This window comes from Salvelinus namaycush, chromosome 16 (genome assembly GCF_016432855.1).
Source record: "Salvelinus namaycush isolate Seneca chromosome 16, SaNama_1.0, whole genome shotgun sequence".
Classification (NCBI taxonomy): Eukaryota; Metazoa; Chordata; class Actinopteri; order Salmoniformes; family Salmonidae; genus Salvelinus; species Salvelinus namaycush.
The window spans coordinates 27,056,389-27,128,477 of NC_052322.1; the positions used below are offsets into that span (position 1 = coordinate 27,056,389).

Consider the following 72,089-nt stretch of genomic DNA (forward strand, 5'->3'; position numbering starts at 1 on the left):
CTCAACAGTGAGTGATATGTAAATGTCACAAGCTATATAGGATGCCCCGCATCTGTACATGGGAGTCCTAGAAGGCTACAATGTTGAGCCTGGAAAAAAACTTGTGACATATTTTAGGGGGGGTACTTGATTCTGAAAATACTCTTACTGAAGGCAAATCTATAATCCGTAACTCCTTGTCCGTCCATCCGGATTGTATAATGTGTGGATATCTGTAAAGAAACCCTCACCTACAGTGGGGAGAACAAGTATTTGATACACTGCCGAATTTGCAGGTTTTCCTACTTACAAAGCATGTAGAGGTCTGTAATTTTTATCATAGGTACACTTCAACTGTGAGAGACGGAATCTAAAAAAATCCAGAAAATCACATTGTATGATTTTTAAGTAATTAATTTGCATTTTATTGCATGACATAAGTATTTGATACATCAGAAAAGCAGAACTTAATATTTGGTACAGAAACCTTTGTTTGCAATTACAGAGATCATACGTTTCCTGTAGTTCTTGACCAGGTTTGCACACACTGCAGCAGGGATTTTGGCCCACTCCTCCATACAGACCTTCTCCAGATCCTTCAGGTTTCGGGGCTGTCGCTGGGCAATACGGACTTTCAGCTCCCTCCAAAGATTTCCTATTGGGTTCAGGTCTGGAGACTGGCTAGGCCACTCCAGGACCTTGAGATGCTTCTTACGGAGCCACTCCTTAGTTGCCCTGGCTGTGTGTTTCGGGTCGTTGTCATGCTGGAAGACCCAGCCACGACCCATCTTCAATGCTCTTACTGAGGGAAGGAGGTTGTTGGCCAAGATCTCGCGATACATGGCCCCATCCATCCTCCCGTCAATACGGTGCAGTCATCCTGTCCCCTTTGCAGAAAAGCATCCCCAAAGAATGATGTTTCCACCTCCATGCTTCACGGTTGGGATGGTGTTCTTGGGGTTGTACTCATCCTTCTTCTTCCTCCAAACACGGCGAGTGGAGTTTAGACCAAAAAGCTCTATTTTTGTCTCATCAGACCACATGACCTTCTCCCATTCCTCCTCTGGATCATCCAGATGGTCATTGGCAAACTTCAGACGGGCCTGGACATGCGCTGGCTTGAGCAGGAGGACCTTGCGTGTGCTGCAGGATTTTAATCCATGACGGCGTAGTGTGTTACTAATGGTTTTCTTTGAGACTGTCACGTTCGTCTTCGGGAGAAAGAGAGGAGGACCAAGGCGCAGCGTGATAGTAATACATTCTTCTATTTATTTACCGAAACGAAGAACACTTGACAAACTATACAAAACAACAAACGAACGTGAAGCTATATACGAAAAGTGCAGACACAGGCAATTTACACATAGACAATAACCCACGAAATCCCTAAAGATCCCCAAAGATAACTAAGGCCAGGGCGTGACAGTACCCCCCCCCCCCCCCCCCAAAGGTGCGGACTCCGGCCGCAAAACCTGACACTGAAGGGGAGGGTCCGGGTGGGCCTTCTTACGGCGGCGGCTCGGGTGCGGGACGTGGACCCCACTTCACCATAGTCATTACCCGCTTTGGTGGTGCCTCTGGAGCGGGGACCCTCGCAGCCGGTCCCGGACTGAAGACCATTGTAGAGAGCGCCACTGGACGGAGGGGCGCCTCTGGACTGAGTGTCAGCTCCGGACTGAGTGTCAGCTCCGGACTGAGTGTCAGCTCCGGACTGAGTGTCAGCTCCGGACTGAGTGTCAGCTCGGGACTGAGGGGCAGCTCTGGCAGCTCCTGACTGGCGGGCGGCTCTGGCGGCTCCTGACTGGCGGGCGGCTCTGGCGGCTCCTGACTGGCGAGCGGCTCTGGCGGCTCCTGACCGGCGGGCGGCTTTGGCGGCTCCTGACCGGCGGGCGGCTCTGGCGGCTCCTGACCGGCGGGCGGCTCTGGCGGCTCCTGACCGACGGGCGGCTCTGGCGGCTCCTGACCGACGGACGGCTCTGACGGCTCAGGACAGACGGGCGGCGCTGGACAGACGGGCGGCTCAGGCGGCGCTGGACAGACGGGTGGCTCAGGCGGCGCTGGACAGACGGGCGGCTCAGGCGGCGCTAGACAGACGGGCGGCTCAGGCGGCGCTGGACAGACGGGCAGCTCAGGCTTGCCGAGGCGCACTGTAGGCCTGGTGCGTGGTGCTGGAACTGGTGGTACCGGGCTGGAGACACACACCTCAAGGCGAGTGCGGGGAGAAGGAACAGGGCATACTGGACTGCCGAGGCGCACTATAAGCCTGGTGCGTGGTGCCGGCACTGGTGGTACCGGGCTGGGGGCACGCACCTCAGGGCGAGTGCGAGGAGCAGTAACAGGGAGTACTGGACCCTGGAGACGCACAGTAGGCCTGGTGCGTGGTGCCGGAACTGGTGGTACCGGGCTGGGGACACGTACCTCAAGGCGAGTGCGGGGTGCTGGAACTGGAGGCCTGGTTCGTGGCGCCGGCACCGGTGGACTGGTGCGAGGGGCTGCCACAGGAGAGCTGGTGCGTGGGGCTGCCACAGGAGAGCTAGTACGTGGGGCTGCCACAGGAGGTGCAGGACTAGGGAGGCGCACAGGAGGCCTGGTGCGTGGGACTGGCACTGTCATTACCAGACGGTTAGCACGCACCTCAGGACGAGTATGGAGAGCTGACTCAGGTAACATCAAATCCCGGACACGCTCCGTCGGGCGGATGTCGTGTCTCATGCACCAACACAGCAACTCTCTCATTTCACTCTCCTCCAATTTCCCCATTAATTCCTTCACAGTCTCTGTTTCACTCATCTTGCTCACCTCCAATTCCACCCTGACTGGCTCTGGTTCCATCTTCGGCTCCTCACGGTAAGCACGGGAAGTTGGCGCAGGTCTCCTACCTGAATTCGCCACACTCCCCGTGTGCCCCCACCCAATAAATTTTTGGGGCTGCTTCTCAGGCTTCCAGCCGCGCTGCCGAGCTAGCTCCTCATAATGCCGCCTCTCGGCTTTCGCTGCCTCCAGCTCTGCCTTGGGGCGGCGATATTCACCCGGCTGTTCCCATGGTCCCTTGCCATCTAATATTTCCTCCCAAGTCCATTGCTCCACAAAGCGCTGTTCCTTCCTTTCACGCTGCTTGGTCCAGTTGTGGTGGGTTATTCTGTCACGTTCGTCTTCGGGAGAAAGAGAGGAGGACCAAGGCGCAGCGTGATAGTAATACATTCTTCTATTTATTTACCGAAACGAAGAACACTTGACAAACTATACAAAACAACAAACGAACGTGAAGCTATATACGAAAAGTGCAGACACAGGCAACTTACACATAGACAATAACCCACGAAAGGCTGCAGCTCGAAAACGTTGGAGCACTGGGAGAGAAAGGCCCGGCAGGTTCTGGAATCTCCATCGTAGCGCTACAGGGTAGGTAAGCGGGGTTCCCGGGAAACCGGGGTGACGGCACTGTTACCAGCCGGGTTACTGAGGGGCTGGGAGGTTACCGTCATGGTAGGCTGCTTAGTAGGCAACCCATGGAATTGCTCCCGCAAAGCGTAAAATACTAGGTCGTAGCGTTCGGCCACGTCCTGGAACCCTTCCATCGGACCACGAAGCATCTCCTCATGTCTACCAATGAGGGCTCCTTGGGAGGAGATAGCATTGCGGAGCTGTTCCAGGTCTGCTGGGTCAGTCATGGCCAGTTCGTACTATCAGATAAGACCCAAGTGCAGACTGTGTTGAAGTAACAATGTTTATTGCAACAACAGGGGAAGGTAAATGACAGATCAAGGCAGGCAGGGGTCGATAATCCAGAGTAGTGGGGCCAAGGTACAGGATGGCAGGCAGGCCAAGGTCAGGTCAGGCAGAGGTCGGTAATCCAGAGTGGGGGCAAAGGCACAGGACGGCAGGCAGGCTCAGAGTCAGGACAGGCAAGGGTCAAAACCAGGAGGACGAGAAAAGAGAGACTGGGGAAAAGCAGGAGCTGAGACAAAACGCTGGTTGACTTGGAACAAACAAGACGAACTGGCACAGACAGACAGAAAACACAGGTATAAATACCCAGGGGATAAGTGGGGAAGATGGGCGACACCTGGAGACAAGCACAAGGACAGGTGAAACAGATCAGGGCGTGACACCAGCCGCCCCTATACATGGCTTAGCACTCATTTTGCATTGGAACAGGATCAGGATGATGTCCATTTGAGACTTGATATGATCACCAGTGGGGGAGAAACTTTATTGTCTTCCTTGAAAATCATTGAAAAGTAATTGACAATTGGAGAGTGGGAAATCCTGATGAATGACAATATTCTGAGGTTTACTGAGGTGAGCACTCCAGTGACAGAGGCAGGATAACTGTAAAGATCAGCAGAAGAACTGTAAACCTCCTTTTTATTGTACTCTTATCAACTTAAATGCACTACCATATTTCCAGAGTGGGCCTACCTGTTTGCAATTTCTATTTATCCTTTTTACGTCATTCTGTCACATGGCTCCTGAGTGGCGCAGTGGTCTAAGGCACTGCATTTCAGTGCTAGAGGCATCACTACAGACCCTGGTTTGATTCCAGACTGTATCACAACCGGACGTGATTGGGAGGCTCATAGGGCGGTGCACAATTGGCCCAGTATCTTCCAGGTTAGGGTTTGGCCGGGGTAGGCTGTCATTGTAAATAAGAATTTGTTCTTAACTGACTTGCCTAGTTAAATAAATAAAACATCATCCCAAGTACTGTTTATGTTACCATACAAGGACAAATACTAACTTGAGGTACTTGTGTGTGTAAACATTCAAACATAGAGTAATCTACGTCAGTCACATGGAGAACATACGATTTCAGGCCCTCAACTCATGTAGTCACAATGTTTTTTTGACTCGATGAATGTTACTGATAGGAAGGACTTGGTTTCTCTGGCAGAAAACACTTTCAGGTTTTGATACAATTTAGCCTTACATTTTGTGTTGCAATGTTAATCTGCTAACAGCTGCAACTGCAAATTCATTTGAGTTCAATGTACTTGATCCAGTGTATTGTGTCAGTGCTGTAAGCCTCATCAGTCAAGTGTTTTCCACCCCAATATTTCATCAACCCTCTCACAGTACAGAGAGACTGACAGAAATGGAGCACTTGAAAATCAATGGGTCCCAATTCTCCCATTAGACAAATTCTGTGTGAAAATGTCGATGCTGCTCCCATGAGCAGTTGCATACTAAAGAAGGTCATTAACTGGGACACTCCTTTATAAATCAGTGCATGCAGTGTCTGTCTGTCCATGGAATGGAAATTGATATACAGTACTTCAGCCTATTTAAAAAAAAAATCCCCATTGCTCAACTTCTCTTGTTTTTTTCAGTTCACTTGACTGTAACTTTACTGATTAGGTTTCCCCCCATTGGCTTAACACCTAAGACCAATACAGTATTTTGCCTCCACATACCACAAATGAAAGGATTTGAAAGAACTCAGATAAGCCATGTGTTGCATTCACTTCCAGTTAAGTCTTTTTTTGATGCCTGGATACATTTACATCACTTACGTCATGCTTGTTTTTGTTTGCAAACTTTGTGATGGCTTGGCTTCATTCGTTATGTAGTAGTTGTTTAATCAACATTGAAGTGGGACATGGAAGCTGAAAGAAATACTTTGTTGGGATGTCCTTTAAAGTTCATAAGATACATTTCGGGCTGGAATACGCACAAACAAAAATGGTTGATACCTGTTGACTGCATCTGGTTGTCCAAAGGAATGGAGCACCACATGGGTCTGTCAAATTCTTTACCATTACCACATTGATCATACATGCTAACTATTTGGGATGAAATGTAATCCCGTTTTTCTATTCACTTCAATGTACGCATTATCACTTCTGCTACATATGCACACAACTCTTTTCCTGATGTGGCTTGGAATGGGGCAATGAAGGACATCCAATGTGCCTTTCACACAAATGCCAATACCAGAGAAGAAGAGTGAAGAAATGCTCTGCTGGTGTTCTTTTCGGTTCTAGGTCTTGACACAGTGGAATGATAGCCTTACTGAGAATATGGGCACTTGGGCAGGCAGGGAGGTGGTGAAAGCTTTTCAACTGGAGCAAGTCACTCGGATCAAGGCTATGCTGTTAATTAGTTAACCTCCCATTAATTATTCAGCAAGTTTCAAGAGCTATCCATGAAATCTACCATTATTCCTCTTGGGAAAGTAGACAATGATCTTAAAGATGTCATATTACATAAAACTGTTTTTAAATTCACAAGCTGTGGTCTTGAGTATGCCCACTCTGAATGCAATATCACATGCTTAGATGTAATTTATTTATTTTGATATTAGAAGCTCCATTCCCTGTCTGGTAAAAATCTTCGAAACTTGTGAAAACTTGTAAACGCTAAACTGTCCAGTGCACAGTTTCACTATTTCTTACCAGCATAACCAAATTGGGTATATACATTGCCCTTTGATTCGATTGTGTGCCTTTGCAGAACATGCATGAGCCAAGATGATTTGGTCCATATAGTTGCGTTCTACAATGCAGGCGGGTCTCTGTGCATGTTATAGTGAAACATGACACAACTCTGGGAAATTCCCTTCCAGTGTTAATATAAAAGCAGCAGAAGAATCAGGGCCATAAAATGGATACATTTGAAATGTGCGACTGAGAGTTGCGGGTGCGGCGGGAGGCACAGTGACATAAAACCCAGTGAGTGAAGCCCAGGGATGTGTCCCCTGGGTTTAATCCAGTATGGCGTACAGAGCATGGCGCAGCCTGCAAGGATTATGTGTGCTGGACTAAGTTGCCCTACTCTCTCCTCCTCGTTGCCCTACTTTTCATTGAAATATGGAGAGAAAGAGAGCGAGAGAGGGATAGAGTGATTTCTATATTGGAGGAATGCAGGGACAGATGGAGTCATGTGGTGGGGAGGGGGACATGGAGAAAGAAGGAGAGGGAGAGAGAGGCAGATAGACCACCACAAATGTATTCCCCTCTCCCTCTCACATTGTTAATTCTGGTTTAAAACTACTTATTGGGCGGTAGATAATGGTGGATTTGTTTATGTTACACATTACAGGTGAGTTAGCTTTGTCGTGCATAGTCTTATTTGAGCAAATACAGCTTCAAAACCTACCCTTTTAACCTTACCACACATAACATAGCATTGCAATTTTAGGTATTACGTTTTTTTAAAGTTTTTTTTTTTAGATAACCTCTTTATCTCTTACAGAATTTATAATACTCAGCTTTAACATAGCCTTCCATGTGTTGTGTGTAACACAATCTCTGCAACATACTGTGCACACTCAGTTGGACTGAAACTGAAGAGCCTTGATGACACATGTCTAGTCACGAAAGAAGGGCAACACGCAGTTACTAATGTCACCCCCCTTCCCCTGTCCCCTAATGCAGCTACAGTTCATCATATTGTGCATGCCTTCAGTGTTGAGCCTTGTGTGTTAGCTACTGTATGACATGGAGAGCTGTAGCTAGCATCCACATAGACCCGTCTTTTCCCTTCTCCATCCTTTCCGCTCAGACTCCCACTCCCTTCCCTAACCCTCTTGGCTCAGTCCATGGGAATTCTTAGTGGGTCACTGCTCCTGGCCTCTTTATTCCCATTTAGCGGCAGCACCAACACCTGGCTCGCCACTTCCTCACAGCTCCTCATTAATCCACACTGATACTAACAGGAACTGAGCACCAGGAAAATGGCGTAATTGGAAGCAACAGTGGTTCCCCGTGTTCAGAACTGATTTGCAGACCAATTGTTTTGTCTGAGCTTGACTATAAAATGTTTACTGTTGTAATGTCATATACACCTATGTGAGAATGCTGTTCATTGACTGTAGCTCAGTGTTCAACGCCATAGTGCCCTTCAAGCTCATCACTAAGCTCAGGACCCTGGGACTGAACACCTTCCTCTGCAACTGGATCCAGGACTTTCTGACGGGCCTCCCCCAGAAGGTGAGGGTAGGCAACAACACTAACCCTCAACATGGGGGCCCTTAAGTGGTACGTGCTTAGTCCCCTCCTGTACTCCCTGTTCACCCACGACTGCGTGGTCGCGCACAACTCCAACACTATCATTATGTTTTCTGACGACACAACAGTGGTTGGCCTGATCACAGACGACGATGAGACAGCCTATAGGGAAGAGGTCAGAGACGCCAGGACAACAACCTCTCTCTCAACATCAGCAAGACAAAGGAGCTGATCATGGACTACAGGAAACTGAGGGTTGAGCACGCCCTCATCCACATTGACGGGGATGTAGTGGAGCGGATCGACAGCTTCAAATTACTCGGAGTCCACATCACTAAGGAATTATGATGGTCCGCACACACCAACACAGTTGTGAAGAAGGCACAACAACCCCTCTTCCCCCTCAGGAGGCTGCAAAGATTTGGCATGGGCCCTCAGAACCTCTAAAAGTTCTACAGCTTCACCATTGAGAGTATCTTGACTGGCTGCATCACTGCTTGGTATTTCAACTGCTTGGCATCTGACCACAAGGCGCTACAGAGGGTAGTGTGTACGGCCCAGTACATCACTGGGGCTGAGCTCCCTGCCATCCAGGACCTCTATACCAGGTGTCAGGGGAAGGCCCTAAAAATTTACTCCAGCCACCCAAGTCATAGGCTGTTGTCTCTGTTACCACACGGCAAGCAGGCCATCAGATTGTCCGGGTAGCTATTGGTTACCTATTTAAATAACTATTTAAATGGACTATCTGCATTGACCCTTTTATTATATAATTGTTTCTTTTTTTATTGTATTTAACCTTTTTTTAACTAGGCAAGTAAGTTAAGAACAAATTCTTATTTACAATGACGGCCTACCAGAAGGCAAAAGGCCTCCTGCGGGACTATCTATTTTGACTCATCACATACGCTGCTGCAACTGTTTATTATCTGTCCTGTTGCCTAGTCACTTTATCCCTACCTACATGTATATGTACATACAGTATCTACCTCAATTACCTCGTACCCCTGCACATCAACACGGTACTGGTACCCCGTGTATATAGCCAAGTTATCGTTACTCATTGTGTATTTATTCTTCATTTTATTATTTGTCTATTATTTCTCTAAGTACAGTAAGCCTTTCACTGTTGATCTACACCTGTTGTTTACGAAGCATGTGACAAATACAATTACATTTTATTTGAGGTCCTTTAGCCTCTCTGATCAGTTGATTATGGGAAGTTTTAAATCTTTTGTTGTTACTCCACTGCCTCTCTACCACAGGTGGCTTACATGAAACTGGAATCGTTGACCATTGTGGTTATTTGTGGTAATGTAATTGACACAGATATAGTAATGGACACTAGATCCTGGTTCATATTGGTCTAGTTTAATGTTTGGTGGCATATATTGCTGACATTATAACATTCTAATGTGGAATTTGTTGTGCTAATGCTGGTTACAAAGACTTTCTGGTTATTTCTGGTTATAAAAAATACACTACATGTCCAAAAGGATGTTGACACCTGCTCGTCGAACATCTCATTCCAAAATCATGGGCGTTAATATGGAGTTGGTTCCCCCTTTGCTGTAATAACAGCCTCCACTCTTCTGGGAAGGCTTTCCACTAGATGTTGGAAAGCCTTCCCAGAGGGGACTTGCTTCCATTCAGCCACAAGAGCATTAGTGAGGTCGGGCTCGTGGTCGGCATTCCAATTAATCTCAAAGGTGTCCGATGGGGTTGAGGTCAGCGCTCTGTGCAGGCCAGTCAAGTTCTTCCACGCCGATCTCGACAAACCATTTCTGTATACACCTCGCTTTGTGCTTGGGGGCATTGTCATGCTGGAACAGGAAAGGGCCTTCCCCAAACTGTTGCCATGAAGTTGGAAGCACAGAATCATCTAGAATGTCATTGTATGCTGTATCGTTAAGATTTGCCTTCACTGGAACAAAGGTGCATGAACAATGAAAAACAGCCCAAGCCCATTATTCCTCCTCCACCAAACTTTACAGTTGGCACTATCCATTCGGGCAGGTAGCGTTCTCCTGGCATCCGCCAAACCCAGATTCGTCCGTCGGATTGCCAGATGGTGAAGTGTGATTCATCACTTCAGAGAACGCGTTTCCACTGCTCCAGAGTCCAATGGCGGCAAGCTTTACATCACTCCAGCCGACACTTGTCATTGTGCATGGTGATCTTAGGCTTGTGTGCGGCTGCTCGGCCATGGAAACCCATTTCATGAAGCTCTCGACGAACAGTTCTTGTACTGACGTTGCTTTCAGAGGCCGTTTGGAACTCGGTTGTGAGTGTTGCAACCGAGGACAGGCAATTTTACACGCTACACGCTTCAGCACTCGGCAGTCCCGTTCTGTGAGCTTGTGTGGCCTACCACTTCGCGGCTGAGACGTTGTTGCTCTTAGATGTTTCCACTTCACAATAACAGCACTTACAGTTGGCCGGGCAGCTCTAGCAGGGCAGAAATTTGACGAACTGACTTGTTGGAAGCTGACTTGTTGGAAAGTCATTGAGCTCTTCAGTATGGGCCATTCTACTGCCAATGTTCGTCTATGGAGATTGCATGGTTGTGTGATCGATTTTTTTGCACCTGTCTTGTTGTTCAATGTCATGACCGAGCACTCTGAGCTGGCTCTGTTTGGCAGCCAGTAGGTTTGCCTATCTGTTTGTACTTTCACTCTGCCTCTGTGTTTTCACTATAATCAAATAGTACAGTAGGTGGTTAGCTAGGTCCATATTGATTCACATGTACTGTTAGAAGGATGTTACAAGAATCTCAGATCAATGATCATTAGACGTGATGAAGTATAGAGTAACTACATGATTTTGTGATCCATCTCTAAGAACTCAGGGTCAGCCATGGTCTTTGCCCTTTCAGCAACCAATGGTGTAACAAAGCAATCTGTCAATCAATCAAAGTATATTTATATATCATTGTTACATCAACAATAACCCAGCCTAGATCCCAAAGACCAAGCAGCAGCACAGTGGCAAAGACAAAATAAATCTGGAGAGAAACCAGACTCAGAGGTTCCTCCAATAATGGATATCATAATGTACTGTACAGTGTGTCCCATCTCTCCTCTCTGTCCATCAGTCGAGAGTTTCAGACAGAGGTGTGCTAAAGAGAGATCATCTGGGGCTGTTTTTCTCCTGAACATGTGACCTGACTGGGGGGGGGAAATGTTTGTTTTTTAATGGTTAAAAGCAGGAGATTTTCCTGGTTGGGTTTGGTTGCCCGTGCGAAATCCTGGCCCTAGCATGGCGACTCGAGTGTCGATTCTCTAGGGTGGCAGACTGTATTTCAGTGTCCTTGTGGACTGGCCATTAATGCTCATGGCTTTCCATAAGTCGTTGTCCTCAACAGCAGATATGGGGGTACCAGGCAGTGTGTTATCATGAGGATAAACACTTGATAAACAACTAACCCTTTCCCCCCAAAGTACAGTTTCCATATAGTTAAATTTTGCTAGAGAGAGAATGGTGCTCAGTCTGCATAGTCAGAGAACAACCCATGTTCTACCACTGTATAAGTATATTGTAGCCTGTCCCCCTCCCTGTATTCCCTTCCACCATATAAGGCTTAAATATATCTCTTCACTCAGCAGCACTGCACTGATAGGACCCTGTGAATAATTGAAAATGTGTCAGTCTACACAAGCAAAGTCAGTCTACACTGGGCGAATTGTGGCCTACTTGCCACAACCCCTCCGGTGGGGGTAGTAAGATGAGAGATTATGAGCTTTACTATGTGTGTGTGTGTGTGTGTGTGTCTGGATACTGACGTTCAATTATTATGGATTGGTTATAGTTATAGATTGGTGGCGCTGTTTGTATGTTTTGGTGTTGCTGTGTGTGTATGTGTGTGAGGAAGAGTGAGAGAGAGGGGGGGATGAGGACAAGAGAGAGAGCAAGAGAGAGCAGATGTCACCGGGCAGAGTCATCCATGACCCTTCCTTCTGTAGCAAGTGTGGTTGAGTTGCAGCAGAATGTCCCTGTGTCCCCCTTAGCGTGACTGCACAATAGAGGTATTCACAGGTCCAACAGGCACAAAATTCTGAGATCTGACCTGGGACTCAAACGGGTCCGGTTCCTAAATTTAGACTTTTGTCACAATCGTTGTAATAACACGCGGACCAAAGCGCAGCGTGAAATCGGTTCGACATATTTAATTTGAAGTGAACCGCACAAAAAACAATAAAGAATAAACTACTTGTGAAGCTATGGAGTGCTCACAGGCAACTACACATAAACAAGATCCCACAAAAGCCAGTGGGGAAATGGCTGCCTAAATATGATCCCCAATCAGAGACAATGCTAAACAGCTGCCTCTGATTGGGAACCATACCAGGCCAACATAGAAATAAAACAACCTAGATTACCCACCCTAGTCACACCCCGACCTAACCAAAATAGAGAATAAAAAGGCTCTCTATGGTCAGGGCGTGACAACTTTTGTCTCGGATCTGAGTCGGGTCTGATATAATTGCCATGAGTTTCGGGTATGTGCAATTAAAATAAATGTACTGACTGGACCCGATTGGACCCGTCCTCTGTTAATTTAATGTGCGAGTCAATGAAAACTGCGTGAGCTTGTTATCTGTGTCAGCCAATTGCAACACAATAAAACATATAGCTTATGTCCAGCTGAAACTGGTTCCGGCTGCTCACGTCACATGCGCCTGCTGCTGAAGAGAGCGAGTGCGAGTGAAAGGAGCCTTGGCCTGGGCTACTGTTGATTGCGTAGATGGAGGCCATTTTTATTGAAGTAAAGCAAAAGCTAGAGGAGAAAGAGTATAGTGAAAAGCAACTTACAAAACCCCGGAGCCCAGAAGACGGTATCCCGGAGCCTATTATTTTCTCTTTGTTTGTTATTTAAATATACACCCTTGAAACCGAGCGTCTGATCTGTGTAAACGGCTTGACTAAACCCCCTGGTCTGCCACAAGTGGTGGAGAATGCGGGCTGATAATGTGGTCAGTTCAGGGTTGTCGTTTACGCAGCATCAGCACATACGAGTTGATAGTTCAGTTCGTCCGGGCCCAACAAGCACAACAGGCAGTTCAGGAACAAACGCTGGAGGAACAGCGCCTACAAAATGTCCACCTTGTTGAGGAAATCAGGAAGCTACAAGGAGGAGTGAAGCTCTATTAGACTCCGGGAGTGTAGTTACGCTCGTAGCCATGAGCCTGCTGGCCCAGGTGACCGAACGTGGCAGGGAGATGTCCATTTCCTGTGTCCACGGTGACACCAAGCGGTATATGACCGTACAGGCCAACATCGTGACGCCACAAGGGAGCTGCCAGATGATGGTGGGTGCCGAACTGGAGTTGCCGATACCCCTCCTCGTGGGACGAGATTGTCCCCTGTGGAGGCATGAGCTGAGGAAAAAGGTACGAGCCGGCGGTAGACGAGAGCGAGGACGACCCGTCGCCTGCACGGCCCGGAAACAAGCAGTTGGCAAACCCATATGTACAGGTTCAGAGTCTGAGGGGGCGCCAGACCCCGCCCCCCCCCCCCCCTGGTGTACAACTGGAGGAGGAGCCCATCCTCCCCCTCATCGATTTCGAGGGACCAGCCAAGACACCCGCCATAGGCCAACTGAGCAGACAGTTCGGGACTGCCAAGTGGGAGGATCCAAACTTGAAATCCGCCGCAGTCCAAGTGATAGCGGTGGATGGCCAGCTACTTCCGGGGGTGAGTGACTGGCAATACCCCCATTTCCAAATCAAGAATAACCTTTTGTATCAGGTGTCGCCCCAACAAGGGGAACTTTGAGAGGTACTGTTGCTGCCCCGACAGTACGTGGGAACCGTTCTTCAGCTGGCCCACACCCATGTGTTGGGGGCGCACCTGAGAATGGAGAAGACTCGGTAACGGATCGCCGCCCGGTTCCACTGGTCCGGGATGAGGATGGCCGTGGAAGACTATTGTCGCAGCTGCCCGGAGTGTCAAATCACTGCCCCAAAAGCCCACTTCCGAAACCCGCTGGTCCCCCTACCAATCATCGGGGTGCCCTTTGAACGCATCACCATGGACATAGTGGAACTCCTGGTAAAAACGGCACGAGGACACCGGTACATCTTGGTAATAGTAGATTATGCCACCCGGTATCCCGAGGCCATTCCCCTACGGGCGGCGGTCTCCAAGGGAATCGCCCAGGAGCTGTTCCACCTCTTTAGCTGGGTAGGCATCCCGAACGAGATCCTGACTGACCAAGGTACCGAGTTCATGTCCCACCCAATGAAAGATTTGTCTGCTCTCCTGCAGATCAAGCAGATCCGGACCGCCATCTTTCACCCGCAGACGGATGGGCTCGTCGAGCGGTTCAATAAAACGCTCAATCAAATGCTGCAGAAGGTCATCGAGCAGGACGAGAAAAACTAGGACCAGCTACTACCCTACCGAATGTTCTCGGTCCGAGAAGTGCCCCAGTCATCCACCGGGTTTTCCTCTTTTAAACTCCTCTATGGGAGGAGGCCACGTGGCCTACTGGACCTCGCCAAGGAGGTATGGGAAGCCCAACCGACCCCCTGACGCAGTGTGGTAGAACACGTGGAGATGACGAGGGAGCAGATGACAGCCATATGGCCAGTGGTAAGGGAACATATGGAGAAGGCCCAATGCGCCCAAGCCCAGGTCTACAATCGGGACACCCAGAGCCAATAATTCCAGGTGGGAGACAAGGTGCTGGTCTTAATCCCCACGGCAGAAAGTATGTTCCTGGCAACATGGCACGGGCCGTACTAGGTGATAGAGAAGCTGAAACCCGTCAATTACCGCGTACAGCAGCCGGGGAGGCGGAAACCCCAACAGATTTACCACGTTAACCTATTGAAGAGGTGACACGAGAGGACAGCCTTGGCCGTGTTATGGTCAGGACCCAGGATGCCAACGGTACCAGTGGTGGTCACAAGCAATAAGGATCTCAACCCGGCCCAGAAGCTCGTCTCAACCCGGCCCAGAGCTCGTCGATCGGAACACGGCGGTCATTGAACACCACGTCCGCACCCAGCTCGGGGGAAACGGTACGAAAGAGGCCATGTTGGATCCCCGAGGCCCGAAGGAAGGCAGTGAAGCAGGAAGTGGAGGCTATGCTGAGGATGGGGTTCATCGAAGAGTCCCACAGCACATGGTGCAGCTCCATCGTGTTGGACGGTAGCCTGTGGTTCTGTAATGACTTCCGGGGTGTGAACAACATCAGCTTGTTCGATGCCTACCCCATGCCGAGGGTGGACTAGCTCATCGACCGATTAGGAAAGGCCCAGTACATCAGCACCCTCGAACTGACCAAAGGATATTGGCAGGTACCGTTGGCAGCCTCCTCCCGGGACAAGACGGCGTTTTCGATACCGGAGGGCTTATATCAGTACCGGGTGCTCCCATTCGGTCTCCACGGACCCCCGGCCACGTTCCAGCGCCTGATGGACCGAGTACCCCGACCCCACCAACAGTACGCAGCGGCCTATTTGGATGATATCTACAGCCAAGGTTGGGAAGAGCACCTGACACACCTCCAGGCGGTGCTGGATGTGCTCAGGCAAGCCGGATTGACAGCGAACCCCAAGAAATGCAAACTAGTGTTCGAGGAGGTTGAGTACCTGGGGTATTTGATCGGACAGGAGGAACGTCAAGCGCAAGGAGAGGAAGGCCCATGCGGTACGTGACTGGCCCGTTCCACATACCAAGACACACGTCAAGTCCTTCCTGGGAATGGCAGGATACTACAGCTGGTTTATCCCCAACTTTGCGGCTATAGCCTCCCCCCTTACCGATCTAACCAGGGTCCGCCTCCCGTAAACAGTGAAATGGACGGGCGAGACCGAAGCGGCATTCAGGCGCCTAAAGAATCTGCTGTGCTCCCGTCCGATTCTCGTAACGCCCAATTTCTAGGTACCAATGTTGGTCCAGACGGACGCATGTGACACGGGACTAGGGTCCGTCCTGTCCCAGGTACACAATGGGGAGGAGCACCCCATCATGTACATAAGCTGAAAGTAATCAAGGAGCTGATTGCTCACTAGCTGGACGAGTCCCATAAAGCTGCAAGAAGGGCAGCACACGGGAGTTGGGACTGGGGGAAGAGAGAACCAGAGATAACGGAGGGAGCTCGGTTTTGTTCCCCACAGGATACAGCAAGACCCCGGAGCCCAGAAGACAGTATCCCGGAAGAGGTCTCCTGGAGGAGACCTATTCTTTTCTCTTTGTTTGTTATTTAAATAAACACCCTTGAAACCGAGCTATTACAATTCTGTCCATGTCTAATATGTGTAAACGTCTTGACCAAACCCCCTGGTCTGCCACAATGCCTATATCTGTATAGCAGAGGTAGCCGATAAAGAAATGCATGTCGGTTCGGAAACATGGAGCCGGCATATCTTTAATCTTTCTCTGGTTGCTCTAGGACTAGGACTTAAGTTATATTTATATTTAAAAAAAATTATATCATACAGTGGATGCCTAGCCCTATAGATTTATATGCATGCAATGCCCAGAGGCATTTGGTGCTCATATCTCTGGCTGGTGACCCATGAGGTGGACAATTATTGCTTTAGGAAAGTAAAAACCAATAAAACAATAGGCTATATAGCAAATTTTTTGCAAATGTATTAAAAATAATACATGAGATGACACTCGAAATAATGCTATGAGACTGGAAATTAAGCTCAGATGCATCCTGTTTCCATTGATCATCCTTGAGATGTTTCTACAACTTGATTGGAGTACACCTGTGGTAAATTCTATTAATTAGACATGATTTGGAAAAGCACACACCTGTCTATATAATGTCCCACAGTTGACAGTGCATGTCAGAGCAAAAACCAGGCAATGAGGTCAAAGGAATTGTCTGTAGAGCTCCGAGACAGGATTGTGTCAAGGCACAGATCTGACGAAGGGTACCAAAACATTTCTGCAGCATTGAAGTTCCCCAAGAACACAGTGACCTCCATCATTCTTAAATGGAAGAAGTTTGGAACCACCAAGACTCTTCCTAGAGCTGGCCTGCCCAGCCAAACTGAGAAATTGGGTGAGAGGACAAGTACATGAGAGTGTCTAGTTTGAGAAACAGATGCCTCACAAGGCCTCAACTGGCAGCTTCATTAAATAGTACCCGCAAAACACCAGTCTCAACGTCAACAGTGAAGAGGCGACTCCGGGATGCTGGCCTTCTAGGCAGAGTTGCAAAGAAAAAGCCATATCTCAGACTGGCCCATAAAAATAAAAGATGAAGATAGGCAAAATAACACAGACACTAGACAGAGGAACTCTGCCTAGAAGGCCAGCATCCCGGAGTCGCCTCTTCACTGTTGACGTTGAGACTGGTGTTTTGCAGGTACTCTTTAATGAAGCTGCCAGTTGAGGACTTGTGAGGCGTCTGTTTTTCAAATTAGACACTCTAATGTACTTGTCCTCTTGCTCAATTGTGCACCGGGGCCTCCCACTCCTCTTTCTATTCTGGTTAGAGCCAGTTTGCTCTGTTCTACAGAAGGGAGTAGTACACAGCGTTGTACGAGATCTTCAGTTCCTTGGCAATTTCTCATATGGAATAGCCTTCATTTCTCAGAACAAGAATATACTGACGAGTTTCAGAAGAAAGTTATTTGTTTCTGGCCCTTTTGAGCCTGTAATCTAACCCACAAATGCTGATGCTCCAGATACTCAACTGGTCTAAAGAAGGCCAGTTTTATTGCTTCTTTAATCAGAACAACAGTTTTTAGCTGTGCTCACATAATTACAAAAGGGTTTTCTGATGATCAATTAGCCTTTTAAAATTATAAACTTGGATTAGCTAACACAACGTGCCATTGGAACACAGGAGTGATGGTTGCTGATAATTGGCCTCTGTACGCCTATGTAGATATTCCATAAAAATACAAATCTGCCGTTTCCAGCTACAATAGTCATTTACAACGTTAACAATGTCTACACTGTATTTCTGATCAATTTGATGTTATTTTAATGGCCAAAAAATTGCTTTTCTTTCAAAAACAAGGAAATGTCAAAATGACCCCAAACTTTTGAACGGTAGTGTACATATAAAGACTCCAGAGATATACAGGTAAAGACTCCAGAGATATACAGGTAAAGACTCCAGAGATATACAGGTAAAGACTCCAGAGATATACAGGTAAAGACTCCAGAGATATACAGGTAAAGACTCCAGAGATATACAGGTAAAGACTCCAGAGATATACAGGTAAAGTCTCCAGAGATCAAGCGAAGAGCTAGATAAACAGACTATTTTCTCCTCACAGTATTTCACAATGACAATAACATGTGTCTTGCTGTATGGGGCGCCATGTTTTGCAGTTGTGCTTTTTAATAGTACATGAACTTGTACCTTTTGATTTCTCTGTAGAAATACTAATGGACTCTACGACGGCAACAGCAGAGCTGGGATGGACTATCTACCCAGCATTGGGGGTGAGTAGAACATTTTACTAACTTTTAAAACTTTTAGTAATTTTGCAGATCCATTTTTGGATCGTCTCCAGTAGCAACAACATGAGAAGGCCAATGTAGAACAACAACAACAGTATATCATGAATTAATACTTACCCCTATTTGTTTACCACCATGTTCATACGGCACTGTTGTTGAGAATACAATTAGGGGCAGTAATACTGTATATCAGGTCTTAGGCAGGAAAAGACCACCAAACAGCTTGTGTGAAATGCAGGTTGACATTTATTGTCATGAGTCTTGCCCTGGAGGCAGAACTGAGTGATTTCCTCTAGATGGGCCAGCTCCAAAATCAAAATTGGCTATATCGTAAAAATGCATGAAAACAAAAATATGCTTTTTGGTTTTAATTTAAGGTTTGGGTTTGGCATTAGGGTCAGCAGTGTGGTTAAGGTTAGAGTTAGGTTTATAATCCAATTTTATGACTTTGTAGCTGTGCCAGCTAGTGACCACTATGTAGAGCTGCCTCCAGGCAAGATTCATGACAATAAATGCCAACCTCCCCCTGGTGTAGGGGTTAGAGTTAATCAAAATAAACTTCTAAGTCAAAGTGATTCGGGGGAAAATTGCCTACGGATGCCTTTTCTGTAAAATGGAAAGGTGGGAGTTTGAGGAATTGCAAAGTTGTTTTATTTATTATGTTGAAGGAGGATTTTCTTGTCATACTGAAATTAATCATTTATCAAGTTTGTGTGTGATGTAAGGAAGATAAACAATGTGAAAGCAGGTCAAGCCACAAACCAAGTGATACTTCAAGGGAGTATTATTGCTTAATAATCTGACTGTCAGCTCTTTGTGCAAGCCTCTGAACAATGTAGCCCAGGAAGACAATTGTCTGACATGAAAATGTACTATTTTATGTTTGGTATCTACGGTCCACAGGAGGTTGGTGGCACCTTAATTGGGGAGGAGAGCTCGTGCTAATGGCTGGAGCGGAACAGGTTGAGTGGTATCAAATACATCAAACACATGGTTTGATGCCATAACATTCGCTCCGTTCCAGCCATTAAGAGCTGTCCTCCCCTCAGCAGCCTCCACTGCTACGGACTGTGTTAGTAATTTTGAAGAGGTGTGAAGTCTGGCTCATTTGCCCTTCTAATTTATTCATTTTTCACATGCAGAAAAAGTTACATAGACAAAGGTCTAAAATAAAATGCAGAAATATAGCAATCTTATCTGATAACAATGTTATCTGACAGTTTATTCAATTGGATTTTGTAACTTAGAAACTTGTCCGAAAGTGTCCAATTGGATGATTTATGTATTTCAATTATATTTCATATCATATGGTCATATCATATTGTTACCACATTTATTGTGATAATAACCATAATATGGGTTTTGGGGGGTTTTATTCCCTTGAACAGTAATACAATGACCAGTAATAAAATGACCAGTAATCAAATGTCCTGTTAAATTAATATGTTGACTGATGACTTGTTTTCACTGGTCATGGATGTTAAACTGACCTCTTGCTCTGTCTGTCCCTGGCAGTGGGAGGAGGTGAGTGGATACGACGAGAACATGAACACCATCCGCACTTACCAGGTGTGCAATGTCTTTGACAACAACCAGAACAACTGGGTACGCACCAAGTACATCAGCCGGCGAGGGGCCCAGCGCATCCACGTGGAGATGAAGTTCTCGGTGCGGGATTGCAGCTCCATCCCCAGCGTCCCCGGCTCCTGTAAGGAGACCTTTAACCTTTACTACTATGAGACGGACTCAGACACAGCCAATAAGGTGTCCCCGGCCTGGATGGAAAACCCCTGGATCAAGGTCGACACCATCGCAGCCGACGAGAGCTTCTCCCAGGTGGATCTGGGCGTCCGGGTGATGAAAATCAACACGGAGGTACGAAGCTTCGGCCCTGTGTCACGCCAAGGCTTCTATCTGGCCTTCCAGGACTATGGTGGCTGCATGTCGCTCATCGCCGTGCGCATCTTCTACAGGAAGTGCCCCCGCGTGGTCCTGAACGGCGCCGTGTTCCCCGAGACCCTGTCGGGGGCGGAGAGCACCTCCCTGGTGGCAGCGCGGGGCGTGTGTGTGCCCAACGGGGAGGAGGTGGACGTGCCCATCAAGCTCTACTGTAATGGGGACGGGGAGTGGATGGTGCCCATCGGGCGCTGCATGTGCAAGGCTGGGCACGAGGTGGTGGAGAACGGCACCGTGTGTCGAGGTGAGAGCTGCTGACATAATGTGTTTACTGCTACTGTGGGCTTTTGGCCTTAGGGTCTACTAATGTTGCAGAATGAGAAGGAAAGAAATATTGTTGTGGTCTCACTTTTATGTTTTCCAAGTTCCTCCCATATAGAAATAATCATTATCTTTACTAGTGAGACGAGTGATAAACCAGAGGATAGAGACATAAAGTGTCATGGACATAAGGACTTTGGTTTACTAACTACAGAAGTATCACTAGGGGAATGAAATTAATACCCGGAAAGATGGATCAAGAACGTACTGTAAAGGGTAGAGTGTTGATGGTAATTAGAGGTGTCTAAACCGTAGACCTGTGTCCCAGCCAGCCTGGTCTCATAGACTGGACGTGACATAGTAAATGTAAATCCTGCACACTCAAATTATACTGAACAAAAATATAAACGCAACATGCAATAATTAAAAAAATGTTACTGAGTTACAGTTCATATAAGGAAATCAGTCCTTTGAAATAAATTATTTAGGCTGAATCTATGGATTTCACATGACTGGGCAGGGGCGCAGCCATGGGTGAGCCTGGGAGGGCATAGGCCACTCCCACAGTGGGAGCCAGGGCCAGCCAATCAGAATGAGTTTTTCCCCACAAAAGGGCTTTATTACAGACAGAAATACTCCTCATTTTCATCAGCTGTCTGGGTGGCTGGTCTCAGACGATGCCGCAGGTGAAGAAGCCGGATGTGGAGGGCTGGAGGGGTTATATTTGGTCTGCGGTTGTGAGACCGGTTGGACGTACAGCCAAATTCTCGAAAACGATGTTGGAGTTAGGTTATGGTAGAAAATGAGCATTCAATTCTCTGGCAAAAGCTCTGGTGAACATTCCTGCAGTCAGGATGCCAATTGCATGCTCCCTCAACATTTGAGACATCTGTGGCATTGTGTTGTGTTACACAACTACACATTTTAGTGGCCTTTTATTGTCCCCAGCACAAGGTGCACCTGTGGAATGATCATGCTGTTTAATCAGCTTCTTCAAATGCCACACCTGTCAGGTGGATGGATTATCTTGGCAAATGAGAAAGGCTCACTAACAGGAATGTAAACAAATTTGTGCACAAAAATTGGAGAGAAATCAGCTTTTTGTGCGTATCAAAAATGTATACGATCTTTCAGTTCAGCTCATGAAACATGTGACCAACACTTTACGTGTTGTGTTTATATTTTTGTTCAGTATAATATGATTGGTTACATAAGATTACTTAAGGCAAAAAACGAAAGTTGGATGGTTGGTCAGGGTGGATGGGTCGGCAAATTATGACATTATTATTATTGGAGTGTCTCAGATTTACATTTACTATGTTACGTCTACACCTGAGTCCAGGTTGCATCCTTACTTTCAGAGAGATCTCACTGTATGCCAAGAAAGCACTATCCCTGTCTCTTCCCTTACCCCTAGTGTAGGGAGAGACAAGGAAAATGTCAGCGTCCTACTCACACTCACACACACACACACACACACACACACACACACACACACACACACACACACACACACACACACACACACACACACACCAGCGATGTAGTGTTAAAAAAAATAGGTGTGTAAACGCTGATTGCCGTTCATGGTGAGTAAAGTAACACTCCCTATACTTTCAATAAAAGTGGGTTAACACTCAGGCAAAATAAAAAGGTGCGTAACCGGTGTGTATGTGTTTATTCTCCACGGCACCACTGTGTCACACACACACACCGTTAGACACATCTAGACAACAGACAATTGTTACTCCTCTTTTTCTTCCTCTGTACCGGCGGATATGATTCCACTGAACGAGTGGGGAGTAAGAATGAAGAGAGACTTTTGGCAGCACCCTCCCTGCTGCCATTGACAGACTCTAAATGGGGGGAGCTGATGGATGGAGATGGCTAACATCCTCAGCTGCCATGTGGCAGCAGTATGTCTCACTCATTTCCCCCCACAATAATCCCCTATAATTCCCTGCTTTAATGGCGGCCATAATTGACTAATTATGAGCATGGGAGGGCTCATTTTCATCTGTCCCTGGTCATTTGATTAGAAATATCAAGCACTGCTAATGAAGCCCTCGACGACCCATTCTGCTATGTTTCACGGTGTGATGGTTTGTATCTTTGGGGGGAGGAGCACTTAAATAGCCAGGGGTAGCCAATGATATCACTGCACTTTAGTCATATTGTTACACCCAGGGATACCCAGTGACATTTCGTTTAGTCCTTCAGGAAGTAATTATTCCAGAGTCCATTTGTGATTTGTAATTTGACATGGCAGGCCTCTTATGACAATTGAATGAAGACAGAGACTTCATATCACCAGGCACCATCATACTTACTTTTATACCTCATACTTAGCTTTTATATATAGTCCATAGCCGACTCATATATTAATAACCTACAGTGAGGTCCAAAAGTATTGGGACAGTGAAACATTTTGTTTTTGTTTTGGCTCTGTACGCCAGCACTTTGAATTTGAAATGATACAATGACTATGAGGTTAAAGTGCAGACTGTCATCTTTAATTTGAGGGTGATTTTCATTCATTTCTATTGGGCACAAAATAATCAGAAACACAACCAAAACAAACAGCAAATGTATCCAAAATGCATTTGCGTGTAATCCTTGCGTGCTAGCATATAGGAACAAATACTAACTTTTGACTATTTTAATACACATATAAGTGAATTTGTCCCAATATGTTTGGACCCCTAAAATTGGGGACAGTGTACAAAAGTGCTGTAATTTCTAAACGATTCACCCGATATGGATGAAAATACAGTCAAATTAAAGCTGCTAGTCTGCACTTTAAACTCATAGTCATTGTATCATTTCATCCAAAGTGCTGGAGTACAGAGACAAAACAACAAAAAAATTGTTAATGTCCCAATACTTTTGGAGATCACTGGATACTTCCAGGTTTACGTAAGCAATGTTCGGACCAGAAATGCCATATGTTTGGAGGAAAGACATGAATAGAGATTGCATTACCACAGCTCCTCAGTCCTACATCCTAAAGGCAATAGCACAGCAAATACCGTAAAATACAGTCAAACATTTGAAAAATACTGTGATATGACATTTTGGCCATATCGCCCAGCCCTACATACACCGTAGGCATACACTGTCCTGTGGGGAAGCCAGGGTTATCTCCTGCAACAGTGGATCTTGTCCTGTGAGTTTTTGCTTCTACAGAGAATTCAATGGTTATTGAGCATAATGATAGAGAGAGAAGTCACCTGCTGCCCGCAGTGTAAATCAAATGCTCAATTAGGTTCCTCTCATTCAACATCAGATTTACAACTCTTACATTGTAAATTACAATACAATTCTGTATAAAAATGTTAAAACATTTGTAGGGTTATTTGCAAAGAGTACACTATGCTTTATGTGAGAGATGTGCATGACTGCTTCTGTACATGCAACATGGCAACACCCTGTAGTGTTTACCCCTCTTTCTCCACCCAACAGACAGATGGTCATATGGAATGCTCTGCCACACTCAGATTATTTGGTGTAAAATAGTAATTTGAGGCAAGCCATTGAAAAGGAAGTCTTTCTGAGAATAAAATGTCGGACTATGTTAGGGCAGACTCCCAAGCCCAAATGTTTACTAACGGGTCAGGAGATCTGTAAATGCATGAGGGGCAAAGACTGTCGTCTCAATTCACCACCAATCCTACAAACATGGTGCATTAGACTCCCTCAGAAACTGAGTTATACACATCCCTCTTTTTCTCTTTTACTCTCTCTCTCTCTTTCTGTCCTCCCCCTCTCTCACACACACAGTTGATACAGATGCGACCAATATATTGGCACCCTTGCACAATTCACTATTTCTTCAAAATTCACTATTTCTTTTATTTCATTTTTGGTGCTCATGCGTATTTTGTTTGATTTTCAACTATACAGCAACAAGAAAATCTTAACTGAACTTTAGATTTTTCATTCACCAAAATGGCCTGGACTAAATTAACTTCAAATGAATGTGGTTGGAGGCAAGGGATTCTCGTTTACTGGTAATTTATCTGTGGTAAATTGCAGGAGTCTACAGGGTTAAAATAGCCATTCAACTGGTTTTGAAAAGACAAAACAGAACATTCTGCTCCATCGCACTGCATTGTAAATTTCTTGGTTGCCAATATATTTGACTATTTGACTGCATCTGTATGTTTTGACTTACCCACAAGATTCACAGGGCTGTCTATGTAGAGGAGACAGAGTGATAATGGTGGAGGTGACCTATCAGGATATTGCTTTCAGTACCCCTGCCGCTCCTGAAATCAGCTTCTCTGATACAAGTGCCTCTTCTTCGTCTCTGACAGAGCCTATTAGTGCAGACTGTGTGTTGTGTGTGCTTGCAAGTGGGCCTATTTATAGCCTATATGGTCGGGAAACACAAACAGCTTCTCGACCTATTACGAGAATGTCCCCACAGAATGTTAGCGGCATTGCATGGCACTGGCTTTTCTCTACCTGCTACTGGACCAAAGTCAGGCACTGTTTAAAAATTGACCTTTTCTACATGTCCTGTTTTGTTAAACTCTTGATAAGGGCAAAGTAAAATGTTGACTGCTCTAGAATAGGAAGCCACATCAGGTTGACTCATTCATTATTTCATTTTGTAAAGAGAAAGTGTCTAAAAGAACATGATTATTTAGGTGTTTTCAGTTAAATTTTTTACTGTAGCATCACATAATGTAAGCCAACACTTTTACATTTTTTTCAATCTATAGATATTTTGTAAAGTGACATGTCTATTCCCATATGGCATATACCTAATTAAGCACTTAAAATCTTATAGAGTATTTGTAGGTTACCTGCACGTATATCTCCATATCGATTCTATTTCAAAACCTAGTTCGATTTCCTCTTTCTAACTTCCAGTTCACATACAGTAGAATCTCCAGCCTGTCAGTGTCTACATTTCCTGAACAGCCTGATAGGACAGAGAGCCAGACCTAATCTCTGCTGATTGGTGGCTGTTCACACAGTTGTTACTGGGGGCAACCCCTTTTGATGGAGTGCATGTGTGCCGTTGTCATCGCCGACAGACTCATTGATCAAAGGTTTCTCGAGGAGAGGAGCTGTCGTCCCTCCGGCTCCAGCTGCCTATCCAAGGATCTGCCTCGAACAGACACTTCCTGTCAGTGGCGATCTCACTTCCTCCCGGCTCTCCTTTCCTTTCTCTCTGCCGGGCCACGATGAGAGAAGTTGGGCACCAGAACGAGACAAAGGAGAGAGAGAAAAAACTATTTTTTTTCTCTTATCCACCCTGTAACATGCCCTGGACTCAATATTTGTAAAGCAATCATTATTTGCGGTGACCTATTCATTATGAAGTGATGTACACACGATAATTACACACCCTCACCTACCAAAAGTTTATGGACGTCGTTGACCATATAGGCTAATTAATGTAGCGTGGCTGGGAATAGCCACACAGTGAAGTGGAATGTCCTTGTGTAACAGTGTCAGTAAATGACAGTGTGCTCACTGTTCTTGCACATCAACTCACACCTGCTCAGATAGGTGCTGCCAAAACCACATTGGTGGGAACAGAGGGGCACTCACACCCACAGCACATAAAGCCATTGAAGTGATAATGACAGTTGTAACAACATCAAAAACATCATAATAATGATAATACTTAGAGTGATTATCATAAATGATGCTCAAACTTAACAGAATATTGATAGTTACATGGGCGGGTTGATCACAATACATTAAGTTAGATAAAATCAAATGAAAAACCTTTCAAAGGGACTCGCAAATAGAAACAGATTTTGCATAGTTTCCCAGTAAAGAGAGTGACAGTATTTTGTAGGTTTCACCACAATAATCAGCGTTTTTGTGGCAGCTGTGGACTCCAATGAGTCAGCAGTTGTGTAAAGTAGTTAAGTACAAATACTTTAAAGTACTACTTAAGTCGTTTTTTGAGGTATCTGTACTTTACTATTTATATTTTTACTTAACTACATTCCTAAAGAAAACAATGTACTTTTTACTCCATACATTTTCCCTGACACCCAAAATATTTGTTTCATTTTGACAGTAAAATGGTCCAATTCATACACTTATCAAGAGAACATCCCTGGTCATCCCTACTGCATCTGATCTGGCAGACTCACTAAACACAAATTATTTGTTTGTAAATCTCTTAACAATGCTCATATTACTAGCTCTTAACAATGCTCATGTTGAATTTATACATCTTGAATCTATTCTATCGTGCCCAGAAACCTGTCTGAGTGTGCCCATGGTGGCTATTTCTCAATAACAATAAATAAATAAAAATAATTTTAGCAATTCCATTTACTTTTGAGTATATTAAGTATATTTAAAACCAAATACCTTTTAGGCTTTTACTCAAGTAGTATTTTACTGGGTGACTTTCACTTGAGTCATTTTTTATTAAAGTGTCTTTACTTTTACTCAAGTATGACAATTGAATACTTTTTCCACCACTGTGAGTCAGTCACTAACATACTCATTGAACCTTTCTCTGGGTCTTTATGGATGGATGGTGTATTGCCTCCATAATGATCATGTCATATTTTATTCACACTATACAGTATAATACAATACGTTGGTTTACTTTATGCACTGTAGTGTATATGATTTGTCTGTTTGACTATTTAGCCTGTGTAAATAGCTTTCATTACTCCGAATTGATACTCTATTTTCTCATGTTTTGAAGGGAACCATGTTTTAACACCTACTCGCCACACCTTACTTCAGTGGGAATGCCAAAGCCTCTGTTTCTATGTCTAATATGATTTGACACCGTTCTCGTGGTCACACATTTACGGATCACTCACCCGTTAGTGTACACACCTGTACACACACACACTGTACACAATGTACACATGCATCAATACACATACACACTTACAGGCGTGCGCAGACACAGACAGACAGACTCACTCACACCACAGTACACTAGTAAGACCAAGAGATGTAAAAATCACAAGTCTTTTTTTACAATAACAGCAAAAATAAATGGGTTCTTATTACAGGTGACAAAGGAAGCAGGAAAATTACCTCTTGAGACCGGTATTTCAGGCGCCGGAGAATACTGAAATATTAAAGGCAAACACAGATGAATAGATATATGAAAAACAGAGGAGGTGTTCCCTGAATGGACAGTTAACACTACTTATTTCTTTACTCAGGGCATGAAACTGCTGAGCCATAAAAGTACAATCAGCTTGATGTTAAAGACTGCTCTATTCACAACCGTATATGGAACTGCTTTTTGTGTGTGTGCGCCGATAAGCAGAAAGGTTCTGATTAGGGCTGTTACGGTGACCGTATTACCGCCCCACCGGCGGTCACGTGTCATGTCAAATTCCACGTGACCGTTTAGTCACGGTAATTAGGCTTCTCCAAGCTCTGATGCTGCTGATGGTCATTAGTAGCCTACCAAACGTACTAACTTCCCTGGTACCCCACACTCTATTGTCCCTGTAATCGAAAATCTAATTACACACTTGATAGCCCATTGCTCAACATTTCTATAGGCGATGCAATTGTGTGAGAATACCGAGTGATGGCCGTTATTAAAAAGAGGAGGATCCCATCAGCTTTCTATAGGCTAGGCCTACTATATTTATTGCTAAAATGTCCTAATATTAAGCACATTGCTTCTCTTTACAACAGGAGTATATCCTACCTGGAGGAAAAGCATCCTCCATTTGCTATTTAAGTGCATAGACATTTTTTCCGCTGCCCCTGTTTTGAGGCAGGTGCATGATAACGGTCCATTATATATCAAAACAAATTTCACACATATATTATTTAGTATATGTAAAGACAAGATTAAATTAAGAATAGTGTGATAATATTAGCCTATCACTTGTGAATGATGCCCAGCTTAATGGAAAACAGCATGCTTCTTTTTTTTTTGCAAATCATAGTCACACACCTCGTGTAGCCTTTAAAAAAAATACCAAAATGTATCCCTTATTTTACCAGGTAAGTTGACTGAGAACACATTCTCATTTACAGCAACAACCTGGGGAATAGTTACAGGGGAGAGGAATGAGCCAATTATAAGCTGGGGATGATTAGGTGACCGTGATGGTATGAGGGACAGCTTGGGAATTTATCCAGGACACCAGGGTTAACACCCCTACTCTTACGATAAGTGCCATGGGATCTTTAGTGACCACAGAGAGTCAGGACACCTGTTTAACGTCCCATCCGAAAGACAGCACCCTACACAGGGCAATGTCCCCTATCACTGCCCTGTGGAATTGGGATATTGTTTTTAGACCAAAGGAAAGGGTGCCTCCTACTGGCCCTCCAACACCACTTCCAGCAGCATCTGGTCTCCCATCCAGGGACCAACCCTTCTTAGCTTCAGAAGCAAACAAGCCAGCAGTGGGATGCAGAGTGGTATGCTGCTGCCAAAATATTTAGATAAAATATGTATCACAATTAAAGTGGCCAAGTAACTTCATAAAATGAAGCACATTAATCTGCTTTACAACGGCTGTAGAGCCTAACTGGCATACATACACAGCGTGTGACTTTCAAGTTTGGGGAAGATCATTTCACCATAAAAATGCACCTTTATAATAAAACCATTACCTGCATAATCGCATTTGTGGTCACTTTTGAGAATGGTGTTTTCCTGCTACTGGAACATACGCGCATATAGCCTACTGCCATGTGTGCATTGCTGCACTTATGTGAAGAAATAGCCTAATAGTTTATCAACATTTTAAGCTAAATGTTCTCATCTGTTGCACGAGGCACATTGCTTAAAACAGGTTTTTTGATGCTAGTGGTTGTATTAATTTGGGATCTATTGCATCTGACTATGGACGGAGGAATATGTATTTCTCTCACAGAATACAATAGGTCAACTTTTGTACTATGGGAGATAGTAGATTGACAGAGGCTAGTGCTTTTGCTGTTCGTTAGGCCTACTCAACTTGTTGGCTGAAAAAGTAAATGTGGACACTTATTCCAATATCTTCAGTATGCACCTCGCAATTGGATAAAATAATATAATATAATGCCATAGAACTGCTAAATGAACTAGTGTAGCCCACATCCATATGGCATAGCCAGATCAGGGCCTAACATAAGGACAACTCAGAGTATGCTATTCTGTTCTTCTGAAATAGACATTTTCTTCATATCATGTTTCTTTAGACCTGTTTAAAATAAATCATGGATTTATTGTGAAGGTGTAGGCTATATTACATGGATTTATTAGACTTTTTAAAATGTAGATGTTCCAAAGGTCTGCATCGGTGGCTTGTAGGCTATGCGTGGAAGCCAGGAGATGCTAAATGTGTTTATATTAATTAACGGTCAATTATAGTGAGACCGGCAGTTATTTGCTTGACAATCATTGGCTGACAAAATTTCATGACCGCCATAGCCCTAGTTCTGATCGAGCCATTCAGACACATTATTTAATTATTATTGTATTTCATAGTACTTCACCATTAAAAACACATTATTTTATTTAAGCAACTATTAATAGCTTGACATTTCGGCCTGATGATGGTTCTGATGAAGTGGCCGCCCCACCACCGTTGTTATAAGTTTTTGTTGAGGAGCGTCTCGCAGCATGGTAAAAAAAATGCAGTACATATTGTGCTCTTCTATTGCGCATGCGATAATGTCAGAAGGGGAAAAACTGTTTGGTGTTTGCACTAACTTCTTTGTCTTTGCAATATCGCAAACAGGCGTGGTTGTTTCACCATTAAGGATTACAGATTTAAATACAATTATATGTTTTTAATGGTGAGCAAGCATTGTACCTTTTCTTTTATTTGTATTTTATTATATTAGATGAGTGTAACGCTCGTCTAAGTCGTCCTCCTCATCTGACGAGGAGAGGCGAGAAGGATCGGACCAATATGCAGCGTTGGTTGAATACATAATGAATTTATTAACTAAAGATGAACACGAAGAACACTTGAATAAACTACAAAATAACAAACGACATGAACAGACCTGAACTTGAGAACAAAATGCACGAACAGGAAAGAACACATACACGAACGAAAACGAAACAGTCCCGTGTGGTGCGACATACACAGACACAGGAACAATCACCCACAAACAAACAGTGTGAACAGCCTACCTAAATATGGTTCTCAATCAGAGGAAACGTAAAACACCTGCCCCTGATTGAGAACCATATCAGGCTAATTAACCATGAACCCAACATAGAAACACATAACATAGAATGCCCACCCCAACTCACGCCCTGACCATACTAAACAAAGACAAAATAAAGGAAATCAGGTCAGGAACGTGACAGAACCCCCCCCTCAAGGTGCGAACTCCGGGCGCACCACCTAAAACTTTAGGGGAGGGTCTGGGTGGGCATCTGTCCACGGTGGCGGCTCTGGCTCTGGACGTTGTCCCCACCCCACCATAGTCAATCCCCGCTTTCGTAACCTCCTCCTAATAGCCACCCTCCAAATTAACCCCACTGGATTAAGGGGCAACACCGGACTGAGGGGCAGCACCGGACTGAGGGGCAGCACCGGACTGAGGGGCAGCTCCGGACTGAGGGGCAGCTCCGGACTGAGGGGCAGCTCCGGACTGAGGGGCAGCTCCGGACTGAGGGGCAGCTCCGGACTGTCTGACGGCTCTGGCTGCTCATGGCTGGCTGACGGCTCGGGCTGCTCATGGCTGGCTGACGGCTCGGGCTGCTCATGGCTGGCTGACGGCTCGGGCTGCTCATGGCTGGCTGACGGCTCGGGCTGCTCATGGCTGGCTGGCGGCTCGGGCTGCTCATGGCTGGCTGGCGGCTCGGGCTGCTCATGGCTGGCTGGCGGCTCTGGCTGCTCCTGTCTGGCGGACGGCTCTGGCTGCCCCTGTCTGGCAGACGGCTCTAGCGGCTCCTGACTGACGGACGGCTCTAGCGGCTCCTGACTGACGGGCGGCTCTAGCGGCTCCTGACTGACGGGCGGCTCTGAAGGCTCAGGACAGACGGGCGGCTTTGAAGGCTCAGGACAGACGGGCGGCTTTGAAGGCTCAGGACAGACGGGCGGCTTTGAAGGCTCAGGACAGACGGGCAGCGCAGGCGGCGCTTGGCAGACGGACAGCTCAGATGGCGTTGGGCAGACGGGCAGTTCAGGCGCCGCTGGGCAGACGGCAGACTCTGGCCGGCTGAGGTGCACTGTAGGCCTGGTGCGTGGTGCCGGAACTGGAGGTACCTGGCTAAGGACACGCACCTTGCGGCTAGTGCGGGGAGCAGCAACAGGACGCACAGGACTCTGGAGACGCACAGGAGGCTTGGTGCCGGAACTGGTGGTACCGGGCTGGAGACACGCACCATAGGGCGAGTGCGTGGAGGAGGAACAGGGCTCTGGAGACACACTGGAAGCCTGGTGCGTGGTGTTGGCACTGGTGGTACTGGGCTGGGGCGGGGAGGTGGCGCCGGATATACCGTGCAGGCGTACTGGCTCCCTTGAGCACCGAGCCTGCCCAACCTTACCTGGTTGAATGCTCCCCGTAGCCCGACCAGTGCGGGGAGGTGGAATAACCCGCACTGGGCTGTGTTGGCGAACCGGGGACACCATGCGTAAGGCTGGTGCCATGTATGCCGGCCCGAGGAGACGCACTGGAGACCAGACGCGTTGAGCCGGCTTCATGGCACCTGGCTCAATGCTCAATCTAGCCCTGCCAGTGCGGGGAGGTGGAATAACCCGTACCGGGCTAAGCACACGTACAGGAGACACCGTGCGCTTTACCGCATAACACGGTGTCTGCCCGTACTCTCGCTCTCCACGGTAAGCACGGGGAGTTGGCGCAGGTCTCTTACCTGACTTCGCCACACTCCGTTGTAGCCACCCCCCCAAGAAATTTTTGGGCTTGACTCACAGGCTTCCAGCCTCGCTTCCGTGCTGCCTCCTCATACCACCGCCTCTCGGCTTTAGCTGCCTCCAGCTCTTCACGAGGGCGGCGATATTCTCCAGTTTGTGCCCAGGGTCCCTTACCGTCCAGAATTTCCTCCCATGTCCAGAAATCCTGCGATCGCTGCTGCTGCTTTTTCCCACGCTGCTTGGTCCTTGATTGGTGGGTGATTCTGTAACGCTCGTCTAAGTCGTCCTCCTCATCTGACGAGGAGAGGCGAGAAGGATCGGACCAATATGCAGCGTTGGTTGAATACATAATGAATTTATTAACTAAAGACTAACACGAAGAACACTTGAATAAACTACAAAATAACAAACGACGTGAACAGACCTGAACTTGAGAACAAAACGCACGAACAGGAAAGAACACATACACGAACGAAAACGAAACAGTCCCGTGTGGTGCGACATACACAGACACAGGAACAATCACCCACAAACAAACAGTGTGAACAGCCTACCTAAATATGGTTCTCAATCAGAGAAAACGTAAAACACCTGCCCCTGATTGAGAACCATATCAGGCTAATTAACCATGAACCCAACATAGAAACACATAACATAGAATGCCCACCCCAACTCACGCCCTGACCATACTAAACAAAGACAAAATAAAGGAAATCAGGTCAGGAACGTGACAATGAGTTTATTTGTTTATTAGTCACATGCACAGGGTATTTGTAATTGCAGGGTACAGTGAAATTCTTAGAATGTCCCAGAGGGAATGTCCATAGGGGGAGCAGCAGGGAGGGATATAAGAAGTGGATGATACAAAATGTGGTTGCACCTCAGAGTTGTTGGTTGAGCCCCCTCCACTTCTATCCATATTTTACAGTATCTGAAATTAATTTGATAGAGAGCTATGAATGCTTGGTGATACGGTACGCTCATCCATTTCTAACAGGCAAAATCAATGTTCCACCACCAGCCTCAGATGACCCATTTCAGATATGTCAGTAGCTCTCCACAAGATTTAATGATGGTTGTTATTGAGCCTTTAGTTTGCTATTCATTACTGTACTGTAGGATTCATAACACATTTGTCTCTGGAGGGTGGTGTTGTGGTAGAAATAGAATTTCATAGAAATAGAATGAGTAGAATGGGGAAAAGCACCTGAGACCACTGTAATTTGAATGCATCCTCAGTGACTTCAAAGGGGAAACCCATTCTAGTAATTATATTTCTATGGTGGTAGGATCCAGGATCCAAGATCCAGGGGCTGGGATGACATTGGTCCATACTATATTTGAGTGTGCAACTTTCTATCTTTATTGAATGACTCTCTGTCATAGAACTGTCAATCCCCTCTCATTTTCTCCCCCTTCAGTCCTCCTCTCTATCTGGGTCTAGCCATGGGGGTTCCCTGGGTCCCTCTGCCAACAGACTCTTCCTTTTGTCTCGTCACACTGGCTGTCCTTTGACCGCCTAGGATTCCTAGAGCTTCTCATTGTGGAAGTGGAAGACAGGACAGTTATTCAAATAGGGGTGATGTGAGATACCTCCCACTGGGCAGAAACTAGTTGAATCAACGATGTTTCCATGTAATTTCAACAACAAAATTCAATGTGAGGACATTGAATCAACTTGGAAAACTGATTGGAAAAAGTAATCAACTTAAGGAACTTTAAACCTAAATACAATGACAGGGGGATTTTTTTTGTTGATTTCATATTGAATTAACGTTAGTTGAGAACTCAACCAAATGTAAATCAAAACTCGACGTTGAACTGACGTCTGTGCCCAGTGGGTTTGTTAGGGAGTGTTTAGACCCCTTGGGAAATAAGACAAAACCTAAATGAATTCAACAAGATGAAACATGTTTTAAAAGAGGCAAACACTCTTTCAATACAAGAGAATAATGTGGTGATAGTGGGTATAATAAATATGCTACTGTATATATTTGTTCCCACTGGCATGACACAGACTGGATAAATGCACCCCAGAGAGGTCTGGGATAGACTACCACATCTCTGCCAGTGTCAGACAGTCAGAGAATATGTTCCAAGTGGCACCCTATTCCTTTATAGTGCACTACTCTTGACTAGAGCCCTATGGGCCCTGGTCAAAAGTAGTGTACTATATAGGGAATAAGGTGCCATTTGGGACAAATACAGAAAGTTGAGGAACTGCCAGCCAGGCATCTAATTACTTTCACACCATCTTGATTGGATTAGCTTGCAAAGCTGGAGGCTGCAGTAACCTTTACACATTTATTTTACCCTTATTTTACCAGGTAAGTAGACTGAGAACACATTCTGATTTACAGCAACAATCTGGGGAATAGTTACAGGGGAGAGGAGGGGGGGGGGGGGGGGAATGAGCCAATTGGAAGCTGGGGATGGCCAACTGACTTAGTTAAATAAAGGTTAAATAAAAAAATAAATAAAGATCACTTACCCCTGCTTCAGACGACACACTCCATGGTTTTTGTAGGATATTGGTTAGCCGTATGTGCTGTTTGGAACAAAGGGTTCTACACAAACTACAAGTGTACAGTGAGACATTGTAGGAAATCATGGAGGAGAATATATGATGGAGAGTAGTAACCTCAGAGTAGTAGCCTCCTATGGTGGTAATATTTTGCTACCGATCCCAATAAGATTTGCTACTGATCCCATTCTCTCTCTTTAAACCCCATTTCAACACAGTTGTAGAATATGTATAACCCTTATACTGGCTCTTCCACTCTATCTCCCCCTATCCCTCTCTATCCCTGTTATACACCTTTTGACTTTTATGGTATAGCCATTCAATTCCAGACCTCCAGATTTCAACGTCTCTTTGACTATGCCTCGCTCTGTTCTTCCAGAGTTTCAAATGCCATGAGACAAAAACCTGAATAGCAACAAGCCTCAGACTCCTGGATGTTATATTTTATTAACCATATGAAGAAGGACATGCCAAAGCTTATTATGTCTGCATTTCAAGACCAATATTTTATTATATGTCTGGGAATTTGTCTTTCTATCGACTCTGTACCTTTTTTCTCTCAAGCTGTCATGTTGTAAAATGTCTGGAGTATGCCATTTTATGTCACTTTAGTACAATAAGTTAATTCATAACCTCTCTAACTCTCTCTCTCTAACTCCCTCTGTCTTTCCCTCTCTCTCACTCTCTCTCATCTGCAGCGTGTGGCTCAGGGTTCTTTAAGTCTTCCCAGGGGGACCACCTGTGTCTCCAGTGTCCCATCAACAGTCGCACCACCAACGAGGGGGCCACCAACTGTGTGTGCCGCAACGGGTACTACCGCAGTGACTCGGATCCCCCGCAGATACCCTGCACCAGTAGGTTTCTAGTCCTTACAGTTCCACATACTCTCCATGGGTGGTACTACACAGTGTTAAGGAAAGACACAGTAGAGATTATCATACAGCAGTCTATTTAGTAGGCTTTTGTGTATATAAGAATTGTATCAAAATTCACATTTTAAATAATTAATTGACAAATGCTCCCAGGACATTATGGGCCGTTATCAATTGTTGAATTGCATTTTCATTTTGTCTATGAATTTACTAACAGAATCCATCAGCTCAACCCTAGTCATGTAAATGCAGGCCTTATGTGGCATTCACTATAGAAAAGCACCTATCAAGCAAAGACAGAATGATTCTGAATTATGTTGTGCATAATGCAATGAGCACAAACAAAAGTGCTAACCTCAAGCCAAATCTTTTCAACTTTTTTACCAAGACTCCAGCTCCACTCGTACATTTTCACATAAAAATGCATTCTTCTAGGTGCCCAAGGGTGAAGCAAGGGTTATGTTTCATTCCAACAGCACTGAACTGTTGGAATGTCCCTTCCATTCTCTTCCAATCTCTCAGAAAATATCCTGAGAGATTTGCATAAGCCTGTCCATTATGAAGGGGGCAGCTGTTTTGAATGTGAAAATGTGGTCTCGGTCACAAATGGCACCCTTTTGCTTTTATAGTGCACTACTTTTGACCAGAGCCCTATGGATACCCTATGGGCACTGATGAAAAGTAGTGCACAAAAAAAGGCAATAGGGTGTCATTTGGGATGTAGCCAGGGCCACAATGGAGATGTGGCCCTCAGCGGTCTCTCTCTAATTGAAGAGGCAGAAATGAGCATGCAGGGGCATTCTTTGTGTCTCTCAGATTCCACCAGGACGCTAGTTAACTACCACACTGCTCTTTTCATCGCTCTCTCTTCCTTCTATAGAAAAGTTGATCTGAAGCCTGATGGACTTGAATGGAGCTCATGCAAATACTTTGGAGAATTTAGTGTCCGAATAAAAGTTACATATCACAACATTTCTATTTGAAATCTTTTGGACATCAGAGCAACCTTGAGGTAATCTTATTTGAGTCAGAAAAATATCTTCATATGATATGATATATACAACCTTGCAGAGAGCATATTCAACTGACTGTCTCTTAGGAAAAAAATATAAACATTTGAAACCAAGACTAAAAAAGAACTGATGTTGGCACAAGATGGAGGGAAAGTTAACGAAAATGTACGCTTAATCCAGTTTAAAGTAATGTATTGAATTTATTATACAAGATACAAAATTCACAAATTCTGCAGCACAATGACAGAGACATGTCTTAAGTGTAAAACTAATGATGACTCAATAATCCATGCTTTCTGGGAATTCTAGAAAGTCCGGAAGTTGTAGGCGGAGCTAGAAATTTGGCTGTTAGAAGTATTAACCTTTTAATCCGTCTGTCTGCATATTTTAAGACATGTCATATTGGGGTCTAGTGACATACACAATGGGTTGGACCATTCTCTTCTCAGCACTCATCTTGAAAAAACATATACTAAAAACTTTGAAATCTATCAATCCGCCATCATTATCACAAAGGAAAAATCCAATTATTTATTATTTAAATATTAAAAGTGTGTGGGCTGCAGAGAGAAACAAAATGCAGTTTCAGGCCATGTGGTTGGGAAGTGATGCATGCGCTAGAGATGGGGGGGTGTACTAGTGGGTCTGGGCAGGAGTGATGTAGTAGATGTTTGCATGTGTATGTTTTGTATTGTTTATAAAATAACAAAAACACAAAAAATGGTGTCCGAATATTGAAATGTGGAGACTAGTTTTGTGACCTACTGTATACTACTCCAACCACACAGAGTTAATTTATTACAGAGTTAACAAGTGGTCATCAACCCTGATGCTGGAGAGCTATAGTACAGGGTGTGGGTTGGGTTGGAATCAGACGCTGAATCCCCTGTAGCTCCTTATGACCACTGTCTGGAGTATAAACCTCATCATCACTGATCCTCCCTGAACTCTTCTTTATCTCCCCCCTCTCCTCTGACAGCCATCCCCTCCGCGCCCCAGAACGTAATCTCGATCGTGAACGAGACGTCCCTGAGGTTGGAGTGGAGCGCGCCGCGCGATGGCGGGGGCCGCAAGGACGTGGTCTACAACATCATCTGTAAGAGCTGTGGAGGGGGCCGGGGAGGCTGTACACGCTGCGGGGACAACGTCCAGTTCATCCCTCGCCAACTGGGCCTGACGGAGACCAGCGTCCACATCAGTGACCTGCTGGCCCACACGCAGTACACCTTTGAGATCCAGGCGGTCAACGGGGTCTCCGACCAGAGCCCCTACTCACCACACTACTCCTCAGTCAACATCACCACCAACCAGGCCGGTAAGGAAGACAGCAATTCATTCACTCTCCTCTCAAAGTACTGTGTGAAGTTCAGTGAAGAGATATTATCAGGAGTGTGTTCAGTCTGATAAGGAGTGGCACAGGAAATATTACACCTAATATGGGTTTAGATATTTTGATGGTATTTTGCAAGGGCAAGATCTGTATAAGTAAACCTATATGTTATGTAGTACCAATGAACAATGTCTGTGTAAGGATGCCTAAGCAATGTTTATGATGTCTGCCTGAACAATTTAGTGACAGATGTGTGACCCTTATTAGTATTGAGTGAGTTCAATTGCATTTAGGGCACTTGAAATGCAGTATTCAGACATGATTTACAGCGTTATTTGTTGAGGTTCAAATTTCAAATGGACGGGGTGTTAGGTAGTGTTGGTATTAGGGTCAGGCTATACACTTTCTACTCTCTGCCCTTAACACTGTAGTATTTTCTCCACTGCACTAGCTGTCAGTCCTAATTACTGTCTAGGATGGGACTGTGAAAAGAGCAAACTCAGGTTCCCATGAGCCCCTGTGATTTTACAGGGTATAAGCGAAAGCACTAATGTTACATAAACATGCCCTAATTAAGCCCTCATTAGGAAAGACCGTGTGTGTGTGTGTGTGTGTGTGTGTGTCTTTGCCTACTGAGTGAATATTTCACACACCAGAGTGAAAACAAATACATTATTAGTATTTTCAGTGAATGGGTGACTGTAATAATACTCAATAAACCATCTCTGATGTTCCTGGCTCTTTGTTCCTTGCTGCATCATTAGTCTTGTTCTTGATTACCAGTGGATTTGAAAGCTTCTTCCTAGTGTTGTAGTAATGTCACTAACCTTAACCCTTCTATCTCACAGCACCATCGGCCGTGTCGATTATGCACCAGGTGAGCCGGACACCTGACAGCATCACTCTCTCCTGGTCCCAACCGGACCAGCCCAACGGCCTCATACTGGACTATGAGCTGCAGTACTATGATAAGGTAAAGTCAGTTGACAAGTTTTACTGCTGTAATTCAAACAGTGAGCAGATCCAGTCTTACACCCTTTGTGTGTGTGTCTGTGTGTTCCAGAGCATGGCAGAGTGGAACTCATCGGTGGTGCGCAGTCAGACCAACACAGCAGTCATCCGTGGCCTGAAGCCCGGAGCTATATACGTCTTCCAGGTACGGGCTCGAACCGTGGCCGGATTCGGACGATTCAGCGGAAAGATGTACTTTCAGACCATGACCGAAGGTTAGCCATTCGAACCAGTGTTTTTCAAACACTTTTGAATTATCTTGCCGAGTATATGGTATAGTCCCAAAAGTTCAACATTACAGAGTAGGCCAACCTTGTAGATGTTAATAAGAGGAATGGGTATGTTTTGTTGTGTATTTGCAGAGGAGTACAAGTCCAGCTTTCAGGAGAAGCTCCCCCTCATCATTGGCTCAGCTGCTGCAGGTGTGGTCTTCATCATCGCTGTCGTCGTATTGGTCATCGTCTGCAATCGAAGAAGCTCTGAGAGAACAGAATCTGAATACACAGACAAGGTCCAGCACTACACCAGTGGCCACAGTGAGTAACATGGTTTACAGACAACCTTCTATCCATGGGAAATGGGTTGAATAGTGGAGTGAAACATTTGTTAAGGAATAACACTACCATCCCGGGGACAGTGGTGACATTTCCATTAGATGTAGAATACTGGAAGTTAAAGGTTACTACTGTATCTAACCACCTGTATCAGGTCTAAGCCCAGGCAAAGTTCCAGCTACTGTTTTCTGTAGCCAATACGTACTCCCAGGTTGTATATTATGCATATCCTCTGTTTTTTCTCTGTTTCTCCTTCCAAGTGTCTCCAGGAATGAAGATCTATATTGACCCCTTCACCTATGAGGACCCCAACGAGGCAGTGAGGGAGTTTGCCAAAGAGATTGACACCTCCTGTGTCAAGATCGAGCAAGTCATTGGCGCAGGTAAAAAATAAACTGGTGAAGGTGAAAACCCTATATACTGTACATATACATAATAACACAGATTAAGCTTAGTCCTGGACTAAAAAGCATTCTCAATGAAGATTCTCAGTTGAAAGCACTTTTTAGTCCTTGACTAGACTTAATCTGTGTCTGGGAAACTGGCCTATAAAATGTTATATTGATATACAGTGTGGATTAAACCCAATAATACGTCTTGTAAGATTTTCTTACAGTACATTTAAGATATCCAAGTTACAGTCCCATGTCATAGCACTTGGATAAATCTTACAGTGGTGTATCAGAGTCCTTTGCTGATGGACAGTATATCTGAAACCTGAACCTGTTATTGTTCAGGAGAGTTTGGGGAGGTGTGCAGCGGGAACCTGCGTCTCCCTGGGAAGAGAGAGATCCTGGTGGCCATCAAGACACTGAAGGCGGGCTACACAGAGCGCCAGAGGCGGGACTTCCTGTCTGAGGCATCCATCATGGGTCAGTTTGACCACCCCAACATCATCCACCTGGAGGGCGTGGTTACCAAGAGCGCCCCCGTCATGATCATCACTGAGTTCATGGAGAACGGATCGCTGGACTCCTTCCTCAGGGTCAGTACAGATGTAGCATCTTAATTTGATTACCTTGTTACAGGAGAGGTTTCCTAGTGTATTTGAGGTTTAAAAAGGCTTCTGAAGTTTGCAATTTCCACAACATTGTTTCCACTTCATTTAAACCCCACAAATCGATGTGATGACGTTGAATCAACATGGAAAAGTAATTGGATTTGCAAAAAGTCATCAATGTAAGAGCATTTTGAACTAATCCAATGATATGGTGAAATGTTAAGTTCTTCAGTTTATTTAGTAAATATTGTCTTAACTCATTCACCTGTTTTATTCAGTGCATGTGACAAATAAAACATGTGGGCATGAAGTACCTAAATGACATGAACTACGTGCACCGGGACCTGGCTGCCCGCAACATCCTGGTCAATAGCAACCTGGTGTGTAAGGTATTTGGTTGATTTCATGTTGAATTCACGTTTGTTGACAACTCAACCAAATGTAAATCAAAACTAGATGTTGAGCTGGCGTCTGTGCCCAGTGGGGATTTTCCCTTACAAAAGATGTAGCAAACTGGCCCAAATGAAAGTCCTAGATATGTAGGTCAGTGGGCCTCAAAGTTGGGCATCTCAATACTCTGGAGAGACCTCCTCTCCTTTTCTACTTTCCTCCTTCTTCCAGACATGTATCAGGTTAAAATACATCAGGTGGCTTTCACCTGTCTTGTCTTTTGGATCAGTGCAAACAAATGGAAAGGCGACTAGATTAGGAAATTATGAGAGGAGTACCTAAAGGCTAGATCTCTGCCTAATCTCATGAGTGAATTTCAGAGATAATAGAATCAAAATTATATTTAGACGTGAAGCATTGTAGGTCATATGAAATATCACAGTAACCATACAGATTTTTCAACTATTTTCAATATCAAGAACCCAATGGATTCAAGAACACAGTGGCTGTCTCTCCTTCACATCTACACTTAATAGCTTTTTGGTTTATGATTAGCTCTGGTGGGTCCCTCCCGGGCTGGCCCAGGTGTGAGGTGTGTAGAGTGGGCTTAGTTAGATCCGGTGAGCTCACAGATCCAGGTGAGAGGATCAACCAGACGCTCAATTTTGTGTGGCTAACAATGTTAGGGGAACTAATATGAGAACCAGCCACATTTTTTGGAATGTGTAACACATATCAGAGAATATAGCGTACAATATAATATAGCATTGCATAACATAGCATAACATAACATTGCTTAATATAGCTTAACATATCAATATGGCATATCATAGTATAACATAACATAGCATAGCAATATAACATTTCAGTGTTTTTTTTTAAAGCAAAATGACGGGCAGTTCACGGTGATCCAGCTGGTGGGCATGCTACGTGGCATTGCGGCGGGCATGAAATACCTAAATGACATGAACTACGTGCACCGGGACCTGGCTGCCCGCAACATCCTGGTCAATAGTAACCTGGTGTGTAAGGTGTCTGACTTCGGGCTCTCACGGTTTCTGGAGGAAGACACATCAGATCCCACCTACACCAGCGCCCTGGTGAGTGTGGCTCTGTCCCAATATCCATACTTCCATACTATATAGTATGAAGCAATGTATTTTGGGCAAGTTAGACCCCACAAACACCAGTGTCCTGGTGAGTATGGCTCTGTTCCAATCATAGGAATAGATTATATTTCTATGGTTCCAATATACACACTAGAATACCACTTATTATGAAGCAATGTATTGGGCATGCAAGTGGTATGCTAGTATGGAAATGTATCAGGTTTGAGATTATACATGCAGGATGCATCCTAATAGTCTAATGTGGCTTCCTCTTCTCGGCTCATTCCTTTCATCACCACTGATTTGCAAGCATAGGACACAGGAAAGCAATATCAGTGTCTCAACAAAGGATTTGCTTTTACCTGTCCAGTGCTATCAGATCAGTGCAGAAGAAGACAACGAACAACGCCACTTCTTGAGACTACTGAGATCCACCCACAACCAATGCTTTATTTGCGGGCTGCAGTCTGGTTTTCTACCCTTCTCCTGAAGTGTGCACTGAAGTACTCCTTATAGATTTATAAGAAATGGTCTGGTTTAAGAAATATGGTGGAAACTAAGTCACTCTGGAGAAGATGATCTGCTTAATGACCAAAATGTAACTCCCTTCAGGCATACTTGCACCAATCCAATACTTCTAAATGCATGAGGGGAGTTGCATGAGGGGAGTGACCAAGTGCACGGTTCTGGCTGAAGGGTAGAGAATTGGTACGGAACACTTGTCTGTCTTTACAGGGAGGGAAGATCCCTATCCGATGGACCGCCCCGGAAGCCATTCAGTACAGGAAGTTCACCTCCTCCAGTGATGGGTGGAGCTACGGCATCGTAATGTGGGAGGTGATGTCATACGGAGAGAGGCCCTACTGGGACATGAGTAATCAAGATGTGAGTATCCAGGAGGAGTCATTATCATCATCGTTTCACCTACAATATTTAGTCCTAAAGCAGATTGTTGCAGTCATTTGGAGAAAACAGAGAGAAAAGGGGGGAGGCAGCAATTGAGACATAGAGACACATTTAGAGAGAGGTAGACTGAGACAGTCTCACTATACATTTGATTCAGGCTGTATTAACCACATGGGAAGACCAACAATTTAGGCCAAGGCCTCTATTAATTTTCATATCAATCTGTGCCAATGCCCTGTAGGTGATCAATGCCATAGAGCAGGACTACCGGTTGCCCCCGCCCATGGACTGTCCTAGTGCCCTGCACCAGCTCATGCTGGACTGCTGGCAGAAGGACCGCAACAACCGGCCCAAGTTCAGCCAGATTGTCAACAACCTGGACAAGATGATCCGCAACCCCAACAGTCTGAAGGCCATGACGCCGCTGTCATCAAGGTAAGGCACTCACGGGCTGTGTCTCAGTCATCTTAAATAGTTTCCATCCTTTCCTCATCTCCTTTCCACAATGCCGACCACACATTTTAGTGGACTCTCCATTCCAAGGAAAGGACTTAAGGAAAGGAAGCTGTAAAGGACAGACTCATGCACTGTTTCATCTGAGGCTCTTTGATTCACTGTTTCTTTCTCTTTACTCCTTTGTTTGGGTTCTCACTGGGTTCTCAATGGATTTGTTTGGGTTCTGACTGGGTCCAATGGATTTGTTTGGGTTCTCACTGGGTTCTCAATGGATTTGTTTGGGTTCTCAATGGGTTGTCATTGGGTTTGTTTGGGTTCTCACTGGGTTCCTCTCCTGTTTCTAGTGTTCACCTACCTCTGCTAGACCGCAGCACGCCTGACTTCTCCAGCTTCAGCACCGTGGATGAGTGGCTGGATGCCATCAGGATGGGCCAGTACAAGGAGAACTTTGCCAATGAGGAGTTCACCAGCTTTGATGTTGTCTCCCAAATGACCACAGAGTAAGTTAACATCCCCAGACACCCTCCCCCTGCTAAATGTGTCCTAGAGTGTGTTGAATGTGTTTTAGACTAATCTTAATGTGTCATAGATTGTGCTAAATGTGTAGTAGACCTAGACTGTGTTAAAACTGTTCTAGACTGTGCTAACTGTGCTAAATCTGGCCTCACAGCCAGCAGCATACCACCCTGCATACCACTGCTGGCTTGCTTCTGAAGCTAAGCAGGGTTGGTCCTGGTGAGTCCCTGGATGGGAGACCAGATTCTGCTGGCAGTTGTGTTGGAGGGTCAGTAGGAGGCACTCTTTCCTCTGATCTAAAAAATATCTCAATTCCCCAGGGCAGTGATTGGGGACAATGCCCTGTGTAGGGTGCTGTCTTTCGGATGGGACGTTAAACGGTTGTCCTGGCTCTCTGAGGTCATGGCACTTATCGTAAGAGTAGGGGTGTTAACCCCGGTGTCCTGGCTAAATTCCCAATCCAGCCCACAAACCATCATGGTCACCTAATAATCCCCAGTTTACAATTGGCTCATTCATCCCCCTCCTCATTCCCCAGGTCGTTGCTGTAAATGAGAATGTGTTCTCAGTCAACTTACCTGGTAAAATAACGGATAAATTAAAAAAATATTTAAAAAATAGACTGTGCTAAATGTGTCATAGACTGCTGTGTCGCTGACTTGCTAAATGTGTCGTAGACTGCTGTGTTGCTGACTGCTTTCTCTCTCTCTACAGGGACATCCTCCGAGTAGGAGTGATGCTAGCAGGCCACCAAAAGAAGATCCTGAACAGTGTCCAGTCCATGCGGGCCCAGATGAACCAGATCACCTCTGTGGAGGTCTGACCTCTGACATCTAGACGGGGAGGACACCAGACTATACTGGACCCCCAGCCTGGTCTCCCTGTCAGACTGTGACCCTCCACCCCCATCAGACCCCTTTATCCTCCCATGAGTTCAGTCTACAGCCCGTACTGTACGATCAGTCTGGTCAGTTTGCAGCCGTGCTCAGTCCACAACCACCACCCCTCTCGTATGTTAAGTCTGTCTCTAGTGCTGAGCCTACGACTGTGTCCAGACTGTGTCCGGTCTCCAACTGCAGCCTGTCTGTGTTGAGTGCACAGCTGCAGCCCCTCAATCTGTTTGTAGTAGGATACTGTTTACAGTCTATTAGTTGGATATGATTTCTACTAGTCCCCAGACTGAAACTCAACAACAAGACTGCCCTTTAAAAGGGCTATTAAGAGAAGGTTGAGACCAGACTTCATAGGACTTTACTCTCATCTTTCACAGTGAGGTTCTGAGGGTATCAGCGACTCCAACAATATGACCAGTACTCTGAACGGAGTGGATGGAAAAATGGCAGACTACAATACAGTTCCACAGTTCCATTTATGGATGTAAAATGAAATTACTCATCTTCTGGAAGAATCAGACTCAGCGTTCTTGTGAATAATTCTCTCTTTTGACAGTTAGAAAATTGTGGCGATTATATTTCTGTTTGCTACCTACAGTACCTACACTTCTAATCTCTTGAAAATCTGGTATGAAAGTTTTTTTAAAACCTTTGAACATACAACTTCCAACAGCCCAAAATAACCATAATATAAATGTAATGTACTGTGCATGTCATTGTCTGGTACATATCAGATGCACTTGACTCTGTCTGCAGACTATGCGCTGCACATAAGGCCCCGTGGTTGCTAGGATTCTCAGTCGGGGTCTCAACTTACTGTGGAGAGTTAGAAAAGTAGATTACACAAGGTGCAATTTCGGAATTTGGTTGTGCATCAGCAATTCCAAAATTATTGGGATATTTAAAAAAAAAAAAAAAAAAAATGTTGTTGTTTTAGTTCTATACTCCAGCACGTTGGATTTGAAATGATACAATGCAACGATAAAGTGCAGACTGTCAACTTTATTTTGAGGGTATTTTCATCAATATCAGGTGAACCGTTTAGAAATTACAGCACTTTTTGTACATAGTCCCCCCCCCCATTTTAGGGGACCAAAAGTATTGGGAGAAATTCACCTATATGTTTATTAAAGCATTTGCTATTTGTTTTGGTTGTGTTTCAGATTATTTTGTGCCCAATAGAAATTTATGGTAAATAATGTATTGTGTCATTTTGGAGTCACTTTTATTGTAAATAAGAATAGAATATGTTTCTAAACACTTCTACATTAAGGTGGATGATACAATGATTATAGATAGTCCTGAATGAATTGTGACTAATGATGAGTGAGAAAGTTACAGAAGCATAAATATATCTTTCTTCGAAAAATGCTAACCTCCCATGTTATATGAAATGATAAGAGGTTAGCATGTCTTGAGGGTATGATATTTGTGCGTCTAACTTTCTCACTCATTATCACTCACGATTCATTCAGGACTATCAATAATCATTGTATCATCCACATTAATGTAGAAGTGTTTAGAAACATATGAAACATACCCTCAAATGTAAGCTGACAGTCTGCACTTTAACCTCATAGTCATTGTATCATTTCATATCCAAAAGGTTGGAGTACAGAGTCAAAACAACAACAAAAATGTGTCAGTGTCACAATATTTTGGAGGTCACTATATTGTCAGTCAGTGACAGTCACTCAATTAGCCCATGTCAGCTAACCAAATATTGTTTAGGGTCCCCAAAAGCCTAGGGGCTCTCAGTTGTTTCTCTCTCTTCTGGGAATCACAGGTTGCCATAGCCACTGAACCATGTCGGCCATTTTCACTGTTTTGGAGTTCTTCTCCGTGCAATCTTTGCTTCAGTGACTCAGTGAGTAGTTTTTTTATGTTTCTATGTGCACCTTAATGATGAAGTAGGATGGGCGCTACCATGAATTCTTCCATTACAAAAGTGTTGTGTGCAAAGTTTAGATTACGCTTTCCTTTTGCCCTCCGCTATGTTTAAAGGATCTCATGTGAATACCAATATACTTTGGTCCTGTCATGAAAAAGCACTTGTTATGCACTTAGGTTATGCAGCCAGGTGTTCTATACTGTACTTAAACAAAATGGCAGCCTCTGAAGCTCCACAGGTGGGAAATGATCAGAAAAGGAGCCTGCTGGTATTTAAAAGACTTCACAGAACACTGTGCTCATTTGGTTTGTTTTTAACTAGTTTTTGTTTTTTGTTTTTATACTGCCACATATGATCACCTTTGATAGTATGGAGCTGTGAATTGTCATGTAATCTGGGGTCATACACTGCCTGCTTCTTGACATGTATATACTGTTGCCGTTACTATTTAAAAAGCTAGAACACGTGTTTATGAATCGTCTCAGAGAAAAGTGGCGACTTTTTAAAGAAATGGATGAAAGATTTTTAAAAAGGCGGGCTTCAGTTTTTGTTGTACTGAGAGGTAGGGTATATGTCTTCCTCCTATTGTGCCAGCACAAATCACAACAAGTTTACACGTTGATACTCCGTCCATAGCGTACTGAACTTGAGGTTCAGGGATCAGCAGGAAAACGTTTTAAATGTTTTTGAAAAGAGTGTTGTTCTAAGCAGCCAAAACATACTAGACAAGTACAACCAGGATATTGCAACCTCTGCTCCTTGAGTGCTACAGTGTCTGCATGCTTCCATTGTCTCAGCACTTCATGGATAAATCACAATCAGCCATTCCATAGGGCATCTCACATAGCATTTAATAGTTATAAATAAGGTACTAATTAGGAGACACCTCAATGAGACAACAGTGTTATTAAAATGTTATACTACTGCTACCCAACCAACAAACTCTGCTTTTCTGGGGAAAAGAGACACTCCCCACTTCAATAAATAGGGATATGTTCTTCCAAATACTGCAGTTCTTTACAGATACATTGTCCTCTTATTATGTATTATCTGTTGTTTAGCATAGCTTCTCATCAAGGTACAGCTTGTGTGTTAATGTGTTGGAAGCTTTGCTATTTGATCATATAGGATAGCCCCAGACACTCATTTACTTTGTTTTTATAGGCCTAGCATAAGTGGGGAGGCAATGTACTATACAAAATCTGAATTTTGTGAATGAAGGAAGACTGTCAAATCAAACAAATCTTTATTTGTTTATTTTTTGCTTCTGTCAACAAATACACTCAGAAAGAGCCTGCCATCTCTGAGTGTGTGCCATTTGCTAACAAAAGAAACCAAAATGGACGCTTCTACTGTAACCTCAAGTCAATATAGTTGTGCCCTCTCTATATGACCACATTTAAGTTTGTCATTCTCTGTGTGTAAAAATAACTCTCATTCCCTATGCTGGTCCCATGTTAAAACTGTCCTATTACTATACCTCTATACCGTTATAGTACCTTTTTCACATTCTTTCACTTTTGTCCTCCGTCCTTGGTCTACCAACCCCCCCTCCCCGTCCAGTCCTAACCACTGTGATTGCATTGGGACGTTTTGTTTTCTGTATAAATGTACATTGACTGTAACCCTGTGAAGGATGTAACAATTTTAATTATTTGTAATACTGTTATTTGTCTATTTTATTTTTTTTTAAAGACAAAACAAAAGAAAACAACATCTACAACAACAAACTGAAAGCCGGTACAACTGTTTCAATAATAATAATAAAATGTTGGTTACATTCCGTCTCAAAGTACTTTTATTGTCTTCAAAAACTTTTCCCCTTTATCTTGCATTACATTTATATTTAATCAAATAAAGATCTTATCCCTTACTATTTTCTATATTTGACCATGTCTTCTACTTGTGTGTTATCTCCACTGTAAAATAACTGGTCCTGAGACTGTAAAGAACACATTGAACACAAGAGGGAAGTAGAGACCACTCTAGGATATTTGTCCAACAATGTCAACAGTCAAGTTGCTTGTCTGTTTGTTTTTGCATTGGTGAGCATTTGCCAATGCAAAAATTACATTTCCAAATACAAGAATTAGAAGGCTTGATTCGAAGTTGTACATCAACAGTTTTCTTTCACTCACTGGGTCATTGTGTGGTCATGTGTGCTTTCTGAGAGAGTGCGGTCATTCTTTACCATCAAATGTAAACAAACTCGGCACGAATCCGGATATATACATACATCTGTCAATGTAACGGACGTGGGTGCAACTTTCTCTGCTAGATTAGAGATTTCCTCAGCTGAAGACATTTGTGATCAAGTACTTCTGGATTCCTTTATTTTAGAAACATAATCTGGGTAAGTGTATCCCATTTCTTAGAAGGCACATTGTACTACACCCTCGAAAGCCCAACTGCCCAGTGTCTGCCTGCCTGCCTGCCTGTTTGTCTGTCAAATTCCTGCAGCTCGATCCTGATTCTTGATAGTACAGAATGTAGCTAGACTTCAGTCAGATATCACAAAAGATGACTCACATAGCTGCCAACCTTGTTCAAGTCTCACAGTTGGCAGGTGTGGTGTTTGGACACACGCACGAACTCACAGAACGACTGACAGGTGGTCTCAGGTTTCTTTTTGAAGAAGAACAAGATGTCTGTCTAACTTTCCACAGTGGCACTCCCCCTAAGAGCCCTAGCTCTCTGTCCTTGACTGGCACCCAGGCTGGGTACACAGCCAGCGGGCACAGTCACACCTGCCAACATGCAACTAAAGAAGTGACAGCTGAACCCCACTGTCTTGGATGCTTGGGTCACTTTGAAAATGACTGTTGGAAAGTGAGGCGCCATGCTTTTCCATGGCACCTCCCTCCCTCCCAGCCCTGTATGTGCAGCTGTTCCCGACCCAAGGTGCCACACATCAGGTTACACTGACATGTATTTACATGCTAAACCTGAACTGCATCGGGGGAAACACATTAATGGCCCTAATGGCCTCTGCAGGGAAGCTCCCTACAATTACACTAAAGAATACTGGCTTATCAACTAGTCAATAACAATAATAATTTCTGTGTTGGTGCCAAGGAAATTAGTGATTAATGTTGATGCAAGCACGTGCACAGATATGGCTCTAGGGGTGCCTGAGCACCTGCCCTGTTGCCCTCCTATAAGTGAAGTGCCCTTTCCATTTTTATTCAACTTTTAGTTTAATTTTTCTCCTGTTCTATAAAGAATTGCCCATGAAATTCACTAATTTCACATTTTTGAATCTTGGAAAATGTCCCCTCCCCCGCTCCTCTGCCCACACGGGAGTGCTCACTCAGCTGCACTGCACACATCCTCCTACTGCTGCACAAGCAGAAACTACAACTCAGATGTTAGCAGCAGAACAAACTTCAATCACAGGTAAAGACTAATTACGTTGTAACAACAGCATAGCTAACAGTTAGCTGATTTACATAATCTCCATTACTGGGATTCATTGGAATTTACCCTTCTTATAGGGACCTCCAACTCCAGGTGCACCCCCTCCCTAACGTTCAAAATTATTTTCACCTGCAGTGACTGGGGAGTTTGTCAGGATCAAAAGAAATATGAAATCAAGACATCTTTTTTTTATGACATTTTTTATTAAGATTTTTTTAAATATACTTTTTCTTCCACTTTGGAAATGTGGAGTACATCGGTAGGAAAAAAATCTAATTTAATACATTTTCTATTTAATTTTAAGGCTGTAAAATGTCAAGATTGTGCAAGGGGTGGCCCGGTAGCAAATTGGGGAAAAACTCACTTTTTCAAAAGAAAAACTGCTTTTTAAAAATTTATATTTTATTTTATTGATATTTTTCAGGGTGTGCTGCAGCACCCTCAGCACACCTGCTTCCCACGGTTATATCTGTGACATGCTATTCCCATCAAGCATGTTTGATGTATCAGGAAATGCTCTTGGTGGACATAGCATACATTCTGTTTCTGTTTCTGTAACTGCGGTCTGTGGACATGGTGTCTGACTACTGTATTGTAGCATAGAGGTAAATAGCATGTAAACAACAACAGCTGGCAAATCAGCTGCCATTGGGAACACATTGCTTAGTTTAAGGTACAGTATTTCTGAGGACCACTTGGCTTTTGCAGTGGATGTGTTAAAACTGTAGTGTGTGTACTGTATGTTTTTCTAACTGTGTATGTATTGGACATGCATTAAAGCTACAGGAGTGGATTGTATGAGACAGCCATTCAGCTTGTTGCTCAGGAAAGGCACGAGACAAACGCATCACCCCACTGTGGCAAGCTGTCATGTGATGGCGTTCCTCAATATGACACTTTTGGGATATTCGCCTGTGCTGCACAGGCAGCTTCACACCACGGTGGATGTTTAGAGCATGTTGTCATGGCAACAGAGCTGGGATGGCCGGATCGTGCAGCACAGTGAGACAGAGGACAGTTGAGGAGGAGATGTATGTGATGATGATTCCCAAGGATCACGGTCATCAGGATTATATTCCTCCTGGGATTCTGCGAGCCATGTGACATCATCACAACATGTGAGTTATCTGATGTCATTTGGACACGAGTCACTGTCGGTAGCTCCCCAGCCCATATGGTTGGATATAAATACCCATGGTTTCAGTGAGTCTAGCCTTCCAATGTTTAGATCCTCACAGTATATTCTTCTTCTGACTCACAGATGGTGTCCCTCGTTAATTGTTCTGACGAAGGAGTAATGAGACTCTGAGGGTCGACCCTCCTGCAAACTCACACCACCTTCTGGCTTACCCTATCGCCCTCCACCCCCCGTCCCCCGCTCTCCCCACTCCCAACACACACCCTCCCCAGCGCACGTCTCTGGTTTGCTAGTTTCTATTTACCCCCCTCCCTTACTCGCTCTCTCGCTCTCTCTCTCTCACTCCCTCTCTCTCACTCCTCCCCTTATTCCCTCAAAGCCAGCAGGCTGCTTTTCGATCCAGACCGCTTGCTACATGATCTCCTTGAAAACACCGTTGCGCATCTCTCTCGCCGCTCGATGGCTTAGCCTTTGTAGACTACACAACAAGAGGAAGAGAGATGCCAGCGCCAGGACATTGACTCCTTTCTTTCTTCTGCTTCCCCCTCCCCTTCCTTAATCTCCCACCCCTTGATCTCTACCCCCTCCCCTGTGCCCTGTCCTGTCCTGTACCCCCTTCCTCCCAACCTCCTCCTCCCCTACCTAAACCCCTGCTCTCCCTCTCACCTCGCACCCCCTTGACAATGTTACCATGCATTAACTGGCTTCAGCCTTTCCTTGCCTTGCTTTCCTCCACCTTGCTCACTCGGGGCCACAACTGTCCGTCCAGCTGCCTGTGTCCGGACCACCACACCGTGGACTGCCAGGGCCAAGGTCTCACCAGCCTCCCTAGCCCCATCCCCCTGGACGTCCGGCGCCTCCTGCTCTCCGACAACTGGATTCCCTGGATCCCCTCGGACTTCCTGGTTCTGTACAGCGATCTGGTCTACCTGGACCTGAGGAATAACTCCCTGTCGGTGCTGGAGCCCGGCACCCTCAGCACCTCATCTCGCCTAGTCTTCCTGGACCTGGGTAGCAACAACCTGACAGAGATCCAGTCAGGGACCTTTGTGGAGTCCCGGAGCCTGATCAAGCTGCGTCTGGGGAACAACCCCTACCTTAGCCTGGTGGAAGAGGATGCTTTCCTGGGGCTAACCTCGCTGCGGGAGCTGGAGCTGGAGAGGAACGGCCTGCAGGGGCTGGATGTGGGGGTGCTGGAGCCCCTAACCTCACTCCGGGTGCTGCGCCTGGAGGGCAACCCCTGGGTGTGCAACTGTCACTTTGCCAAACTTTTTGTGTGGCTCACGGAGAACTGCCACAAGCTTCCAATGGGTATGTAAGCTGCTTAACAGCACGTATTTGTTTTACCATCTTTGCCTGTGCTAGGACATAGAAAACCAATCTTTTGTCATAATCCAGCAGCCCACTCGTTTCTGATTCAAACAATTTATAAGCTATCAAACCTTAAGCCAATCAGTTATAGAATAATAATGTAAGACTGCACAGCACACTGAAAGACAGATAGTGTAATGCATGTAACAGTGGTTAGTATTACAATAAATGCCTCTACTTGGCCCAATATCTATAAACATATCAAAATCAAATCAAACCAAATCCAAATGTATTAGTCACATGCGCCGAATACAACAGGTTACAGTGAAATGCTTACGAACCCCAACCAACAATGCAGTTTAAAAAAATACGGATAAGAATAAGAAATAAAAGTAACAAGTAATTAAAGAGCAGCAGTAAAGTAACAATAGCGAAGCTATATACAGGGGGGTACCGATACAGAGTCAATGTGCAGGGGCACCGGTTAGTTGAGTTAATATGTACATGTAGGTAGAGTTATTAAAGTGACTATGCATAGATGATAACAACAGAGAGTAGCAGCGGTGTAAAAGGGGGGGGGGGGGGGGCAATGCAAATAGTCTGGGTAGCCATTTGATTAGATGTTCAGGAGTCTTATGGCTTGGGGGTAGAAGCTGTTTAGAAGCCTCTTGGACCTAGACTTGGTGCTCTGGTACCTCCTGCGTGCGGTAGCAGAGACAACAGCCACCCTATGACTAGGGTGGCTGGAGTCTTTGACAATTGTTAGGGCCTTCCTCTGAGACCGCCTGGTATAGAGGTCCTGGATGGCAGGAAGCTTGGCCCCAGTGATGTACTGGGCTGTTCACACTACCCTCTGTAGTGCCAAGCGGTCAGAGGCCGAGCAGTTGCCATACCAGGCACTGATGCAACCAGTCAGGATGCTCTCGATGGTGCAGCTGTAGAACCTTTTGAAGATCTGAGGACCCATGCCAAATCTTTTCAGTCTCCTGAGGGGGAATAGGTTTTGTCGTGCCCTCTTCACAACTGTCTTGGTGTGCTTGGACCATGTTAGTATGTTGGTGATGTGGACACCAAGGAACTTGAAGCTCTCAACCTGCTCCACTGCAGCCCCATCGATGAGAATGGGGGCGTGCTCAGTCCTCTTTTTCCTGTAGTCCACAATCATCTCCTTTATGGTTCCTCCTCTTTGTTTTCAATTGTCTATCATTTAAACAGGTATTGGCTATCAACCTCATCTTTATTTATTTCAAGTGCAGCTTGTTGCTCATACTACTGATAATTCTGTATAGATATGGACGAGTCAATGTCGTTATGAATAAGATCACTCTGAGACATCTTGGTAAGCATGAGAAAAGCAGAAAGATAATTGTGGTAGACAAGTGGAGAGTCACAGATTCAAGATACCAGATTGTGTCTGAATAATGAATTAACCATATGCCTCATTAGAGTCTGTTCTCAGATTGTGTGTGTGTTTGCACGTGTGTGTGTGTTTGTGTGTGTGTTTGCATGTGTTTACGTGTGGGTGTGTGTTTGTGCGCACACGTTCTAAAATCACAACAAGAAGACTGTTCATTGTTTACATCCTCAAACACTGTCCGACAAAATATACAGGGAGTAGATCACGAGTAAGATCTTCAAGATAAAAAAGATATGAGGCTAGGGCATCACATTCAATAGGATCTGAATCACTTGATCGATCATAATATACCTGCATTGTTTATTTAATTACGAACAATAAGCATTTCTGATCCACTCTATGTACTGTTACAGTATGGACAGTGAGGCTATTAATGTCTATTAAGGTTTACAGAAATCTTCCTTGTTTGCAGTGCTGACAGGTCATTGCACGCATTCTATAATGCTCACTGTCATTCTCCAGAGCTACTGTAACACGTCACATTGTATGCAGGTGCACAGTGCTGAGATCTGACCTGAGCAGACATTCTATGCGTGGAAGTCCAACTGCATGCTAGCAGATACCCATAGACTTCCAGTCATTACGCCAATGCTGGTTAGCATTGGCTCGCGAAACTACCTCTAACTTCCTTCATACTGGACACACACATCAAAATGGTATCTACAAGTTCATCTGACTCTGGGGAAAATGGACAAATTCCCAAAGTATCCCTTTAACTGCTTCCCAATAGAGCTTGGCTAGTGCTACTAAATACATGTTCTTACAAGTTTATTAAGGTCTGTCCAAATGAGACACATAAATATTATTTCAGCTGGAACTAGGGCCATAAGTGTGTCCCAAATGGCACCCCATTCCCTTTATAGTTCACTACTTTTGACCAGGGCCCATAGGGCTCTTGTCAAAAGTAGTGCACTATATAGGGAATAGGGTGCCATGTGGGAGGCAACCTATGTTATTACAGTACGCTAATCAAAGCAACAGGATGTTCTATGGATCATATGAATTATCAAATTGGCACATCAACAATCTTCACAGTGGATTTATTTTCAATAGCTGTGACCAGGACTCGTGGCAGAACAATGTTATACTAACAACATTCTGTGTGGCACATTAGCGCCTAGCCTTCGGTGAGCCCAGACACATACAGCACACACACAACCACTATGGTACTTTCTAAGTGCTCTTCTGTTCTCCTGAAACCCAGCTATTTATTTTTGTCCTCTCTAGTGGACATCAGTTCTTGGTCTGTGTCTCTGAGGCCATATTAATTCCTGCTGTCCCTTTGAGAAGACATTTTGGACTTTTCAATGATATCACGTGTAGGGGTGTGACCTTGACAACATTATCTTCCTGGTTCTTTAAAAGATGGCTGCCGTTAAAATTAGCACATTTTATGGAAATGTGAAAAGTGTGTGTAATTATTAATTATAATTTTTGTGAGTTTGATATTAAAATGTTTTCTAGTAAGTGAGTATTTCAGCAATAGTTAAGTGAGTTGTCAGGACTTTGTCAAATTTTTTCACATTAAATAAGAGCTAAATAAGAGCTTATCAAGAAATGTCCTCTGTAGTGGACACCCGGATGCCACAGCTATGTTTTTCACCTACAGTACTGTACCCATTGACTATAATATTCATTTGTCTATATTTACATCCTAATGACCACTACAGAGGACAATTTTGCACTTACAATAAAAATAACAATATTTGTTCCCACATTTTTTGGAGTTACATATATTTTTCCCCCCAAACACTTATGTTATAGAAAAAATATTGAAATCCCAAACACATTTTTTTCAGGTCTCAGAAGGCTATAGGCCTTATCAACTTTAGGCTCCTTGCTAAGTAGGGCTCATCCTAGAAAACCTCTACTGTATGTTACCCTAAAGGACATGTGGATGTACAGTATATTTTACATTTAGGCAGACTTAATCTTTCCCATTGCCTTGGGGACAAACTAGTTTCATGCCATGATAATCTTGTCATCATTCAGACAAGGCAGCAGACTAGAAACATGGATCGGAGTGTATATTCATTAATAAGAAATTAAGATTTGATGGATTAAACAAGCCCTTTACTCGCTTATTACTAAATTCCTGACCCTCTGAGGCTTAATCACAATCAATGTGTGAACTAGAACTGTGAACAAACTGGGGGCTGGAGGGCGCAGGATAATGGATCACTTGCTGTCCGGGACGCTTCCACAGAACCATTCAATCAAGCGCAGTCACTTTGTGGAATAAGTCAAAAACGAAATTTGCTCTTGGACACTGTAATTTCACTGACCCAAACAGTAACATCTTTCTTTTACCCACTTTACCCACTTTGCTATCTAGCATCAGGGGCATTGCTCTGTCAGTTCCTGATTGAGATTATATTGATCTGTATAGCATAAATAGACATTTACAAACTATTGAGCTTTACTCATTGAGTTTGTGAGTGCTGGTTTCACATACACATTGTAGCCTGCTCTCAGGTACTGTATCATCAAGATGCAACAAAGCTCAGTAATAGGGTCAATCTGCGATTGGGACAGCTTTTAAAAAAAAAAGATATATACTCATTGATTCTTGAAGAATGTTTGAACTGCAGATTGCCCCTTTAAAACACAGTAGCTGAGGATATTTCACAATGGTGCCTTTAGGTGAATGTGTGTGAATGATTCAAAGCGGTAACCTGTATAATTATACTATAGAGTGCTGTTCTCTAGTGCTGTTGAGTCAAGGATGAACAATCAGAATAAATGTTTTACTACACTTCATTTGATACTGACGACAGCTTACCATTGACACTGATATTGTCTAGACCAGGGATGGGCAACTGTAGGCCCGCGGATCACCCCCCCCCCCCCCCCCCCCCCCCAAAAAAAACAACAACCTGGGACTCAACTTACTGTTGAGAGTTAGAATAGTACAGTACACAAGGTGCAATTTAGAAATGTGGTTGTCCATCAGCAGTTTCACTTTTTATGTGAGTCACTGATAGTCAGTCAATTAGCCCATGTCAGCTAAAATGTTTTGATTGTTGAGTTAGTCTAGCCAGCTATCTAAACTTGTAGTTATCATGGTCAAATTACCGACTGGGGGGCCCGCATTGATTTTTTTAGTCACCCTCAATCAGATATCATATTCATAATTGCTAACATTTCTCTCCACCCAATAGCAAAATGAGTCGAATTAGCTGTAAAATTGCAAATTCTTCTCTCTGCTCCATGGCAAAATGAGTAGAATTGCATGAAATTAGTTATACAATTGCAAAATCTTCTCTCTGTCCCCATGGCAAAATGTGTAGAATTGCAGCAAATTTTCTTTAAAACCGCAACATTTTCTCTACGCCCATGGCAAAATGGCTAAAATTGCAGGAAATTAACTCTAAAACGTAATTTCTTTCTTTCCGCTGTCAAGAGGGGGGCCGTTAAAATGTTTGGTCGCAAGGTGGGGGGGCTCCCCAACCAAATTTCACTTAGGTCCCCAAAAGTCTACGGCCAGCTCAGACTGCATGTGTGGGTATGGATGAGGGTATGCAGACCCACGAGTCACTGTGGCCCATCATAGTGAGTTCAGATTTTTTTGTGGACCCCAGCCCCATCGAAGTTGCACATCCCTGGTCTAGACTAATGTTTCCTCACAGTATTGCTCTAAGAGTGACACACACACAAACGTATACATAAACAAACACACACAAAAGTACATGAACCCATGGATGCAGACAAGCACGCATGTACATATGCAGGTAAGCACTAGCACGCACAGGCACAAACTAAAATATAATTCCAACTATATAGTAGCATGGCAGCTGATATATATATATATATACAGTGCCTTCAGAAAGTGCTCAGACCCATTGACTTTTTCCACATTTTGTTAGGTTACAGCGTTATTATAACATTTAAAAAATCCTCAGCAATCTACACACAATACCCCATGATGACAAAGTGAAAACAGGTTTTTAGACATTTTTACAAATGTACTAAAAATCAAAAACAGAAATACCTTATTTATATAAGTTTTCAGACCCTTTCTATGAGACTCAAAATTGAGTTCAGGTGCATCCTGTTTCCATTGATCATCCTTGAGATGTTTCTACAACTTGATTGGAGTCCACCTGTGGTAAATTCAATTGATTGGACATGATTTGGAAAGGCATACACCTGTCTATATAGGGTCTCACAGTTGACAGTGCATGTCAGAGCAAAAACCAAGCCATGAGGTTGAAGGAATTGTCCGTAGAGCACCGAGACAGGATTGTGTTAAGGCACAGATCTGGGGAAGGGTACCAAAACATTTCTGTCGCATTGAAGGTCTCAAGAACACAGTGTCCTCTATCATTCTTAAATGGAAGAAGTTTGGAACCACCAAGACTCTTCCTAGAACTGGCTGCCCGGCCAAACTGAGCAATTGGGAGAGAAGGGCCTTGGTCAGGGAGGTGATCAATAACCTGATGGTCACTCTGACAGAGCTCTAGAGTTCCTCTGTGGCGATGGGAGAACCTTCCAGAAGGACAACCATCTCTGCAGCACTCCACCGATCAGGCCTTCATGGCAGAGTGGCCAGACGGAAGCCACTCCTCAGTAAAAGGCACATGACAGCCCGCTTGGAGTTTGCCAAAAGGCACCTAAAGACTCTCAGACCATGAGAAACAAGAATCTCTGGTCTGATAAAACCAAGATTGAACTCTCTGGCCTGAATGCCAAGCATCACGTCTGGAGGAAATCTGGCCCTACGGTGAAGCATGGTCATGCTTTGGGGACACCATCATGCTTTGGGGATGTTTTTCAGCTGCAGGAACTGGGAGATTAGTCAGGATCGAGGAAAAGATGAACAGTGCAAAGTGTAGAGAGATCCTTGATGAAAACCTGCTCCAGAGCCCTCAGGACCTCAGACTGGGGAGAAGGTTCACCTTCCAACAGGACAACGTCCCTAAGCACACAGTCAAAACAACGCAGGAGTGGCGTAAGGACAAGTTTCTGAATGTCCTTGAGAGGCCCAGCCAGAGCCCGGACTTGAACCCGATCGAACATCTCTGGAGAGACCTGAAAATAGCTGTGCAGTAACGCTCCCCATCCAACCTGACAGATCTTGAGAGGATCTGCAGAGAAGAATGGGAGAAACTCCCCAAATACAGATGTGCCAAGCTTGTAGCGTCATACCGAAGAAGACTCAATGCTGTCATCGCTGCCAAAGGTGCTTCAACAAAGTACTGCGTAAACGGTCTGAAAACTTATGCAAATTAGATTTTTCCGTTAGATTTGAGATTTTTAATCATTTTAATAAATTCGATTTTTAATAATTTAACAAAAAAACATGTGTTTTTGCTATGTCATTATGAGGTATTGTGTGTAGATTGATGAAGAAAAAAACGATTTAATATATTTTAGAATAAGGTTGTAACGTAACAAAATGTGGAAAAAGTCAAGGGGTCTGAATAATTTCCGAAGGCACTGTATATAACACATCAATATAGGAAACTATGCATACTCATGTCAAATATGATGCAGTGATTTTGTTGACGATGTTAAGTCTATAGGCAGCATCAGACAATGTAGGCATACTCAACCCTTCCCCACCCCCACATCCATCACCACCAACACCGAAACCATGCGGACTCTGTCCATCTATTTACAATGTAGTATTCTGGTCCTCTCCATACCAAGACACTATGGCTGTGGCGTGCAGAGACAGGAATAGATCCAGAGACAGAGCCAGAGACAGAGAGAGAGAGCACTGCATATATACATAATATGACATTTGAAATGTCTTTATTGTTTTGGAACTTTTGTGAGTGTAATGTTTACTGTTCATTTTTTGTTTATTTCACCTTTGTTTATTATCTATTTCACTTGCTTTGGCAATGTAAACATATGTTTCCCATGCCAATAAAGCCCTTAAATTGAATTGAATTGAGAGCAGAAGAGCCAGTGTCTGGGTTGAGCTTTGCTTGTTGTGCTGCGCAGTGAGGAGGAGAGGAGAACCACGTGACTGGAATTTCACCGAGCGATGAGGTCACTGAGTCCCTCCGCATGTGGAAAACCCCTTCTGGTCTAACTGTGACTCACCACACATATACACTTACACACACACATACATACACATGCACACACACACACACACACACACACTTGATAATGATGTCTACTGACTGCTGGCCACAGCAGCTACAGACACAGGCAGGATAAAATGGAAGCGCCCCAAACTGCTTTTTATTATAACATGACTGAGGTACACCATATGTGCTTTTAGATTACGTAATGTTTTATTCAAATACTTCTTTCAAAAACAGTGAATACTGATTGAAAATTTAACAAATATTTAACACTTCATATTAGTGGCTCCAGCCCAGTAACACCAGTGCCTACACCACGCACCAGGCTTCCTGTGCGTCTCCAGAACTCTGTTCCTCCTCCACGCACTCTCCCTGTGGTGCGTGTCTCCAGCCCGGTGCCACCAGTTGCGGCACCACGCACCAAGCCTCCTGTGCGTCTCCAGAGCCCTGTACGCACTGTTCCTTCTCCCCGCACTCGCCCTGAGGTGCGTGCCCTCAGCCCGGTACCACCAGTGCCGGTACCACGCACCAGGCCTATAGTGCGCCTCGAGAGTCCAGTGTGCTTTGTTCCTGCTCCCCGCACTAGCCTTGAGGTGCGTGTCTCCAGTCCGGTACCACCAGTTCCGGCACCACGCACCAGGCCTACTGTGCGCCTCAGCAGGTCAGAGTCGGCCGTCTGTCCAACGCCGCCTGCACTGCTCGTCTGCCCAGCGCCGCCTGCGCTGCCCGTCTGCCCAGCGCCGTCTGAGCTGCCTGCCTGCCCAGCGCCATCTGAGCCATCCGTCTGCCCAGCGCCATCTGAGCCATCCGTCTGCCCAGCGCCATCTGAGTCATCCGTCTGCCCAGCGCCGTCAGAGCCGCCCGTCTGTCCCGAGCCGTCAGAGCCGCCCGTCTGTCCCGAGCCGTTAGAGCCGCCCGTCTGTCCGGAGCCGCTAGAGCCGTCCGTCAGTCAGGAGCCGCCAGAGCCGCCCGTCAGTCAGGAACCGCCAGAGCCGCCCGCCAGTCAGGAGCCGCCAGAGCCGCCCGCCAGTCAGGAGCCGCCAGAGCCGCCCGCCAGTCAGGAGCCGCCAGAGCCGCCCGCCAGTCAGGAGCCGCCAGAGCCGCCCGCCAGTCAGGAGCCGCCAGAGCCGCCCGCCAGTCAGGAGCCGCCAGAGCCGCCCGCCAGTCAGGAGCCGCCAGAGCCGCCCGCCAGTCAGGAGCCGCCAGAGCCGCCCGCCAGTCAGGAGCCGCCCGCCAGTCATGAGCCGCCCGCCAGTCATGAGCCGCCCGCCAGTCATGAGCCGCCCTCCAGTCATGAGCCGCCCTCCAGTCATGAGCCGCCCCTCAGCCCGGAGCTGCCCCTCAGCCCAGAGCTGCCCCTCTGTCCGGAGCTGCCCTTCAGTCCGGAGCTGCCCTTCAGTCCTGAGCTACCTCTCTGTCCTGAGCTACCTCTCTGTCCTGAGCTACCTCTCTGTCCTGAGCTACCTCTCTGTCCTGAGCTGTCTCCTCAATCTAGTGGGGACCTTGGTGAAGATTCCTAGGCCAAGGTTGGGGGCGAGGGTCGCCACTCAAAGGACGCTAAGGAGGGGGACAAAGACAATGGTGGAGTGGTGGCCTCGTCCTGCGCCGGAGCCGCCACCGCGGACAGATGCCCACCCAGACCCTCCCCTTGAGGTTTAGGGGTGCGTTCGGAGTCCGCACCTCAGGAGGGGGGTACTGTCACGTTCTGACCATAGTTCTTATGTGTTTTGCTTGTTTTAGTGTTGGTCAGGACGTGAGCTGGGTGGGCATTCTATGTTGTGTGTCTAGTTTGTCTGTTTCTATGTTTGGCCTAATATGGTTCTCAATCAGAGGCAGATGTTTTGTGTTGTCTCTGATTGGGAATCATATATAGGTGGCTTGTTTTGTTGGGATTTTGTGGGTGGTTGTTTCCTGTCTCTGTGTTTTCTCTGCACCAGCTAGGACTGTATCGGTAAGCCACGTTTGTTATTTTGTTATTTTGTAAGTGTTCACAGTTTCGTCTTGTTTATTAAAAACATGTTGAACACGAGCTACGCTGCGTCTTGGTCCGATCCCTGCTACACCTCCTCTTCAGACGAAGAGGAGGAAGGCTGCCGTTACATGAAGAGTTTATTTCCAAAACGCTATTGCCACCAATCTTTCACATTTGTGTGTTTTCGTCAGAAATGATTGCTTATGGGTACCTTCACCTGTGTATAAAATATTATTGTTCTCAAATTTCTTTATTCATAGATTTTAGGTGTATGAAAATGTTTTTTGCAAAATGCTAGCTAAAAATCCATTGTTTAGCTGGAATGGACTGTTCGCATCCTGTGTATTTGACTATGATATGTGGTAGTCTCACCTAGCTATCTTAAGATAAATGGACTTACTGAAAGAAACTCTGGATAAGAGTATCTGCTAAATGACTAAAATGTCAAATGTAAATGTTTTACATACGGATCTGGTTTAACATGTTTTAAATGTTGATGTCACAGATGTATCATTTGCACAGTTTTTTATAAAAATTTAGTTATTTTGTACATTTGGCTGTGTGAAACCTAGCAGGACTACTTTTAGCATTTAGCAAAAAAACAACATTATTATTTGTCTCTCTGAAATGAAACCATCAAGTGATACATTTTAAACAAATACATGTCTGTCATTGAACAACCCCATTACATAATTAGATAGTGAAGAAAACACACCAATGTCTTTCAGAATGTATTTAAACAATAAAAGCTAATTTACCAACATTTCTGAAAATGGATATATAGCATTTTGTAATTAAACTCTTCAAGTGTTGTGATGGTTTTTCTCCAAAACAGACAAGATAACAATGGACAAAGAATTGAATCTGAGTAGTGTTCTTCTCAAGCACTAATGCATCTGTCTCTGTTGTATTAATACCCAGGGGTTGTTCCCCTTTAAATCTGTCATCTGGTGTCTGCTAGTGACACACTGGTTGGAGCAGAGATTACTCTCCTTCTTCTGTGAAAACTAAAGCAGATAGATCTAATCGCAAAGTAGAAATTTCACAAATTAATGTTTGCCTCGGAGGGGTGAAAAATGCAAAGTTGGAGGGATCCAAGGTCAAATCATATCAAGAAATTATGTAATAGGGGTGATGTGTGTGTCTGTGACAGGTGTTCAGCGAAGCCTCGTAGATCAGACCAATCTCCGACACCAGGAATGTAGCTTGGCACTAAACACATGTATTTATATGACTGTTAAAAGCATTGTGTTATCTCCAAATCGCCTAGCTATAACAGAGATGTGTTAAGACCACACACTTCTCTAGATGCATTAGGCCTTTCAGCTCTGTGTGTGTTACTGTACATGTAGGTCAGAGTTTCCCAAACTCGGTCCTCGGGAGCCCAAGGGGTGCATGTTTTGGTTTTTGCACCAACACTATACAGCTGATTCAAATTATCAAAGCTTGATGATTATTTGATTATTTGAATCAGCTGTGTAGTGCTAGGGGGAAGAAAAAAAAAAGTGTACCCTTTGGGGTCCCCAGGACCAAGTTTGGGAAACCCTGATGTAGGTGTTGATGTATGGTAATGCAGTCACTTGATACTGCCAAGAGACAAGCTTTTCGTAATCGTTATATTCTTTAAGTGGGAAAACTAAACACAAATGATCAAATGGATGGGTTTTTTAGACTTGATGTGACTCAATGTGTGGGAAATGGTGAGACACATGAACAGGCACAGTAGCTACTACTGTAGGCGTACTGGGCTATAGCTAATATATCAAACAACTCTGAGGCAAAACAATGGCACCCAACTGTTCCCTCAGTGTCCTCACTTACTGTAAATAGTTACAGTAAGATGATATCACGGACGAGACATTTTTAGTGGATTTCAACCAGGGTGCCATTCCAAACTGTATGGTCAGCATGCTTTTCAACAGTTGAAAGTGACATTGAGTGACACAGTACTGTGAGCAGGCAGGACAGCTAATCCCCTGTGTATTTATTCAGTCATCTGAGGGGAGGTCAGCTCCACCATGCATTAGGTCTGAAAGGACTGGATAGAAGAATGAAGCTGTTACCTTCACTGCTACCTGTTAAGCTGTTACTTATACATTTCTAATCATTTTAGATCTACACTGTGTGTAGGCCGGGGTTGATTTGAGATTAGTCCATAGAGTGACTGTGTTCAAGACTGATGACATCATATCCTGTTCTCTCTCTCTCTCTTTCTCAGGTATGGAGGGGTTGCAGTGTTCCCTCCCCATGGATGGGAGACTTATGTCCCTGAGCCTGCTCTCTGAGGCCAGTTTCCGGGAGTGCCGGGGCTACCTCTCTCTTACGGACATCCTCATTGTCATCTTTTCGGGCATCTCAGTCTCTGTGGTGGCCATTATAGCCAGCTTCTTCCTGGCCTCCATGGTCCACTGCTTCCAGCGACTGGGCAAAGCTGGTCAGGCGGACGAGGAGGAGGGCAACGACTGAGGTGAAGAAAAAGCATGATCTGGGACCAGATTCAGTATCACTGCAGACATAGCAGACCCGACTAGGTGCCTCGTAAGAGTGCCAGGAAGAAGGGCAGGACAATGGGAGAGCAAGGCATGGACAACAAGGAGGGAGTATATGGCCTAGGAATTGTGCAAGAAAGCTCTTACCATGTGAATTCCTGTGCGCTGCATTGGTGGCAGTCAGCAGCACACCAGGAGGGGTTAAACCATGTTCGGAAAGATTGTGTTAAATAACCTTGAATGATACACGTTTTCTTATCACTGAAGTACGAAATGTACTACACTCTTAGAAAAAAGGGTTCCAAAAGGGTTCTTCGGCTGTCCCCATAGGATAACCCGTTTTGGTTCCAGGTAGAACCCTTTTGGCTTCCATGTAAAACCCTCTGTGGAAAGGGTTTGACATGGAACCCAAAAGAGTTCTACCTGGAACCAAAAATGGTTCTTCAAAGGGTTCTTCTATGAGGACAGCTGAAGAACCCTTTTAGGTTTCTAAGAGTGTACGTTTCATTGATTGAACACAGCCTTACTACAGATGTAGGATTTTCATTTGACCTACACTATATTGTCACAGCAAAATAATCCTGCAGCTACAGGATTTGAACATTTAGTCCATAATGTTGCTTGATCGGTGGTTAGGCTATTAGCTGGCCAAAAGTAGGCTACATGAAAAGTGCAATACTGTTAATATAACTGTGTGTTACTTTGGGTCTTTAGTGAATTTATGTATATATCAAAGCTCATCTGCATTTCCTGCGGTGCAGGAAAAATCTTAGTAACAAAAGAGTGATCAAATTATGATCATAAATCTGTACCTTACTTTGGAGAGATCATTCAGCATTCTCTTGAAATCGTAGTTGTACTATATTTGGCCTACAAACACCACCCTTTCAAAGAGGACTATTCCTCTGCTGCCAGGGGGTTCTTTAAGATCTGGCTTGAGCTGGGAGGTAAAGGGACAGAGAGGAGGACAAGGGACCGGCACACAGCAGTCTAATGCACACTTATGTCAATTGCATTGATTTGAGTAGCAACCTACGTAACCTTTGTTAACCAAAGAACAGTCCGAATGAGAATATTCTATTGTTACAATATAGAACACAGAAATGGGATAGCATGGATGTTACACTAAACTTTGACACAAACTCAAAAAATGCAAAAAACTAGTAAATATGGAGGGCATTGTTACAATATCTGTTTTTGGAGCACAAATGTAGCCTGACAATGTTTGGTGTTACAACACCCAAAAGAGTAGGCAAGAGAGCAGAAACAGACTGGCACTCAGGCTAGCATAAATGTGTTCTTGGCTAAAAAACAGTCACACGTTAGGTACAGTATACTATATAGAACAATATGCTAAAATATCCTGCCAATTATCACCCATAAATGTAATTATGGAAATCATTATATTATACACCTGTAAATGGACCAATCTATTTCCTTGTTTCAGGCATAATGTAACTTATTTTACATTTGACACTTATTTGACATATTAATACAGATTTTGTATTTTTTTAAACAAATTAAGTATCTTGTTTGTATGGGGATTTTACATCCGATGTGAGCGAAGTCTCTAATTCCAAGCTAACAGGGCTAAGGTTAAAATCTGTTAATTGTTTCAATATCTTGATCATCCTTGATGTTTGGGCCTAGCGGTCCTTTCCTATGTCGGCCTTTATTACGACTGGGTACTGGAGCCAACCTCAATAGACCAGCAGCTAGTAGCAGCCAGGTGAAATTGATGAATGAATGCTATAGGTCAATGATGGCATGTGTATTGTTTGGCTTCCTGAAACGACTGGGAGATCATAAATGAAAACCAGCATACTCACAGATGCTTCAAGACCTGAGTTTTGAGAGGTTGTCTGTCAAACTATATCTGTCTCTGGCGCTTGTAACCTACCAATGAGATTTGAGATCCCAAAAACAGATTAAAGGGCTTTTTTTCTGATGCACCATAACAAACACATTAAAAATATAAACACGGGGTTGCAAAGTGCAATGTTACAAAATGTAAGAGAGAGAAAATGAAGCAGTAAAATAAACACATTATGCTCTGGAACTTTGCTTTTAGAACTTTTATTTCACATAACCTTTTTGTTTCTTTGAATGAGGATGTACAGTACACTGCCGACTGAGTGTTCAAATCATTAGGAACATCTGCTCTTTCCATGACATAGACTGATCAGGTGTATCCAGGTGAAAGCTGTGATCCTTTATTGATTTCACCTTAATCCACTTCAATCAGTGTAGATGAAGGGGAGGAGACATGTTAAAGAAGGTTTTTTAAGCCTTGAGACAATTGAGACATGGTTTGTGTATGTGTGACATTCAGAAGGTGAATGGGAAAGACAAAACATTTAAGTGCCTTTGAACGGGGTATGATAGTACAGTAGGTGCCAGGTGCACCAGTTTGAGTGTGTAAAGAATTGCAACACTGCTTGGTTTTTCACCTCAACAGTTTCCCCGTGTGTATCAAAAATGGTCCACCACCAAAAGGACATCCAGCCATTTTGACACAACTGTGGAATGCTTTTGACACCTTGTAGAGTCCATGCCCCGACGAATGGAGGCTGTTCGGCGGTCAAAAGGGGGGTGCAACTCAATATTAGGAAGGTGTTCCTAATGTTTTATACACTCAGGGTATGTAGAATATTTGTATTTGATTGATTTAACCCTTATATAACAAGGTGTGTAAATAAAGAACCAATTCTCATTTGCAATAACAACCCGGCTAATAAGTACACTTTGGAACCAACATTGTATACTAAACAAAATATAAATGCAACATGTAAAGTATTGGTCACATGTTTCATGAACTGAAATAAAAAATCCCAGAAATTGTCTATACACACAAAAAGCGTATTTCTCTCAAATGTTGTGAACAAATGTGTTTACATCCCTGTTAGTGAGCATTTCTCCTTTGCCAAGATAATCCATCCACCTGACAGGTGTGGCATATCAAAAAGCTGATTAAACAGCATGATGCAACAGGTGCAACTTGTGCTAGGGACAATAAAAGGCCACTCTAAAATGTGCAGTTTTGTCACACAACACAATGCCACAGATGTCTCAAGTTTTGAGGGAGCATGCAATTGGCATCCTGACTGCAGGAATTTCCGTTTTAGAGAATTTGGCAGTAAGTCCAACCGGCCTCACAACCACAGACCACTTGTAATGACGCCAACCCAGGACCTCCACATCCGGCTACTTCACCTGCGGGATCGTCTGAGACCAGTCACCTGGACACCTGATGAAACTGTGGGTTTGTACAACCAAATCATTTCTGCACAAACTGACAGAAACCCTCTCAGGGAAGCTCATCTGCGTGCTCATCGTCCTCAGCAGGGTCTTGACCTGACTGCAGTTTGGCGTCGTAACTGACTTCAGTGAGCAAATGCTTACCTTCGATGGCCACTGGGATGCTGGAGAAGTGTGCTTTTCGTGGATGAATCTCGGTTTCAACTGTACCGGGCAGACAGCGTGTATGGCGTTGTGTGGGCGAGCGGTTTGCTGATGTAAACGTTGTGAACAGAGTGCCCCATGGTGGCGGTGGAGGTATGTTATGGGCAGGCCTTTTATCGATGACTATTTGAATGCACAGAGATACTGTGACGAGATCCTAATGCCCATTGTTGTGCTATTCATCCGCCCTAACCTCATGTTTCAGCATGATAATGCACAGCTTCTGAAAAGTGTCTCAGTTCTTCTTCCTGCATACTCACCAGATATGTCACTCATTGAGCATATTTGGGATGTTTGTGATGCTCTGGATCATGTACTGTACAACAGCACGTTCCAGTTCCTGCCAAAATCCAGCAACTCAGTAAAATCTTTGAAATTGTTGCATTTATATATTTGTTCAGTGTATAATACAATTATATTTTTCTCTGTTAAACAAAACAAGTAAAAACAATCAATGTATGAAAATTGTTGACACTTTTATTGCACTCAATTAAATCTGTTTCTTCGGTCCAATAATCACAGGTGCCATAATGCTAAAGCTGGCATCCACATCACACGCCACAGAACAGAGAGACATAGACGTTTGTGGTGTTTTTGAACACTAGCTGTTCAATTTCATTTTGAAGAGCTGCCAAGGATGTTTTAATTTCCATTCAGGGCCAGGTCTTATTCCCATGTCATAACAGTACAGTAACAATTCTAGATTAACTGTACATAAGAGATTTAGTGATCATCACTTAATATAAATACAAACATTAACTATAGGCCTATCATTTTCTAGGTTTTGTTTAACCCAATAACACAATCGTGTATATTGTTCTGAAGATAATGTTTGTAAAATTTCTCATTTCGTGGTATCTAACTCATAACATCATAAAAATAACATATATTCATCAAGTCTTATGCTCCAGCTTGATGTTACAGTATTATACACACGGAAATAGTGCATCATGCACTGGGAGTCAGCGTGCTGTTAGAGAGTCTTTGCGAAGGGAGATGAACAACACTGTCTTGTGTGCTGTAAAACAACTGGACGGAGTACAGTTGTACCCTGTGGGCATGGACACAAACAAAACAAATGGATCAACAGTGGGGTGTGATGTCAGAACAGACCTCCGACCAACACGCCACTGATGAAGATGAGAGTGGAGGGAGGGTGAGCCTTCCTGCCAGTGCCATGCAGCTAGCTGAGTCACCATACAGAATGGATAGAAGTAGGATGAGAGAGGAGGGGGGAAAGAACAGCAGAACATTTGGATTTTCCCGCATCCTCTGAATTCCTGTTGTCACCATGGTTACATGGCTGGAGGCCAGTTCGGAAGCCGAAACTACCACTGAGGAAGAGCTTTCAAAATTGCTACGTCACTGCCCCCCCCCACTGTAGCTTACACCGCAGGGTTAATTGCAGAGAAAATTGGAAGTAATGCTACACCTTTAGTGAGTTGAACAGTATAAATAATTTCTCTAAGGTCCATAAAAGGGATTGAAGTGACTTGAGGTTCAGGACACTGTAACAAAAGCCATGACAAGATTGACTGCCATAGCACCATGTCACGATCGTTATAATGATTGTACCAAAGCGCAGCGTGATCTGGGTTCCACATCTTTTTATTTCTAGGTGAAACTCACAGCAAAACAAAAAACAATAAATCTCAAAACAGAACGTGACGCTAACAATAGGGCTAACAGGCAACTATACATAGACAAGACCCCACAAAACACAAAGGGGAAATGGCTGCCTAAATATGATCCCCAATCAGAGACAACGATAAACAGCTGCCTCTGATTGGGAACCATACCAGGCCAACATAGAAATATAATTACCTAGATGACCCACCCTAGTCACACCACGACCGAACCAACAAAGAGAATAAAAGGCTCTCTATGGTCAGGGCGTGACACACCAATAAGTGACAAACTACTTAGAACCAGTTTAAGTTTAAAATCCGGTGATAATGATATTGATCCAGTACGGTGTTAATGATTGAAATCAGCGGTTAGAACAAGAAGGAAGCACGATGCCAGAGCCCACACAACCTGCATGATCTTCTTTCCTATGCTATACATTGCCAATATTTCTGATACACCTCTGTGTACACGCAATCCCATGTTAAAGTGTGATTAATGGAACAACAGGTTGCATACATTCAAGCCTGTTATGTGCTGAAAGGGAGCTTCTGCCTGTTGTAAGCTTTAGGCTTTTGTTGCACATTACTGTGGGTCACATCACATCACCAAGATACAGTGCGAAGCATGTACAAGATAAACAAATGATAACATAATGCAACCATATAAGGACAATATAGGAGGAAGGTAGAATCCTATTACACCAGCTCCGACGCTCGTTATATGTGGCAGGGCTTGCAGACTATAACGGATTACAAAGGAAATCCCAGCCGTGAGATGCCCAGTGATGCAGAACTCCCAAACGAACTAAATGCCTTTTATACTGAGTCTTGCATGAAAGCCCGTGTTGTTCCAGATGACTGTGTGATCTTGCTCTCCCTGGCTGATGTGAGTAAAGCGTTTATAAACAAGTTAACACTCGCAAGGTCTCCGGGCCAGACGGAATACCAGGGCGCATTTTCAAAGCATGTGCGAACCAGCTGGCAAGTGTCTTTGCAGACATTTTTATCCTATCCCTGACCAGCTGTTCAAGCAGACCACTATAGTCACCGTGCCCAAAAACAGCAAGGTAACCTGCCTAAATGACTATCAGCCCATAGCACTCACGTCTATAGCCATGAAATGCTTTGAAAGGCTGATCATGGCTCACATCATCATCCCAGACACCCCAGACACCCTGGAGATGGGGGGGGGGGGGGGGGGGGGGGGGGGGGGGGGATGGAGGTGGAGGTGGAGGTTTTTGGGGGCGGACTGTGGGGGGTCTTGGATAGTTGAGCGGCTTCAATGCAGGTGGATTGTGTTTTTAAAAAAGGTTTTCAAGAATGCTGTTCATTGACCACAGCTCAGCATTCAACACCATAGTCCCTTCCAAGCTCATCACCAAGCTCAGGACCCTGGGACTGACCATCTCCCTCTGCAACTGGATCCTGGACTTCCTGGACTCCCTTGCGGGTCGCCCCCAGGTGATGAGGGTAGGCAACAACACATCCGCCACGCTAACTATCAGCACTGAGACCCGTCAGGGGTGTGTGCTTAGTCCCCTCCTGTACTCTCTGTTCACCCACGACTGCATGGCCGCGTACGACTCGAACACCATCGTCAAGTTTGCTGACGACACGACGTGGTAGGACTGATCACCGATGACAATGAGGCAGCCTATAGGGAGGAAGTCAGAGACCTGGCAGCGTGGCGCCAGGGCAACAACCTCTCCCTCAACGTCAGCAAGACAAAGGAGCTGATCGTTGACTACAGGAAACAGAGGGGCGAGCACACCCCCATTGAGAGCATCTTGACTGGCTGCATGACTGCTTGGTACGGCAACTACAAGGCACCCAATCACAGGGCGCTACAGAGTGTCACGCCCTGACCATAGAGAGCCCTTGGGGTTCTCTATGGTGCAATAGGTCAGAGCGTGACCAGGGGGTGTTCTAGTCTTGTATTTCTATGTTGGTGTGAGTATGGTTCCCAATTGGAGGCAGCTGATGATCTTTGCCTCTAATTGGGGATCATACTTAGTGTGGTCCTTTCCCACCTGCGTTTGTGGGATATTGTTTCGTTTTGGTTTAGAGCTATGTGCGCTACGAACTTCATGTTCATTTATTCTTTGTTGTTTTTTGAAGGTTCACTTTAATAAATATGTGGAACTCTACTCACGCTGCGCCTTGGCCTGCTCATTATGTATACGACGAACGTGACACAGAGGGTGGTGAGTACGGCCCAGTACATCTCTGGACCGAGCCCCTTGCCATCCAGGACCTCTATACCAGGCCCAAAAAATTAACAAAGACTCTAGCCACACAAGCCATAGACTGTTCTTTCTTCTACCGCATGGCAAGCGATACCAGTGCACCAAGTTTGGAACCAAAATGACCCT

At 44.7% G+C, this 72,089-nt stretch overlaps 2 protein-coding genes across 2 annotated transcripts; both read left to right on the forward strand.

The window, feature by feature from the left end:
- Positions 1-18,284: 18,284 nt before the first annotated feature.
- LOC120060730 (ephrin type-B receptor 2-like) lies at positions 18,285-44,881 on the forward strand. Its single transcript, XM_039010140.1, has 14 exons — positions 18,285-18,350; positions 19,884-20,568; positions 35,600-35,755; positions 37,766-38,101; positions 38,965-39,089; positions 39,180-39,342; positions 39,490-39,663; positions 39,942-40,064; positions 40,419-40,666; positions 41,956-42,171; positions 42,916-43,065; positions 43,328-43,521; positions 43,887-44,042; positions 44,773-44,881. Exons 1-14 carry the CDS (start codon positions 18,294-18,296, stop codon positions 44,879-44,881), a joined length of 2,892 nt encoding a protein of 963 aa, XP_038866068.1. The 5' UTR covers positions 18,285-18,293.
- Positions 44,882-52,024: 7,143 nt separating this feature from the next.
- On the forward strand, positions 52,025-64,922 carry LOC120060731 (leucine-rich repeat-containing protein 38-like). Its single transcript, XM_039010141.1, has 2 exons — positions 52,025-52,708; positions 64,357-64,922. Exons 1-2 carry the CDS (start codon positions 52,081-52,083, stop codon positions 64,602-64,604), a joined length of 876 nt encoding a protein of 291 aa, XP_038866069.1. The 5' UTR covers positions 52,025-52,080; the 3' UTR covers positions 64,605-64,922.
- The last annotated feature ends 7,167 nt before the right edge of the window (positions 64,923-72,089 follow it).

Coding starts and splice junctions, on each gene's coding strand:
- LOC120060730 (XM_039010140.1), top strand. CDS start 18,294: ATGGACTCTACGACGGCAACAGCAGAGCTGGGATGGACTATCTACCCA. Junction 20,569..35,599: donor GAACGGCACCGTGTGTCGAG/GTGAGAGCTGCT, acceptor TCTCATCTGCAG/CGTGTGGCTCAGGGTTCTTT. Junction 38,102..38,964: donor CATCACCACCAACCAGGCCG/GTAAGGAAGACA, acceptor TCTATCTCACAG/CACCATCGGCCGTGTCGATT.
- LOC120060731 (XM_039010141.1), top strand. CDS start 52,081: ATGTTACCATGCATTAACTGGCTTCAGCCTTTCCTTGCCTTGCTTTCC. Junction 52,709..64,356: donor CTGCCACAAGCTTCCAATGG/GTATGTAAGCTG, acceptor TCTCTTTCTCAG/GTATGGAGGGGTTGCAGTGT.